The following is a 72,089-nucleotide window of genomic DNA, read 5'->3' on the forward strand; positions in this document are numbered from 1 at the left end:
AAACAGACTCAGAGAGGAAACAAAAAAAGAAAAGAAGGCAGATAAAGAGAGAAGTGATCCAGAGGGATGTGCATTCCTTTGGCTTGCCTGGCTCTAGAGCACAGGAGACGTGTTGCTGGCTGTTCGCTTTACAATCCCCGAGCCACTTGGGCTGGCACGCCCTAGCGCGTACCCGTCCGAGTACGTCTGTGTGCGTGTGTGTGTGTATGCGTGCGTGTGCATGCATGTGCTTATGTTTGTATTTGTCAGACATTGCAATTTCACTTACATTACTACTTTAATCACCTATACTGTACATGTGTGTTCCCAACCATAACCAGAGGAACACACACTTCCAGCTTACTGCTTTCAATTAAAACTAAAGAGTTTCCAGAACCATTGGGTCCTCTTGCCAAAATGTGCCGCACGTTTACACACAAGCAAATTTACACAAGATGGTAATTTATCTTGTGTGACACAGCACAACTTAATTGCAATCACATGATGTATGGGGCCAAAATGGTTTGGTGGAGAAGGGCAATTCAGGTTTATTGCCATATTTTTTACATTTTGGTCACATTAACAAAAAAAAAGAAAAAAAATGGAATAGGAAATCTAAAGTAAGTCACTGTATATAAAGCGTTGCCTTCAGACATAAGTTTAATTTTTCTGTGCCCACGGTCATAACACAAAACACTCACATTTCAAATTTCCATTGAAAAGAATGGAAAATGACATGAATCCTTTTCAGCCCCCTACCGCCGATTTTTTTTTTAGGTGTATTTGAATGTATTTTAATAATATTGCACTCCATGGTGTAATGTTGTACTTAAAATATGGTCTACTTATGCGTTGTTGCTGAACCCGTTGTGTTTGAACCATTGCTAAATCTCTGCGACATTAATTCTAAATTTCATTAGCATTAAGCTAGCAGTGCCTTTCATCGAGCAGTTAGCTGTTTCAAATACACAAAGAGAAATTCTGTTTTAGAGTAAACTTCAACCGTACGCTGCATTTAACGGATAAAACCTTTTTTTGGCTGAATTGTTCATTAGTTGCCAAATTTCTGCTGACTGTAAAATGTGTTAGGTTGAGTCATTGCTCAAGTTTGTGCTCTCAACAGTCTGTCACTTGAACAACGGCTCTATCGCTAAAAACATATTAGTATTTTTATTAGACAACATACTGTGACCTGTGATGATATAGATTTATTACTCAACATTTTCAACTATTTTGGGAGTCATTGTTTCATCCTTATTGCTTTGGAATAGTGTATGTAATAGCACTCCATAATATTGTACTTCATAAATACACGATACAAAATTATATTAATAATCTAATTTAACACTTAAGGAAATAGCAGCGAAGAAATTTCCATCATTGTTTTCATGGTGTTTTTTTTTTTGTTTTGTTTTTTGTTTTTTTCTTACTTGTACCTGATTTTTTTTTTTGTCTGTGCGTCATGATTCATTTATTGCCACTCCTGGTGTGCGTGACTTGGCTTCAGAAGGAGGAAGTATAATACAGTCACCAGACGCAAATAAAAAAGACTTTCACAACTATTGTATCTGAGTCTGAAAACTGGACTAAGATCATAATTTTTCACAGAGAATAAATAATTTTTGATGCCTTTGAGTATTGGTATATTGATTGTCTGTGTGTGTTGATGCAATGTTTGTGTTCAAATATCTGAAATTGGAACACCAACACAGAGATGCCATTCGTTAAGCCTTCTGTGGCGTGTTGGATTGTTTGTTAGCGTTAAATTAAGCTATGTAGTTGTTTCATATACACAAGTTGAAATTGTCTTTGTTTTATTTTAATTTGAGTTAACTTCAAGGAGAGTGACATTGAACATTGTGAAGAATCCTTTGAAGAACTGTTCACTATGTGACATACTGCTGCACGTTGTGAAGTGAGTTGAGTTCACTGCCACAGTGCTTGTATCTCAAATTTTTGCTTGTAGGTCAAAGCAAAAGAAGCCGGCAACGGGGCTTAGTACAAAACTTCGAAGGCAGGTCAATTATTTCTCATGGCACCACTTTACTTGGTTTGATGACTTCATTGTCATTGAGAGTGGTGGCTAAATCAATAATCAATTATTATTACATTGAAATTAGAATTATCTCAAATAAACATGATTTACTATATTCAACTTTCTTCCACTGAATCCTTCATCTTAATTACCTCCGAGTGACATTTCTGTGTTCCAGGCCTGCGACGTCACAAGGGTCATTGATGGAGCGTTCACTGTGAAGGCAAGCATTCAGTTTGTGTGCAAGCTATCTATAGCCAGTGTAGCCCTGGGGATTTGTGTCTTAAACTCCATATTCATGACACATCACTTTGAGGATTAGAAGGGCATCATCAGATAGAGGGGCTTACAGCAGCACACACACACCCCCACACACACACACACAATTAAGAGACGCTCAGTAACATTGCTGTCCGGTTAAGCATAGAATATCACTCGAGGAAGTTGTAGACTTATTTTGCAGGAAGCGCATTTTTTTTCCATTGTTTTTTTTTTTTTTTTTAAATTTCTTTTCCAGAGCAGGCAGCGTGATAGCTTTGTAACACTAACCCGAACGGTTGGGTGTTAATTTGGGCAGTGATTATTTGCCTACTTAGCTCCAACAGCCTCCAGTATTCGTCTTAAACTGCCAGCTCAAACACTTTGCGTTGGAACCGTGAGTGTCAATTAAGACACAAACGTATCCAAATTGTGTGAGGCGGAGTTTTATTAAGGCCACAGGAATCTGATTTGTGGTGGTGGTGCGGGTTGGAAAGGGAGGTGGGGGTGTTAGTCCCGACGCTATGTCTCTGAGCTGTGATTGTATAGTTTGTGGCTATGTGTGCATCCATGCATGCATGTGTGTGTGTGTGTGTTCTTATCTCCCTGGGTCCACAGCGGCAGGAGCATCAGAGGAAGCGCAGTCTTTCCTTCCTGTGCCTTTCACACTGTCACAACACACTCTGGCCATGAAACTCTCTGGCTTCATCCAACTTACACAGCGACCGAGTGAGCTCGTGAGTGGAGAATGTACAGTATGTTTGCGATACGCAGAAGAGTGTATGGACCGTTTACTTGACATGACCGGACAAATTAGGCAGGTGCTAGGTGAAGCATCTCAGGTGAAAGAGTTATTCAAGTATTTTGTGGCCTTGTAGTTGTTGAAAGAACAGTAGACGTTCAGTTCAGGCTGTGACCTCCATCGGGAAGCTGGGGAAGGACACCTCTCTACCCGATGTGTTGCACCTGCAGCTAGCCAGTGGCAGGCACACGGCCACTCCTTCCTGTTTCAGTCTGTGTCATCCTCAATAACAGCACGGGTCCCCATTTGATGACGGCCAAATGGCCAAACGGCCCACAGTGACAGGATTACACGTTATGACAGCTACTGAGCTGTAATGCCTTAATTCAGGAGAGCCAATGTGGTAAAGATAACTAGAGTGGTGCACTGAGATACAACATAAATTCATTTCATGACCATGATTGTATCTCAAACCACCTTTTCCAATTGAAATTACTGCAAATACACTTATAAAAATATATTTTTTAACAGTGTAAATATTACTTTGATTTTGTAATTATATATGCTCCACTTTTTCAGTTGTCCACATTTACTTTAAAAGAATAAGAAAAGTTCAATGTGCTACTTTGATTTTATATTATTTACAGCATTTATTGAAGTAACTGTCAATGAATTTTTAATTGGTTAAATAGTGTGACTATTAGGTTATAAGTTTTTGGAGATTTCAACAAAAATCCTGTCCTTGAGGTTTCTATTTTAATGTCCATGTTCATTGCCCTTTTTTTATTTCTTTATTATTTTTTTTAATTCTCATATCTGCTTCTTTACATAGCACTGGCTATATATGTATTGAAAATGGCTTGATCTCTTGGACAATACAGTTTTAATGATTGTACAAACATACCATTGGGAGTCTGCTGAAAATTGATGACTTTGGAGCTATGAAGATGCTGCCTGAAGAGACATTCAAGAAGTATTAAAAACAAAGAAAACATTTGAACATTATGCACCTTACCACGGATGTACATGACCTTACAGGATGTCAGCAGAGAACAAGCTAAAGAGGACCAGACCAAGCAAATCCTGAAGATCTGTGTCTTTCATGCAAGTGAGGGACATGAGGACAAATCCCATGCCATGTTTTCATTGTTGTTGAAGAAACTGAAGTTCTTAACAGTTGTAGAAATGTTGCACTCTCCTGCTCATAGAAATTATCAATGCACTAAACCTACTAAAACTGAGGTACACATTTGAGGTGTTTCAGTTGGACTGAAACTTTCAGTCAAATTCTATTCCGTGCATAAAAAAAAAAAAATCACGTGTGAGTGAACAGGTTTATGCCACTATCATTGTTTGGTTAAAACACAGGTGCAACATTTTCATTTGGTTTAATGATTAGACTGAAAGGCGGCTAAAAAGTTTGACTTGGTACCTCCAAGAAGGCATTCCTATGTTTTCTGTATTTTGCTATTGATGGCATGTATTCTCTTGTATGCATTTATTGCGCTGAATTAACACTTCTTTGCCACATTTAGTTTTTGGCACTGTTTGTTGGGCCCAAAGAAATCTCTTTTTCAAATACTGCCATTTAAGAGGGCTTTGAAAATTATGCACACAAACTAAAATTAAAAATGATTACCCAAGACTCCTTGTTTTGTTTGTACATTTATGTTGCTATAATAAAAATTGAATTGATGTTATTGCAAAAGATAAGTAGTTGATTTTTATTTAGTTGTTTTTCTTGAAAATTTGTGCCTATAATTTAACACAGTTGCATCCTAGTTAGAAGCACATGTGTCAAATCCATGTCCAGATAGTAAATGGGGTGCATTATTACAAATTGAGCTGTTATATTTAATAAACATTTGCCATTCGGAAGAGCCTTCTCAGTAATTTTTTGTTGGGAGTGCAGCGCATGCAGTGTCAGCAGTTCGCCGAAAGCATGCCTGTCATGCATGTCGACCATAATGTGGGAACATGAGGAGTGCAACTGATGAGCAGTTGTTGTAGGAGTGATTCATCTTTACAGTATTAAAGACATGATGTGACACAGCATGGGATTACGTCAATAAGTGCACCTAAAGAAAAACAACCAATCAGGGACAGAAGATGTGACCGACGAGATGACCGTTTTATCTTGAAATGTGCCCCGCCTACTGCCCGAAGATAGCTGGGATAGGCTCCAGCACCCCCGCGACCCTACTGAGGAGAAGCGGTCTTGAAAATGGATGGATATATATATATATATATATATATATATATATATATATATATATATATATATATATTAGTGCTGTCAAGTGATGATTTTTTTAAAACTAATTAATCACAAAAAATTCCATGATTAATTGCGATTAATCACATTTTTCAACTACTATTTTTTGCGAAGCTTGGAACAGATATTTACTTGAATAATATCTTGGAATTGATGCAAAATCACCAAATGAAGTATATATAATTCAAAGACTGTTCTAATAGCTTTTTTTGATTCTTGAAATATAAATGGAGGCATCTTTACAGGCATTTTTCTTCAAAACAATTCTCAAAACTGCTCACAAGCGCCACACTCCAGCAGTGTTAGTTTGCAAGGCCCAGTGATAACTTGAACACAGTGTTTTGGTCTGAGACTTGCTGAAGAGGTGCAGCTAATACGGCATAATATTTGCTAAGTATGCAAATTATTTTTGAAGTAAATCAAATTGAGTTAAATGAGTTAAAATATTTGACTGAGTTAAAATTTTTTGATTAATCACCTGCGTTAACGCACCCCTAATATATATATACATATATATATATATATATATATATATATATATATATATATATACCTGGCATTTGAGCATGGGTTTGTTTAAAAAAAAACAAAAAAAACATGTAGTTCAGACTACTCAAATGTCCAAATACAGGGCATCACATTGGACACGTAAAAAAATACAGACACTCTCCAGAGCTATTAAATGGAACCCGTGCCAAACCAACACTTTATTTCAATTTCATATCGAAGGCCCAATTTTGACCTTTCAAAACTAAAAGTTAAGTTGTCACGTTCCCAATCCGTCTGTTATGGTGCTTGTCAACACAGCCAGTTGACAAATCAAACCCGTCTCCAAGCAAGTTGTGATCACATTTCAATGCCACAATGTCATTTTATTATTATTGTATCTAATTTTCTTGCATTTTTTAAGAAGTCTCCAAAACAATTCACCTCAACAATCCAGTTGTCAAAAAGATATTGGGCCTTATTGTCATTCTTTTCTAGGCTGAAGTCTAGGGCAAAGTGCAGTCTAACTGTGTCTCTGGATGGAGTTTTCTTTCATTTGATATTTTGCGAGAGTTTTTGCCAATAAGAATTATTGTAACGGGGAGTTTGAGCCTTTGTCCACTTATGTGAAGTAAAGTGTTCTCCCAGCCAATCTTCGCGGCATCCCTCATTTGCATCAAAATCAGTAGGCATTAAGCAGCGCATGCCCAAGTACGCTGTGTTTAGAGTTCCGAAACAGAAATTGCATATTCTCCGGGTACTCCTGTTTCCTCCTACATTCCAAAAACAGGCATGGTAGGTTGATTGATCACTTTAATTAGTCCCTCGGTATGAGTGTGAGCACGGATTGTTGTTTGTCTTTGTGTTCCCTGCGATTGGCAGGCAACAAGTTCAGGGTGTACCCCGCCTATTGCACAAAGACAGCTGGGATAGGCTCTGGCACCCCCCACGACCCTCGAGAGGATAAGCGGCTTAGAGTGGGTGAATGGATGGATATCTCAACTCAACAAAACCATTTTATCAAATGTGACTGTCAGATACACATTTACAAGCACTCTCACCACTCTGAAGTTCACCACCATGAAGATATGCCAGCATGCCATAGCAGCCTAGCTACCCGAAATACCTAATTGTCAGCCATGTTGGCAGGGGCAACATTCTCATCGAATTTAGTCGCAACTAGCTCATTTCTCAACCGATTTTAATGAGGTTTACCTTTTTGTCAATACTAAAATGTGCTATGAATACAGAAAATGTTTTAGTTTTTAATTTCTTTTAAATTCTTTTTTTCCCCCCGTTTTCTTGCTGTCCACACACATAGAAAGCGCGAATGCCTATGCACCTCCTAGCGTTGCATCTCCTACGGTTATCATCTTAAAACGACTACTCTGTGTTGACCTACACAAGCCAGCTAAACTAAGACACTCGCAAACTATCACATCTATTAGAGGGCTAATACTATTGATTATGCAGTGATACAATTGTGTGTCTGTCCTCGTGTGCATGTGTCTTTTTGCAAGTACTTGTGCAGGTAGTGGTACATATTGATTCATAATTTTGTGTGAAAAAATCTCATTTGGAGCAGTATTGTTGCTAGGATTCCTTAAGAATGTGATGATTTTGAGGGTTTGATGCCCACTGTTGACATATTTAAGAATAAAATATATTGCATTAGGACAGATGTCTACTCTGCACATGTTTTAGACATGGTCTGTGCAGACGTACTGTTGAGCTTAACTTTCTGACATGGAATTGTTATTCCAACAGGCGCATCTCAAAGACACTCCTTCTGCTGCACCGGCCTGCCCAGCTTGGGGGAAATTGGTTTGCCATATCGGACAAACACAAACGGGCAGTTATGTAAAGATCGGGATTCAACGGCATTTGTGCCATGGCACAAATGGAAAATAGTGCCTTTGAGTTATGTGGAATTTAACAAATGATGACAGGGGACACAAACACATCTGTCATTTGAAAAGCAGGTTTGAAACTGTCTACACGGTCTGGAAAAATGAGGCAGCCGATAAAGCTCACGGGAAGGAGTGAGCGTTTATTGTCATAGACATTATTGCCAAATTGTATTATTGTTTTGTCGCCATTTGATTTTGGACATAAAATGTTCATTCATGTCGTAGATTGATGGCTTCGTTCGTTAATGGAAGCCATTTTCTCCAAAAGACTTGGTGATGGCCAAAAAGGTAGTTACACAACACTCATACTGGGAGGAACGCTGTTGCTTCAAGCGAAAGGAAGGGCGTGTGAGTGTAAAATAACACCAAAAACTACACTAAAGGAAGAAGGCAGCTGGAAGAAAAAGTGCTGGAAGAAAGCGGGAGATGGAGAGGGGGTACCCGGGCGGGTGTTCCAAAAACCTGTCAAGGTATTTCCTTTTGCAAACACAAAATTTGCGGCACTTTGGAGAGAGGCGTGCCAACACTCACACTTGCAGAGACTCCAACACACAACAGCTGCAACTTTGATTTAACGCATACTTTGATTGGGTAGGTCTCAGGTTGACTCCCTCATCCCGGTGCAGTCGTGACTGCGGCCGCCGTGCACAGCTGTGCGCGCGAACACACAAGCACGGCCAAACTTAATGAGCCATTCAATACGCCACGAGCTTCAACGTCCCCCGACCCCCGCCGCAAGTACTGTATGCACACAATTCCACTTTCCCCTCGCTTGACATACGTCTCATCACTCCTGATTCTGCCATGCATGTGCTTGCATGCTCTCACATAAATATGCACGCACACCTACGCACACACAGCCTCATATTATGTCCCGTCGTTCTGCCTCTACGCCAGCTGTAGTCCACCCAGTGTGTTTACATAGCCTGCTGAACCGAGATGAAGAAAGAGTATTGGAGGCATGGACCAGGGCCGTCTGTCTGAGGGGGCTTTCTTGGGACTCACAGGAAATGGACTGCAAAAGAAAAAAATTGCGAAAAGTGACGGTACAGAGAGTGAAGACATTTTTCCCAAGGGTCCACATAACCTGGGACAAAAGGTGGGAATCTCCTCACAGCTCCAACACAAGTCAGTTCACAAGAAACGAATATCAGAACCACAGTATTTAAAACATTCAGTCTGTGCGTATGCGTAATGTTGTGAAACATTTTGCCGCATTGTGGGAATCTAAGGTGAGTTTGTGGTCAACGTGATGCCCGTCGGCATGTTTGAACTGTCTGGCCTTTGTGCTCAAAATGAGCAAGCATTAATCATTAAATATTGATTTAAAACTGCTAATTACTCCCAAGCATCCTCAGGTGAAGAGCGAAGGAAGCAGCTTCTTCGATGTTTTTGTGAATTCTTGTTGTCATCTATTCATCAATTCAATTTTGGTCTTCCACGATTTCCTCAAGAGCGGTGAATAAGTTATTTAAAGGCTTTGAGTGATTTATTCACAAGAGAATATTGACTAAATAAATAGGGTTTGTTTTGCTGCAAGTACATTTTGACTATTCATTTATCAACTTAAAAATGCTGCCGTGTCAAATGCAAAAACATCTGCAGAAAGTTTGTTGTTCAAACCTATAACAATGGCACATGGGTCGTTTTGGTTTGGCTCCTACCCTGACAGACAGTTTTCCTTGTTACATGAGCAGACACATTTAATACATGCATATCCATAAAAAAAATGAAAAATCATTACGAGACACACAAGAAAACATGGAACTAAATACTAAACCAAAATCAACAGATCATAACAAATATACCTGGTATTCTGACACATTTGAGTCTCTCTGGAAGCCTTCTACCTCTTTTATTGATAAATTAAGACATAATTAGATTTGTGGTTATCTAAACTGTCGAGAATTAATGAGACGCATGTTTGTTAGCAGGTTTTATTTTTTTTTTTTTTACTACAGTATTATAAGCATTGTATACAATTAGTTTTTGCACTTAATATAATAAAAACACAAGCAAAAGGTTTCAGAAGCTATACACTGCCCCAAATCTCACTTTGCTCCAGGGCTCCTCAATCCTGTTCCTCGACGGCCGGTGTCCTCTTTTCCAGCTTTCCTTGCGGCAACACACCAGATTCAAATGATCAGCGAATAAGCAAAGTCTGTAAAAGCTAGATCCGAACGATCCTGATCTTACGCCGAGGTCAGCAGTGAAAAAGCCACATAGTCTAAGTCACAGGTGTCAAACTCCGGTCGTGGAGGGCCGCTTTCCTGCATGTTTTCCATCTCTCCTGGCTGCAACACACCTGATTCAAATGAACAGGTTACATATCAGGCTTTTTCAGAGCGTGATGATGAGCTGATCATTTGAATCAGATGCATTGCAGCCAGGAGAGATTGAAAGCATGCAGGAAAGCGTCCAGGACAGGAGTTTGACACTTATGGTCAGTGGCTAACGATGAAGCCCAACTGCAAATGCTTGCATGTCTTTTTACACTCCATGGTCGTCCCAATCACTCTGATTTACAACCAGGTTCTCTCTTTTTTTTTTTTTTTTTTTTTTTGCCACTCGTACAGCGAAAGGACCATGTGCTCCTGTGTCATTTATCTTAAGCGCAGACACCCTTAATTACTTTATGTTGTGCCCTTTTCCTTTGGATCCTCCCACATAAATATTGAGCTCATTTGTCCGGAAAATGGAGCGCAAACAATAGAGGTGCGTGTTTCGGTGTGACTATGTTGCTTCATATTTAAAGCAGGTGTGAGTCCAAACAGTGAGCATGTGTGGGAATGTGACTTGAGGTCTGCATTTAACTAACAGAGGGGGACTTCTAGCCAAAGAATCTGGCCACAAAAACCAAACCATCTAAACCTCAGTGTCTGGGTGGCAGCTCTGAACCTCGCCGCCTAATCAGCCAAAGCATTATACAACTTTGTGGTAGAATCCATTGAAGAAAGTTCAAGACAGGACAGATCTTTTGTGCCTACAATTTCTCACACATCCTCCCATTTTTTGCTTTCATTATCTTCTGGGCTACTTTGGGTGGCCGACTGCATTGACCTGGCCTCAACCCTCACAGTGACTCTTGCTGTTGTCTAGCCACAATAGACAACAGGTGCGGTTTCTGTGAATTTGATGGAAGAATAATACGCAATATACCGCCAGTAAATTTATAATTGCTTGTTTTTGCTGCACTTACCTGCATTTACACGCTGCCAACTGTTTGTTTTGTCCTCTGTGGCAACACTCATGCTAACCATAATGAAGCCGAACTTTACAACTTACAACTGCTTAGCATTAGCGGGAAATGCAACAGCCATAGTGACGCTCTTATGATTATGATACTTCAGTAGAATTAAGCCGATTCAATTAAAGTGAATGTCTGGCTCTCATTCAAAGTCAGGGGTTCTTGACCACCAGGGGCCAAATAAGGACACATGCAAGAGAAAATCGATGGAAGGAAGAAATATGTTTTCAATATCCAAACAGGTCATTCGTGTTAACCCGAGTTGTTATTTTAAATGTCCTCATCTTCTTCTTCTTCTTATCATCTTCAGTTTACATAAATCTTCAAAATATCTATTGTTTAAAAAAAAAAAAATCTGCTCATTTATGGGGGATGCCATATTTCAAGGTTTTCAATCGCAGGAGAGTCTATTCGGCAGGTCCGTCTTATTAAGCAGCTTTATTTATAAAGAAATTTCAAAAAGAGTTAATAAATATAATGTAACGAGCTTCTTGCTTGCTTCAAGCTGTAATTGTAATTGGTGAAAACATTGATAATTTATCATGTTCTCATCGATTAAAATGGTATAAAACGGCATCAATTGCTTGCGATGTGTATCGTGTTTTTTATATGTTGGTCCATCAAGATATGTCGACATATTTTGTGGCACAAAAAGATGGGTACAGCTGTACCGTGCTGAAGAAATATCATTGATTAATCAACTTCAACTGGACTTTCATCACATTATGGCTGACGAAAAAAAAAATCTGTAGCCGTCCATCCTCTACCTGGTACCACAGCTACATGATCAATAATTATTTCTTCATTTGTACCCAGTGACTGACTACAGTGCAAAGCACTCAAGAAAATAACTTTTACAAGAGAGCGTGTGCTCAAGTGGACTCATTTGCATAAGTAGACCATTGGTTCCTAATGAAGACGTTTTGTTCTGACGCTAACAAGGTGTCTTGCTGGGGCTCTCTTTCATTCGTGCCTTCCTGTCGTCCGCCAACTCTGACGTCCGGGCAATCAGTGCCGCGTTTGGGCGCTCTCTTTGTGTGATTTACGAGCTCCCAGATTCATTTAAAAGCCATTGTTCTCCTCTGACGGATACCACGGGCCCCTCCGCATTCTCACTTGTGGACCGCACACACTGGCTTGCACAGGCACCGCTTACTCTGTCTCACACACACACACGCACACACACACGCACACACCCACCCACACACACGCGCGCAGGCACCCATACACACAAACACACTATCCATCTATCACGGAGTGATGCAGGAGGAGATTATTATCCCAGTTACAAGATTAACTCGGAGATGCCCAAGGATGTCCAATTCAGAGGTGGGTTTGAAACAAACAAATGAGCGAAACAGGAAGAGGAGCGTGAACCTTTGGCTTTTCAGAAACGACTTCAATGTGAATGATGACACAAGGGTTCGACGAGAACTGATTCAGTGCTTCGTTCAATAAAAAACATGTGATGCTTGAGTCATACGGCTGACAACACCTTCTGAATGGCGCTCACAGAGCTCTGTCTTCTGTCAATTAAAGAAAGACTCACAAGTTTATGGAACATTATTAGAAATGTAAGGTTATAATTCAGTCACAGAATGCAGTCGCCCACTCATCGAAAAAAAAACCCAACACACATCATGTCACCATATGTGAACGCGCACCAACTTTTCAAATGTGCTGTTATGAGACCGAAAGAGAGATGAAACCATCGTCAGTCAAGAAAAAGAAAAGCCAAAGGTGCAAGGCTCATTCCTCACATCGCCTCTTTTCGCATTTTGCTGAACGCCAGCAGGGTGTCTGTAAACTCATCAAGGCACACCTGTACTTGATTAAGTGTGTTTAGACTGAAAATGGATGGTGGCGGAGGAGGCAAAAAAGGAGGAGGTGGTAATTTAGAGAGCAGAGGCTTTATGAGAGCAATCATCTCCAATAAGGGCTGCTCGGGAATCTCGAGCCCACCACGCTGCACTCTCAAACAAACACAGTTGCGCTTTCTCTTCACACTCTACACATCAATTTATAATACGTGTTAATTCTTGGGTTTAGATCGGGAGCTAAACAGTTTTTAATCCCAAAGCTCATCAATGGGCGATTTACTTTAATTTTGGGAGATGAGGAAAAGATGGCCGCCCACAAAGTGGGCTGTATTGAGTTACAGCCTCTGCTCCGCCTTTGAATGGGAGATTAACTTCTCTCTCTGAGTTCATATTTTCATTTGGGACTGCCTGTGGTCAGACAGAGGCTGGCGGGGAAAGAAAACACGGGACAAGAGGGAGGGGGAGGCTTGGTGAATGTATAATGTTGGGAAAGTAAATCATATGCACGCAATATAAAAAGCAGCAGCAAAGTTATCGAGTAGTTGCAAGTTCACGGTGATGAGCAGATGGGGGACTCTTCTGTAGTGAACCACATTGCCACATCACTGGAGTAGTGAGTGAGGCCTTTTCTGGAGCAAAGGTCACATTTAGTTGAACTGTTAGAAACCAAACAATATTTTTCGACTACTGACGGATTAAAACCTTCAGAGGACATTAGGAGGTTGCTCTGGGGATGTTTAACGAGATGATTTGAAAATTAAACAACCGTTCAAATGACAATGATGACAATAATGAAATGACTGATGATGGTAATTATTTTTTCCATTTAATGATTTGGTGAGGTGCTTAACATGATACTTGAATGACTAAAACATGACAAGACATGCAAATCTTCATCGATGAGAGGAGACAAAATGCATTTTTACCACATTTGAATCTAACTTACAACAAGTCCTCTCAACAAAATTTAAATTTTACTTGACAATCGGCTTGAGATAAATTTCATAGACAGCTTTGAGTTTTCTACGTAACTCTTGGCACACGTGGACTTCTAGCTTCAGTCAGGCTAAAGTTAGCATTGGTGTGCTAATGTCAATTCATTAGTTTCTGTCAGTTTCTGTAGAATATTTTTGGATGGACAGCAAGTGTAGTAAGTTGTGATATTGACCCATGTTTATATGACTGAACATAGAGGGAAATTTAGCGTTTAAAACGATTTGCTGTACCCCATGTGTCGAAATGAACAGCGCACTTGCCTTCTAACATTAGCACACAACCAGTAGAGTACAGATACATCAGAGTTTGGGCTAGTGCTCAGAAAGAAAGATCAGAAAGCTTCAGTTCAGGGTGGGCACCAGTCATGTGGTTAGTCAGTTGTCAAAATGTATTATTTGTTTTGCTTGTTTGACAGTTAAAACCATTCATAGTAGTATTTTGTCAAAATGATGTGATGAAAACCAGACAACAACGTGTTACAGTTTGCCTCGACTCAAACTAGTCAAAAACACATATAGAAAAGTTTAAATTATGTTAAAATCTATAATCAAGTAAGCATGTTTGTCCAAAGAATAAAACTAAGACTTCAACTACTTGGAAAATGAGTGCCAAAAATATTACGTCTATTAATCAAACTCATGTGTTGGCTACTACGACTTTTGCAACACCTCAGTTGAAGGACGCATTAATGAATTGAAAATGTTACTGTAACAAAGTGATAAAGCAAGTGTTGTATGAGGTGGGACAAGTGAATATTTCATAGAGTGACAGACAAAAAAAAAATGAGAACAGAGTGCTTACAAAATGAAGAAACTTATTTGGCATTATCATGTGATGATATCATGTATGATTTGTATTATTTCATTGCATCACCAGATAAGAATTGATAAAATAATCAATCAGGAATTGAATGCATAAGCATTCTCCATATAGAATCTCAAAATTCTTATCAATTCCCATCCCTTGGAGTGGAACTAGTGAAGCTATTTTCCTCCTCAGCACCCTCACGTCCTTTAATCCATAAAAGGTGATCTCTACAATAAAGGACCTATCAAAATGGTCAATCAAAGGACATAGTAACAGATTCTTTAACATGTACTGCCCTTCTACGTCTGATTTAGTGTAAATATTTCATGGACGCAACACCAATTACAGTTGCAGTGTATTGAAATGATATCAGTAGAGGAAAACCCTTGTGACTCCAGGAGCAGTAACAGCGTGTCAGCGTATCCAGAAAACTGCCGGCAAAGATCCCGTAAGCGCAGTCCTGCTGGTTTTAGAGTAAGTGGGATGCTGACAGCTTTTTGGAGCGCTCGTTCTCTGCTCGAACAGGCCAAGTGTTATTATCAAACCTGAGACAGCACATTGGCATTGAGTTTCCCTTTCGTGTGTGTTGTGTGTGCGCTTGTATGCATGGTAGGATGAGAAGGGCAGAGAGAGACTCACCGGGTAGATTAGCTGCAGGAAAGCAGCTGTGTTTGCGCGCATTGGCCAGAGGCTGCTACTTGTCAGTCACAAGTGTACCGTACACGCTTCTCATACTCAACACTCCTCATCTTCTTCTCACGTGAAATCCAGACAAATCACCTGGAGGAACACATCCATCCTTGCATTCTGTAAAATATTTTTAAACCATTATGCTATAGTTTCACTCTGCCCGACTCAACCATTGTTTTTTCCACTTTGATATACTAATCACAATTTTTCACTCAGAAGAAACAACGTCAACGGAGGAGAGCGAGGCTCTCCTGGGGTATATGTTAGAAAAAAAATGTTTTAAATCTCAGCATGCCTATCTGAAAACACAATTTAGTAGGAATCTGAACAAAACGGTTCCTGCTGGAATGAGAACAACTTTTTTTTAAGGCAAAATGTTTCCTATATTATAACATTCATGAAAATAATAAGCAATGTTCCCAACTCCTTTGATGGCAATGTAGCATTTTCATACTTTTGGTACGCAATCCCACTAAATTCTGAGAACGTGCTCATCTAGAATACTTTATATTCACTCTCCACATGTACTCAAACTTGGTTTGGATGACAGGGTGGAGGAAGTCGCTAAGCTCGGAATTCTTTTGTGGTTTTGGGGCTGTGGATAATGGGAGAGTGAGCGTTATATTGAATGCACACTGGATTCTAAACTTATCTGTGCATGATGGGCTGAAATAATGGAATAAAATAATCATCCAACTCTATTGAACAACTCACCTGAATCACATTTTGGGGAACATCTCTTTCCCAACATCTCTCCACCACTGGCTCTGCAGCAGGGGTCACTGACCACTTTGAAACTGACAGCAGCTTTGCTGCCAGTTTGACGTACCCTAAAGCTAACCCTTCTCAAATCACACAATTCCTCAAATTTCCGTTTCGAATGTTATTATTAATAACTGCTCTCATTATATTCATCTTTGTGACACCGAGCCAGATTATAATCTCTCACTCTAATTGTCAAAACTGATTCAACCAGGTAGGAAACAAAATAATTCCTATAACCAGTGCATATATAGCCAGTGATGAAGAAATGTTTAAACTCTCAAAATGTAACTGTGAATATATCATGAAGGTGTTTTTATAACAACGAAAGACAAGGTAAGGCTTCACCATGTTTGCGTAGAATTCTGGTCTCCACTAATTGACTCAAGTCTTCAGTTCTCAGAGCATCAACAAAGCACTTAGCACAGGAAGACAAATTCATCACTTATTAAAATTAGATTTTGACAAGAGTATTTTTCCTAATTAGCATAAAATAAATAAAAAACACATTTTGCTTGGAATTAATAAAAACATTTTTAACAGAACAATAAACATATAACCCATGTTACATATACTTTACTCTCTGTGTGTGTGCGCACGCTTGTGTGTGTGTTTCAGTGTTACTCAAATCCATAGTTCCCTGCTTATGACTCTTTCAGCCTCTCCGCAAGACCAGCGGTTAAATAATGCCAAGCCAGCTCTGCAGCAAATAGTCAGAGGGAAATGCGACTTTGTGGTTGTTGCTCAGCAAAGCTCTCCACAAATGTTGGTCACAGTGTCATGGCCCACAAGTTGCGTGATGGTCGCAGTCTGACAGAGGGACAGACGGCAGCGGAGAGAGGGGGAGATAGTTGGGGCAAGTCATCATTAACTGTTTCTTGTCCGGGTTGCTTGTGAAAATGAAACGCAGACTAATGTGAATCATGGGTTCATCTCTTTCCTTTCCTTATGAACGATGTTTTCCCCATTCATCTCGTTATGTGATACAATGCAATTCATCTTGTAGGATGATGATAATGAGACATTTTTCACATTTTAGAGCAACAAATTTGTTGGAGTTCAACTTTGAACTTTATTTACGCCATGCTGTGTTGTACTTTGAGTATATGTTATCAACCGTGAATGCTCCAATTTTTACCATTTGTTATATACATATTTAACCTTTATTTATCCAGCCAGTATATTGTGATATGATTACACATTTACATAATGCATTACATATTAGCACATGATGAATAAATCATTCACAACAAGATAAAAACAAGTGCGGCGATCATGTCAGTTTCCCTCTCTAACTTTTTAAACAATTATATTTGAATGACTGAGAAGAGATTTTTTTTTCTTTGTGATGATTAACCAAAAGTTGTGCAGTTAAACATTATCACATTAAAACTATTGCAATTAATAGAACAGATTACGTCAACATTGTCACATAAACATTATCACCTTATTGCATCAGGATGCATAGTCAGTTGCAGCTTTGTCCATTTTTGCCTGGAGCTTTTCATCTTAACAAGTTTGCTCAAGTATGATTGTTATACACCATCCCGCAAGTATAATTAAGCATTACGCACACCAATTTTAATCAGACACTTTTATTCACCACATATGACAATGGTTCTGTCTGACTTGTACAGAATCACAAATCACAAATATTTCAACACGCTTTTCCTTTTTGCCTATGATTGAATGATGGCCTTCAGACAGAGCGTGAAAGAGAAAGTGAGGGACGGGGACAAGAGGGAGAAGTAGGCCATGACTGAATGGTGGCAGTGTCGTGTGTTTGATGTCCATTTGTGGCCATGTCACAGCCGCCTGATTGGGTGGTTCCAAACAAACTGACGGGAGTGCCGCTCCAAACTCTGTGCACGCAACATCACAAGAACAAAAAATGGGGAAGCAATTCTTTTCTTATGCATTCATTGGGATTTATTTATTTTTTAGTCTGACTGAGTTATTTAACTCATTCACTACCAGCCGAGTAAAAAAAATAAAATGAAAAAAAATGGATCTTTAACGTCTTTAGCCGTCAGTGGCAGTTAATGAGTTAAGTGTTAATAATGTTCCCTTGCCAACCTTTGATACCTTTTACCAAAGTTTCTATATTTATTTCCTATGCTTTTAGCTTGAGGGAAGTGACAACACACACTCACACTCACGCGCACACGCACGACTTGCACGTGTATTACTTGTAGAGTGTGTTACACAGAAAAACAAACTGACTGAAAGGCTCCTCTTGAGATTTCTTGTTCAAATGTGTAAAGAAAAATACACGCGCACACACGACGCAGGCCTCTCCAGGCATGATGTTTACAAACGTTGCTCCCCAGTGGCACGGCGTGCTGGGCTAATAAACAGCCGTCCATGGGGATATTCCACAAATACATATACTGATCCATATTAAAATGCATGTGTGGGAGTAAGCAAAGGGTGAAAAAGAAGGGTCAGTAATGAGCATCAGAGCTCAGGTGAAGTTCTTGAGCGAGCCATTTTAATTTGCCACGGGAGAAGTTTATGCAACTCAATTGGCGTTAGGAACCCTTATCATTGTGGGAGTATTAATTGTTATGTTTTTATAGTTGCATGATTGCAGGCAGGACACAGTGTTCTGGGTGAGCTGGACACTATCCCATCTGCCTGACAGTTGCCAAAGTCTGGGTTCAACTCACTTCACAATGAGCAGCACTTTGGAAAATAGTGAAAAATCTTCCAAAAAAATAAAAGAAGGTTCATGTTGTTTATTTCCATTCCCAGTGGAAGTTTACTGTCAAAGTCAACCATTTCACTTTCTGTTTTTAAAATACTCGCATAGCTTAGCCTGTCAGTGCACTAGCTTGGTGCTGACGCTATACGGCATCTTTGTTGCAGTGCTTGGACCCTTTAGGCAAAGGAAAGAACACAAACGATGCTGCAACACAATTACACAGACAATTATCAGTACTCGCAGTCATATATTCTTCATCTGGACAAAAAAAGATTCATATTAGTGCCGTACCGATGGCCTAAGAGAGGATTTGTCTCATTGAGTAGCAGTCTATTTTTTTGTCCTTGTAGTTGTTGTTGTTTTGGGGGAAAGACTGAAAATAATTAACAACGTAAATGATTTCAATAAGAAAAGATGATTGATTTGAGATGCTCGTGTTTTTTGTTACGATGTTGGTGATGGATTCAACTTGTATCTCATGGCGCCACTGTCTATCATTTGTGGCACCAAGCCTGGAACTTTTCTGACACACCTCATATATGCCCTGTGATTGGCTGGCGAGCAGTTCAAGGTGTGCACTTCTTCTCTCACACAAAGTCACCAGGAAAAGTCTCCAGTTTACCCTTGAACCTAATCAGGAGAATAGGTATAGAAAACAGTTTGAAGACTATTATTAACTAAGCGCATAACTAAATGTATAATAATTGTATTTGCATTAAAAACATGATGCAGCTTCTTTTTCCATGAGCATCATATCTACTTATATAAACGGAGGCTGAAAAAGCATTTCTGTCTAGATTTGTCAACCTGATCAACAAATTTTATTTAAAAGAAAAAAAAAAGGAAAAGGAAAAAAAAGGAAACTTTTCTTTTCTTCCAGATGGGCTAGAAGAAAAGTACTACAGGTACCTGTTGGAGCAGTCGGCCGACTTTTAAATGATACTACTGGCAGAGAATGCTTATGCAGCACAGCACAACACAGCACATTTTCTATGCTCGTGGTGTTGGTCAAAATGGGATTTATGGATGGGTGTGGAACAACAAGGTGAGGCCCACAACAACCGTTGTTGTTGTTTTATTGGCAGTGTTAATACTCTACCTCCTGTTAAGAAAGCTCCAGAAACGCATGGAGGTGCACACACATGCGTGCGCTTACAAGACCCACAAGAAAGCGCACACACATACTCTGACACAGATCCCAATTAAATGAACATGTCCACATGTGCACTTTTGGAGATGTGTTAAACTGTGAGACATGTTTCACTTTGACTCGCATTTTTAATCAGAATACGAGGCTTCAAGCTGTTTCGGGCCACTCCCAGTTGAAGTGGTGTCAATCTAAACATAAACCAGAGAATTACACATCGCTTTGCCTTAGGGAAGTCAGCAAACAATGCAAAACGCCAATGATATGTCCACAGTTAGCATTGACAGTTGCAGTTTAGACGAAATATTAAAGCTACACATATATTGTCCGCTTCAATTTATTATTTACGTGTCGACTCAAGAAACATGTGATATTTGCAAAGAACTTTGCATAGCGTGAGTGACACAGTAGCTTCCCAGAAAAGTCGTTGATTGCAATCTTGATCTTTCTCCTCCAGCGCATAAACCCTCCAAAGCCCTCTTCATCAGTGTCTGAAAGGAACAGCCTCACAGATACTTTGTCACACACTTTCTCAGGCTCTCTGGTTGTTGCTGTCAGCATCACTTACGTCACCAGGCAAATTTGCCCAAGAGAATGTGATGTGTTGTTCCTTTGTATGTGGCAAGTTGTGGTAAGGACTGCTCACCACTCGTCACCTACGAGTGCGCTCGGAATTATTCTCTGACGGTGTCCTGCTTCATAACAACTGTGCCGCAGCGCACTCTAGTTGCTCCAACTTAGCACACACTTGAAACAGATCAAGCACAAGCTGCTGATTGGTTTATAACAGGCGTATGCAAACTACGGCCCTAGGGCCACATGCGCCCCGTTAAATGTTTTAATCTGGCCAGGCGAACTTGAAAAAAATTTAATGAATAAACCTCGTTTTATTTTCCAAATGCTGTGGTTTTTCAAAAACATATATATTGTTGTAATGCTTTTGTTCACTTTCATTTAAAATTAAATGTATTTTCTTTCTCCGATGAGGTGAGGTGACCAAAACACTCCATCCATCTGCTCCAGGTCCAGCCCGTCTGTCAAATTTTGGAACCCATTGTGGCCCGCCAATCAAAAAGTTTGCCCACCCCTGGTTTATAACTTGGGCTGCGTTAGGAAATTAATGTGAGGGAAGCACCCTCCGCCTTTCTAAACACACACTCACAGGATCATGTTTGGGCATCAGAGGGCATTTCCAAATGCCCTCTAATTCTCCCAGTGACCTGGAATGGCACTTTTAAATCACATTGACGTTTTGGTATCCTAATTGGTAAGCCGTTTTGCCGCATAAATATATTGGCAGAAGCATGAAGCATGTTAGTAAATATCCATCAATTAACAGTGTTACATTTAAAGCCGCAAAGTTTAGGCTTGTAGTTCGAAAATAACGTTAGTCAGAAAGCCGTTTATTTGGGAAACTCAAAATTAGCTTTCCAATCCAATCCATTCCTACCGCACGTTGTTTTCTTCATCGGAAACAAGTACCTTTTCAAAATCTGGCCCTCCCACCACCGCCCCCAAAGGACAGATTGTTATATTATACACTTGTTGACTCAAAACAAACCATTCATAGTGTTTCCATTGTAATTGGAATCAAGTGCTAAACCTGAACAAATTGAGCCTGCTGCCACTTTAAGCACACTGACACAAATACAAGCAAGGAGGCAAAGAGAACGACAGGCAGGCTCCAGAGCATAATTGAACATGTAGCTGCACCACCACAGGGAGTTGGCAGGCGCCCGAGGAGAAGACTTAGCTCTCAGGGAGAAGCCTGAAGGCCAAGCAGGCTGAGCTGTGCCAGGCCCACAGCGCACCTCGTTTTAGTTTTTTCATTTTAAACAGCCACTGCCATCAACCGTTTTCTTCTACGATATTTTTCAAGACATCATACTTTTACCTCATTTGAGTCATTTGTCATACCCAGTCTTGTTTTGATAAGATTTAAGCAGTGGCCATCAATGAAACCTTGCTTCTACTTTGTCTATAAAGACTCCACACAATTAAACCAGCATGTACGGATGCAATGGCATCTACGCAAAAATAAATATGCACAGAATGCACTTGCAAGCTTTTCCTGTCAAGCTGTGGTCAGTATCCAAGAAAAAGGAGGGTCAATCTAATTTTGGATTTAGTGTTCAACCCATAAGCGCAAATCAAACAGCATCACATCTACGGCAAAACACTCAAAGAATTTGAGCGCTCATGACTGGAACAACAAACGACTCAGATCTTTGTTTTGTCGGCTTCTATGTTCAGATGTGTAAGAGCTACATGTATATTTGTAAGGTTTTGTGCAAGCCGCATGTAACTGATGTGAGGTGCCAGCATGTGTTATGCTAACACCCGTCTGGTATTTACACATCCCTTTCCTTGTACAGTACGCTCTTTCACTAACTTGCTTTGAAGAGGCTCGCCTATACAAGACTCCGTGGCACAGACCCAACTTAACCCGGGCCTGACCACACCAGAGGCCTTGCGTTGAGAGGAAAAGCGGATGGTGACGTTCCTGCTTGTCTGTCGGATAAATATTAGGAGGCAGAGAGCGAAAGAAATGAAAGCAGAGAGCAAGACAAAAGAGTGACACATAGATTGATAGAATGAAGTCAATTTATGCTTCCGGTCGGGCATGATAAATGTCATTTTTTGGAACAATTCGAATGCAATTTCAGAGGCTGTGATGAAACGATGAAATTTTACTACAAATAAAACCCTCTCTTTTCTCCTTTATCTCTCTGCGTCGTCATGAGTTATAATGCAACTTATCGGCAACTAGCTTTATTATAAAAACATTCACACGACACCACAGCTAGCAGCAATTAAACGCAACTCAAAAAACTAATGCTAATGATAACAGTGTGATGGAATTGAGTGGTACAAGTTCCACCTATCACGTTTATAACCAAGTACTTACGCTACGGCTGCATATCACTGGAAGGATGATTATTGCTCAGCTGAAAAAGTGCTCAAAGCCCAGTCGAGGACAGGTGGCAGGAATTATGTGGAACTACAATTATTGTGGCAAAATATTATAAAAAAAAAAAAACAATTTATTATGATTCTTCGGCTGAAGACGGTGCATGGATAATATAATTCATACGTTAAAATAAATTTCAACCCAGTTCTGTCTTGTTAGACTAACTCACCTAGCTTGTTTAAAAATGACAAACAGTAAAAATTCAAATAAAAGAGGGTTGAGATTTAATTTACAAGGTGTGCTTGAGCACCCCCCAAGAATGGGCAAGCAACCCTATGTCCTTACTTGTCTCTGGTGTTTTATTTCAGTCTTGTGAGGCTATATAATGAAGCTCAGACTGTAATTGGGCCAGCTGCGTTATTTTAGGGCTTGAGCACAAAGTAATTACTGAGGCTGTACCCGACTCACAGCATGCCGTGCATCTACTGGGGACCAAACAACAAACATGCATTCAAAACGCATTCACGATCATACTCACAAATTTTAACCAGTTAAAGAGACGCTAAAGTGTAAATAGACTTGAGCCTTTGAGATCACACCATTTCAACAGAAAAAAAAAGTGGAGAGTTTCCATTCAATTGAATATTCCTTGTACTCAGTCGATGTTACGCTCTTAGAAATGCATATCGGTTAATGTCCGACATTTGATTATAAATTAACTGGAAGTAGCATGCAAACTGCAAGATGCCCTTGCTGGCAGGTTGGACAGTGACAGAGTGGACAGGTTTCCGTTTTCTGAGAACATGGTGGACCTTCACTTAGCAGGCTGGGTATTTGCAGTTTTAAAAACTGTTTGGATTTCTGAAACGTGTACAGATGGACATTTCACATGACAAGGTGGAAATCTTAAGCTTGATAAAATCTATCTGTACACATAATATGCAGAGAATTAGTAATCATTCTACACATCCATCCATTATCTGTCCCGCTTGTCCTCACAAGGGTTGCAGGTGTGCTGGAGTCTATCCCAGTTGTCTACGGGCAGTAGGCTAGGTACACCCTAAACTGGTTGCCAGCCAATCACAGGCCACACATAGACAAACAACTATCTGCGATCTCACTCATACCTAGGGGCAATTTAGAGTGTGCAATCAACGTGCCATGCAAGTTTTTGGAATGTGGGAGGAAACCGGAGTACCCGGAGGAAACACACACAGGCATGTGGAGAACATGCAAACTCCACACAGCCGGAATCAAACCCACAACCTCTGCACTGTGAGGCCATCGTGCTAACCAATCTTCCACCATGCCGCCCTCACTACAAAACACTGAACAATATAAACAGCACAATTTTTTTAAATTGATTTTCAGTCCTCACTTGAAGAATGAATCATCGTCACCAGACAATTCGTAATGCTGCAATTTCACCACTGTGATCAACACCAGCACATGGCGGTCAACAGAAGCAATTTGAGCAACACCGCATTGTTCTGCATTTAGTTACTTTTATGACAAGTCTGCACAAACAGTAATCCGGCTGTTATGGAGCCAGTTGACATTAGCGTGAGTACACGGATGTAACAGCGACAAATAGCAAGTTGGCTTTAAAATGCAAGTCAAGGCGCTTGTTGTGACGATAATGATTAAAATCATCGAGTGTTTGCGTCATGCATGGGCGCAACCCACCCTCTCCTACGCTAAGAGAGAGCATTGGGAGGAGAATGTCGTGAACAGATCTGCATTCAGCATTTGCCAAGCCGCCACAGCGCTGGGTTTGCAAGACGATCTTGAACATTTGTCTTGCACTCAGATGGGAAGTTGCCCAGCACTACAGCAATCGGGAGGGTTGTGAAACACTGCTCCTTTTTGACTTCTGCATCGGCTGCATCCTGTTGACGGGTCAACTCGAACAACGTGACTGTGACTTGAGCTGAGTTAACCCCTAAAAAGAGGGGAGAAAAAAAGGGAAAGGCTGGAAGTGCAACTCTTCACATCGGTTGGGTTCAGCATGTTTGAATTGTTGCAGAGTTGAAAGGCTACTGTACACGTGCACCTACTCGGATCGTGACTAAGCTAAAATCCAAGAGGCTGCTGTGCTGGGGATCAGCACAATGCAGTGCTTGTGTTCGCTGACCTCCTCATAAAGAACTGGAGAGAAACTTTTGAAAAGGTGTTTGGGCAAAGAACTTAATTTAGTAACAGAACCAGTGAAGACAAACAATAGTTTGATGATGCACCATTGCGATGACACAAATGCATATGACACACCATTACACAATACCGTAATGAACAAATGGAATAATTTTGCAGCTCCAATAACGATCATTGGTTGAAATGTTTTATTTCCAGTTATTCAGTGGGGTAAAATTCCCTGTGCGCCTTTGTAAGATCAAACACATTATCTTTGCTTCAAACAATTGCAAAGTGTTTCTGCCTTTCATGCTTCTTTTTTTTAATGAAATTCTAATTTGAGTTTATTCATCTTTTTATTTAATGGCAGTTTTATTAATTTATGTAAAGTCCCTGGGAAAGTTTTTAACAACGCTGAGCTGTTTTTTAAATTGTGGCATCGAGGGAAAGCGCTTTTTACGGGCGTCGGCATAGCTCGCTAGCTAACCACGTGCTGTAGTGGTCGATATGGACCTAGTAATCAAAACTTAGTAACTCGCAATTGTATCGGATGACAACTGATGTGAACAAAGACACTCACACTTTAACGAGCGACTTAAGCTGCACAACAGAATGCCGTAAGTTAAATGATCACGTGGAACAACAATAAATTTTCATGATGCATGAAGTGCAGCAACTCTCCTTTCCAGAAGTCTGCTGCGTGTCAACTAAAGTGCCAATCCGAGCGAGCATATGATTTGATTCATCACGTCTACAAAGGATTTGAAAGTTTACTTTTTGAAATGTGTGTTGAAGGAGGTGCTATTTATCTCTCATTTTGATAATAAAATTATATACATTCCAAATTATGATCCAACAATTGCAAGTTTGTTTTTTTTTAAGTTGTAAATGATGTGACTTTAGACAGTCTGTAACTTCAGATGATAAGATTAAAGGGGAAAGACATTCCTAGTCATGCGGATATGAAAAGATGGAACTGCTTATGAAAACAGATGTGACTAGAGACACAAAGTCTGACCTGAACTGCATACATTGTCAACTTGTATGTCATTTTTCTTCATTTCAGGAAGCGCATTCCAAACATCTCAAAGATTTACAATCAATACTTTCCAAATTATGGTCTCCAACATTGACTTGAATGGTGACTCTGTAAAAGACACCAATTCAATGTTTTTTATCGGAACTGAGAGAAGGAGCACTCAGTCATCTGCCTCTCTTCATCTTCCTTTTCATGCCTCCAACTGACCTCTTCCTCATTCCGAACCTGACTCACTTGGAGACCGTCGGTTAACGATTCTTACGCCATCGAAACCTGATGCTGGTGGCCCTCACATCATAGCTTCAGTGGAAAATTTAGAGATTTCACTCAGCACTTTTGTTGCAACCGGCTCTCACCAGTCGGCCACAAAGAAGAGTCACATTGTCCGAACCAGAACAGGAAAAGACGCGCGTAAACTAATGGAAACGATGACAAAGCTTATGATGAGCAAAGGAGAGGCGAGCTTGGGGAAAGGCCAAAGACAATTAAAAATACACAGCAAGGGAGCCCGCCGCAATCTGGCTACAGCAAGTTGGAGAGATCCTGAGATATTTCTGCTTTGATTTTCGCACCAATCCACCCACTCCACACAATGTATGCACTGTGCAGTAAATCATTGCAAAGAACTTTGCTGATGCAAATGCTCAGAAATAAATTTGAATTTGGACAATGTTATTATTTGCTCATTTTAGCTAAATGTGGCATAAACACACTGGACAGCCGGCGCTTGACAGTGCAGAAGGACAATGTCCCAAAGTTTTCTTGGGAAATCAGCTAATGAGTTTTTGAAGGCAAACAAATTGAACATTTTGCTATGACCAAGTCATGTGACCTCAATCCAATTCAGCACACATTTCAATTGCTGTTGGAAAAATTGGAGGGAAAATATCCCAAGTACAAGCAGGAACTGAGGGCAGCTGCAGTAGACGCCAGGCAGAGCAGCACCAGGAATGAATTCAAGCGTCTGGGGATGTTTTTGATATATTCCAGACTTCACGTCGCATATCTATGTTTCAATGAGTCAATAAAAGTCAATCGGAATGTTATAATTGTTATTTTCATGGGCTGCAAAGTGGCTAGCAACTTTGAAGTTCAGGTGTATTTGTTTTCAAAACAAAGTGCTTATTGTTTCTAAGCAAATTGCTCAAGTGATATTACAGAAGCTTTTTTTTTAACGAAACACCATTTCTAAGTCCGAAAAGCGAGCACACTATAAGGAAATGCGTGAGTATGGCAAGCAGACAAGCTCACTTGCATTCTGGGTTCTTTGCATTCCTTCTATCGCAAGGAAGGGCAGATGAGGAAGGCCTTCTTTCAGTTCCTTCAAATAAACCGTGTCTTAACAATGCGTGCGTGTTTGCGGGCGCGTGTGAGGATAAGGCAGTCTGCAAGGGTCTATTAGGGTGGGGTGAGTAAATGGTAAGGATTGCGGTTTTCAAAGGAATTTCAGATCGTGCCTGTCCACAAGTGAAGTTTTTATGTGCATATGTGAATGTCTCTAAAAGGCAACGCGTGAGACGGACAATGTGATGTTTTGTGATTCATGGTTCCTCCTTCTAAAGCCAATGCATTTGATGTTGCAAGCTCTCGTCCGTCACGGCCGTGTGAGAATGACAGAGGATGGAAGTAAGTCCAGATTCAAACAGGCAGACCTGGTTGACTCTGCCCTGTGACCTCATGACTCCATGCAAGCGTCAAGCCAAGAAATGTAGACAAGTTGTTTGAGAGGGCCCTGATCCTCTAAATGGGCCATAATGACTTGGAGGCTCCAGGCACAAATGCCTCAGTGGCTCCACATTGATTCGCCTCCTCTTCTCCTGACTTGCAAACACACGAAACACGACAATACGAGACGCTGGAGCAGTAAAATGAATAACTACAAAGAGACTCCCCCAACAACATAAAAAAATCTTGTAAGCAGGGCTGGAGGTGAATCACTGGTTAAGCCTAAAATACATTTAGAAAAGAAAAAAAAAATTATGCTAAAATGAATATGAAGTGTTGGACGGCCTTAGATTTCTCTGTGCTTCTAGAATTTTATATCATACAGTGAAAATATGTTCAGTGGTGACGTTTTATTCATTCTGTGACTGTGTTCGTAACGCAAAACACTCATCCTGTTTCTCATATCATTTTTCCCTTCAGAAATGAATGGAAAAGCCATTAATTCGTTCCAGAATCAAATTGCTCCAAAGATTTTTGTTTTTGTGACAGTGAAATTAAATATTGCACTCTGTAATATTGTACTTTTTATATAAAAAAATATATATAGCTAAATAAAATGTCAATATTCAAACAATTTGTGTTACATAAATTAGGGCTGCAATCTAATTCATTATGCTGTTACTTCTGTTGTGCCCACCTTGGCCAGTTCAGTCACGTAAGAATAATATGTCTTCTACTACTACGACCTCGACTAGTTTAAGTTCCTCAGCTGATGCTATAACAGTATTTTATTAGTATTGGACAAAGAATATAAGACTGTGAGTATCGCCCTATTGTCTACATGTGTTGCTCCATTCTTTTGAGTTCAAATTTCTGTTCCTTCTAAATCCGCTACTATTAATGATAACATTACTATATTTATTAACATTAGACTAATCCGACTTTTCTAAGGCAATGTTCCAGTATGTGGTTGTGTTCAATAGACAAAGTGTCATTCCTTTTCTTAGTTTGACAGTAAATTTCAACTGGTAGAGGTAATAAACAGCTTGGCGCCTCTTTTTTGATGAATTGCTTGCTATTTGCCAAGGTGCAGCTTTTTGTCAAGCAAGTTAAGTTGAGATCACGTACCACCAAACATTGGTCATATCTGGGGACGGTGCTCTCAAGTCAATTACAGCTTGTATCTCAAACAACATGCAAGTCAGGTCACACCTATCTCAAGTCACCACTGTACTCTTAATTAGTTTTGGGGTTATTTAAATTTTTTTAGATCATACTGTGTACTGTAACGGTTAGGAAAGGATGCCAAAAGAGATCATTTGTGAGGCAAAACGCAATGCATCCAGTGCAGCATTATGACCTCATCTTTTTGGCTGAATCTTCATGCTATTTTCCACATGATTTCCGTAAGAATCCAATCCGATGGACTAATGTTTTAGACCATTACAGACAACTGCGTGATCAAACACAAAGCTTAGTAACTATTGCAAAAGGTCCATGCACAGTCCAAAATGATAAAACTTAAATAATTACACAGATGTAGTTGTGGAAAAGAGTGTGTTGGTGCGAGATGGGAGCTTACAACGTTGGAGGAAGGAGAGATGCAAATCGCAACACTTCATTGGCCTGCACTGCACTGTGCTGTGTCGTAAAGCGGCCACGGGCCGGTTCACGTGAACGAGCTTGTCCAATCTTGGGGTAATAGGAGACAACAACACCTCAAGTGTGTTACCTATGTCCAATCTACTGAGTAATTTTCTTTTGGTTGCCCTCATTGCAGAAAATACTGCCTCACAAAGTTGCAAATGGAAACAAGGGACTTATTTTTCGGAAATTATTTGCGAGCCACATAGAGTCATGGGAAAAATGATTGGACCACCCCTTCATTTCTTCAGATTCTTGTTCATTTCCAATGCCAGGTGGGAAGGTACATTTGTTTATAGAAACTTGATGATGATGACAGAATACCTCAAGAGGTGATAACCAACCATTTTATTCATGTTTTTTTTTATCATAATAGCTATGGCATTACTGTCATAAACAGGCATTCCATGTTTTCTTTTCTGATAGTCACGGTAATGTAAATTATCCATCCATCCCTCCATTATCTGTACTGCTTCTCCTCACAATGGTCGCAGGGGGTGCTGGAGTCTATCCCGGCTATCTCCGGGCAGTAGGCGGGGTACACCCTTGAACTGGTTGCCAGCCAATTGCAGTGCACAAAGAGACAAACAACCATCTACACTCACACTCATACCTAGGGGCAATTTAGAGTGTCCAATTGACCTGCCTTGCATGTTTTTGGAATGTGGGAGGAAACCGGAGTACCCGGAGGAAACCCACGCAGACACGGGGAGAAAATGTAAACTCCACATAGGACGGAATCGATCCCACGACCTCTGCACTGTGAGGCCATCCTGCAAACCAGTCGACCACCATGCCGCCTAGTGTAAATTATATAATATAAAAACATTTTTCATTCTTTGTGCAAACAATATAAACATTCCTTTTTTTCTCCTCCTATTAAGGCACTCAAAGCGTGTCACACTGACCTACGGATGACGCAGCAGGAGCAACTAGAGGTTCAGTGCTGTTGAGCAGATTATTTGAATGAGTTGTGTTGGAGGAGGGAAACATCGAAAGCATGCAGGATAGTGGCCCTCAAGGACCAAAGTTTGAAACTTGTGCACTAGTCTGTTAGTTGCATTCAAATGGTTTGGCAAATTATGTGAAATGTAGTTAGCGGCATTTTTAGATTTGGGGGGGATCATTGAAGCGCCGCCTCAGCGCTATCTCGCTTGCATCGAGGCTTTGTGTCAGGTTCTATTAAACGGTTTTTAGGAAACAATACTTTGCAACCACGCCTTCAAAGGTTCACGGGAGACGTTAGGCAGTAAGCTCAAATTTATTTCCAACAGAGTACAGCTACTGTATGGCGTAGTGACACGCTGAAACATGAGCAGCGTGCTCAATCGTTCTCACTCTCCGGGTCTCTATCTCTCTTTCGTTCCCTCTCTTGTGAAGTGTATTGTATTTACAAACTACAAAACAGAAGCATTCAGAGTAACAGAAAGTGAAAGGTTTGTCCCAACCACTCCATCCGATTCCTTCTAATATTTAATGATTTTAACAACAGAGAAAAGAATTTAGTGCTTTTTGTTTTCTCCAGCATGGTGCTTTTACAAATGTTAGTCATCTGATTTCGTCAACATTAAAAAATGCTTGATGATTGAGAAGAGTGAAATTTTTTTTTTTCTGTATTCTGTGTTTCTCTTTATATTTACAGATACGTTTATAGTATTCATTGTGCAAGTATGCAGAGTGTCTACATTTTAATAGGCACTAAAGATTTACAGCTAAAAGGCCACAGTTTAGCCTTCAATTTAAGTTGAACAATCATTTATAAACATGTCAGGAATGCTGTTACAGGCATCCAAGTTAAATCAAAGTTGAATGTACTAAATTGGCTTTATTTGTAGTTTATTGCTCAATACCTTAAAAAATGAATTTTGTACGATAATGATGGTTATATAGGACCAGATGCTTGCGGGTGCGATTTGCAGTGATTTACATGATCCAATTAGTTGTCTAATTGCAACTGGCATCAATGACTAGTTGACTTGCAACAAATTGTTATTAAATACCTGACACTGACTAGATAATTGTGCAACATCAAGATATAGCATTCACATGACATACATAAAACTTACCAGGCAATACTGAAATTAAAACCTATGTTTGCGGATATGCATATGTGTGTATGTGCGTGCCTGTTGTGAGCATTTGTGTGCAAGAGGGCATAATCGGCCCCATTCCAATTTAACCTGTCCAGGTAAAACTGAGTAAATCCACCAGTGAGGACGGGCCATCGCTCCATGAGAGTGTGTTAGTTCATCTTAGCTGGCCCTGTGCCAAGTTTGTGTGAAGCTGAGCATAAGCAAACATTGACATAACAAGGTGAGAGTCACACAGGTACATGAAATGTTATCGAGGTGGGAGCAGAAGAAAAGGGAGTGAAAGGACGATGGGACAAGATGTAAGTGAGAGAGAGACATGTCTTCCATCCAAAATATTTGATGCAATAAATTGTATGTACTCAGTGGCCATTTTCGTTCCGGGCGAAAGCCTAGCGCAAAACACAGACTAACTGTGTGCATGGAGTTTGCTTTCTTTTGGTATTTGGCTTGACTTTGCAGCGGTAAGAAAAAGGGTATCCCATGCATGGACATTGCGGGAACAGAAATTAGAGACGCTGGAGTCCATGCATGAACTGCAATATCTCCCCTTTAGGATGATGTGTGTGACGTGGGCAATTTGAGACCACCCCGATTGTGCCCAAGCGCAGACTACCTTTTTGTCACCAAATTATCAGGTACGTCATGTGCGAGGCTGCTTGGTGCGCTGGCACACCTAGACCGATACGGGCACGAAAATGAAAATGAAGTGATGGCCATTTTTATGGCGAGTGCAGGGGCGCCAACTACCAAAATAGGGGCCCATATCTAAGAGACCTTACGTGACTGTGTGAGTCTTTGTGCACCAGTATATAACAATGGGAATCCAGTCTTACAGTCTCCACGTTAATCCGTGTGAGGCTGAAGTGGATGTAGAGTGGAGGACTTTCTCGTGTTGAGTTCCTCAATGAAAGGGAATAAGAGCACAGGAAACAGAGATGATGCAGACAGGAAATGCACACAGACAGGCAGACAAGGGGGCACGCAAAGTGTGTTTAGAGGAGCCAGACCCCTGTTTGGCAATAACAAAGTCACGGGTCAGTGACACAGCCAATGAGAGGTCAAACGGGAAGTCTGTGACAAAGAGGCATAGCGCTGATGCTCATTAACACACATCTTGGGCCATTGAGTAAATCATTTTTTCTGAGCAGAAATTGGAGTTGGATCGGTAATGTCATGAAGGTCACTTATGTTAAGTGATGCTTTAACTGGAATATTTCTATTATTGTGAATTGTGTTTAAGTATTGTGAAAAACAATCAGGGGTTGGACATGAGATATCATTTTGGAAAATTCACTACTTAAAAGGGAGTCTGGCGAAAATAAGAGAGCCCTAATCATCAGAATGAAAAGAATCAAAATCCAAAAAGGCTTTCCAGAAGGAGTGCAAGCTGTTTTAGAGTATGTAGATTTTTTTGATTCACTAAGAACATCCTCGGACATTTCGTAAAGAGAGAGAGAATATGAGTGATGTGATATGTACGCATGCCGAGGAAGCAGGAGAGTGGGAGTTGGTGTGTTTGTGGGCGTAGAACTGCATGTGGGGGTAGGCGGATGTCCCCGCTTTGGCTGCCATTTAGCGGGACAGCGTGAGGAGGACTGTCCGGTTACCAAAACATGACATCAGCCAGTTGGCAGAGGAGGTGTCAGAGCAGGTGCTGTATGGGAACGAGGGCTGAACGGAGACATACGGGGAGAGGGAGCGATCGGGGAAGGACAGGCTGAGGGTGGTGGGGTGGCCGTGGAAGTGTGGGACGGCAGAGCGGTGGGAGGTGCAAGAGGATGGGGCATAAGCCAAGATGAGAGTTCTATTAATAGCGCTTCATCACGGACCACTCTACCAAGTTCGGATCACGACTGGCATTATCCCTCTATTTCCCTTCATCAGCTCATGTCCAGAGGAAGAGAGGTGCCCATTTGAAGAACGGAAATGCAGTCTATTTTTAGACAGCCATTTTTCAGGTTTCACCTCTTTCTGCGAAAATTGAAAATGTAATAAAACTATCTAATGTTATATCCACTTGCAGTTTAATTTATCATATTTTTCTGCAACAGAAGGCAATTATCGACATTATAAACTTTTATAATGTACTGGACTCTTGTTCTTTTTGTTTCATAAATGAAAAAAACTCCTGACCTTAACCTGATCTGAGGTAGACCAACCAGAAGAGATTCTTTACTGTCCATTGCTAGAGGGGGATGTCATACAAACACATTGGCAAAAAAACAAAAAAAAAACAAACATCGTTCACCAGCTATCTGGTGGACATCAGCACTATTCAAACACACCAGTGCTGCTTCTCAAACAAAAAGTTGACAATTCAGCTTGCCCGGTCAAGTACAGTTTGAGTTACATCACACCTGAGGTCTACATTGTCCCTTAAAAACTAACCGTACGAGGACTCAATTCTGTTCTGTTCAACTCTGATCTATTTAAGTGTCTCTAAATGTCTTTTTCTAGCAGACAGGTGTAACCCCCGATTACTTAAAGATAGTGTTAGTTTGATATTTAATAAATTGGACCAGACTCTAGATTCTCGAAGGCTACAATAGTGATAATTGATAGGTGTGTGAATGAAATAGCTGGAGGCAGAAATGAGCAACAACAATAACTGTATTAACATGGAAAACAAAACAATTATTTACAAATTCACAGCCGGCATCATATACATAAAATAAATCACAAATCCCAAAAATTAGAAATAATAATCCCAAAGTCCTACTGAGCTCAGTAATATTTTGTTTAAGTCAGTCAATGTTCTTTCCGGTAGTCTTGGGGAAAAAAGTCTTGTCGTGGTGGTAATTAGGTGTGTTACCACGTGATGTTCACAAAGAAGTTGGTGAAGACTGTGGTTCCTTTATCGCAGATGTGGTTCTGGGCTCAGGCTCGCCATCTCCATCAAAGGAGAATCCATTCAGTTTCGGATCTTGGTTTAATGCCAAGACAAAAAACCCAGCCTGCATAACAATAATGAAATTATTGTATGCAGCTAATAAGTCTATTATCAGTTTCCAGTATCATCAGTCGCTATAGCTCTATAGTTTTCAATTATCATAAATACTGCATCTAAATATCACATTTATAACAGTTATTAATTTACATGCATGTTTTCCAAATTGTCATTGTAACACATGAAATGAACTCATGAGCTAACAATAAACACATTTCTCAATATGTCCAATTTCTCAATAACCATGTTTTATGGTTTACATATCAATCACTTCAATAAAGAAATAATTGTATAACAAACATAACTGAGTCAATTCAACATTTCACTTTTAACACATATTACATCAAAATGAGCAGTTATACATTTGTTTGTCAACATAAACCTTGCTTTAGAAAGACCTTAAAACAAGTAAAATCAACTCTTTCACTGTAAACAAGCAGTACATTTCTACTCGCGATTAGCATTAGCTTAATGTTAGCTTAGCGTTAGCCTCACATAAACGTTTTTACGACAGTCCATAGCAAGTGCATGGCGACTCACCAAGACGACGTTCAAGTACGAACACGGTCGATTTGTCACAGACCCTCAGTTCTCACTGGTATCCACACTTAAGATAAAACATTTCCCAATTAACATTTTATTATTGGTCACATTTATATCAACTTCACTAAGTATTTCACTCACCGAACGGCACATTAGCATTAGATATCGTCACGCAACCTTTCAGTTGGGCATCCAAGCGGAAAAGAACGATATACACAGCTAATCTCGAGATAGCGTCTCGAGAAGGCGGGACAACTTGACTTTGACGAATCAGAAAGTCATAATCAGATGAATGACACACCAAACAGGAAATCAAGTAGACGAGAGATATACACTTCCTCTTAACACAATAAATGTTTTTTCAAAATAAAATGGTGTTTTCTCTACTGGGTTACACCCTCCCCTGTAAAATACCATGCATGTCCCGATGCATGTTTCGCAAATATTGTTCATTTGGATTATTTAGGGAGTCGGTGAAAGCAGAAGTTAAACCGTGAAATAAAGACTTTACAACTGTCACTAGGGGATTCCCTAAATTAGGATAGTCTAATCTCATTGGCGGTCTTCTATCTCTCTCTGATCGCCTCAATGGTTGAGTGGTCACAGGATCATCATAGTCCAGTTTCTTGGATAAGTCAATAGTTTGTTCCTCAACTGAATCCTCAGGAGTACTTGCAGGTGATTTGGATTCCTCAGGTATGTCAGGAGTCAGAGGGGAATTTCCACTTTCAACTTCACTGTTGATAGCATCTGGAACATTTTCCAAAGGTTCATCCCCATCTCCATTTCCGTTATCCAGGTTCTCAGTTCCAATGTTTTCAGGAAAGTTTCTGTCCAATGTTGGTGTTGTATCCAAGGATTTTGTTGCATCTGGGGTTGTCGTATAGTCACGCACAGTGGTAAATCTGGCAATCTCCTGGCATTGGGAATCATCAATCCATGGAATCATAACATCGTTGTCAGGTTGATCAGATTCATCAGCATCAGGAATTTCTGTTGCAGTCGTTAGGCGGGTTTTTGGACGACTAACGGGTGTCGGTTCAGGTCGGTCTGCTGTGGCAACAGGAAGAAAACTGCACGGAAGCAAAAGGTCTCTGTGTAGGGTTCGTAAAGGACCTTGCTTCGACTCTGGTTTGACTGTGTAAACCGGTAAGTTCCCTGCTCGTTTCACAACAACATGAATGTCAGTTTCCCATTTATCTGCAAGCTTATGCTTGCCACGCAGTCGCACGTTTCTCACCAAAACCCTGTCCCCGATTTCAAGTTCAGAGACAGAGATTTTACGATCAAATCTGGCCTTGTTTTTATCTGCTACTTTTTGTGCATTTCTTGAAGCTATCTTGTAACTTTCTTCCAGCCGAGTCTTGAGACTTTGAATGTATTGTGAATGGGATATCTTCTGATCTTTGTTCAAGGGTAGTCCAAATGCAAGATCGACTGGCAATCTGGGTTTCCTACCAAACATCAATTCATATGGACTATATCCTGTCACATCATTGCGCGTGCAATTGTATGCGTGCACCAAGGGCATAACATACTCTTTCCAATGGGACTTTTGTTTGTCTTCAAGAGTTCCCAGCATACTGAGTAACGTTCGATTAAATCTTTCAACGGGATTACCCCGTGGATGGTATGGAGTAGTCCGTATCTTCTTTATGCCAGAAATTTCACACAATTCTTTGATAAGTTTTGCCTCAAAATCAGGACCCTGATCACTATGAAGACGTTCAGGTATGCCGTAGTGAACGATAAACTGGTCCCACAAGCACTTGGCGACGGTTTTGGACTTTTGATTTGGTGTGGGCACTGCAAGGGCAAATTTAGTAAAATGATCTGTCATCACAAGAATGTTACTTGTGTTACTGCTGTCCGGCTCTAGACTGAGGAAATCCATGCAAACCAACTCTAACGGTCGCATGGTGGCGATGTTGACCAAAGGAGCTGCTCTCTCAGGAGGACTCTTTCTACGGATACAGCGATCACATGTTTTTATTTTGTGCTCAACATCTGTTGCCATCCGAGGCCAATAGAATCGGCTTCTGATCAGATCAAGGGTTCTGTCAATACCCAAGTGGCCCATATCATTGTGTAAACTCTGAAGTGCAGATGATCTGAGTTCTTCAGGAAGAACAAGTTGATAAGTCACTTGGTCTCCATCTCGTCGTTTTCTGTATAACACGTCATCATGCAATTCCAATTTATTTAGTTCTCTGAGTAAGAGAGGAAGATCCGGTAATTCCCTCCGGGAGGTTGGAGGGGGTGTTTGACCAAATTCGATCTGCGCAATCACTTGACTGATCGTTGAGTCAGCTCTTTGTCGGTCTTTAATTTCAGAGGTGGACAAAGCAGGAAGTGTTGGCAGACCATGTAATTCTTCAGAACTGTAGGCGTCAGGGATTGCACTTGCTGAGATGGTAAATGTCTCCACAAGTGTGACATCACCGTAGTTATTGGGGTTCTTGGCTTTAATGAGATGGTTCTGACAAATTGCTTGCATAACTTCTGTATCAACAAGCTCTGACATGTCGTTGTCGGCTAAATGACGTTCGACAAACTGGCTCACTCGTTCTTGCTCTTTCCTTGACTGTGCATCATTGACAAGATCTCCATGAGGACGTCGGGAAAGTCCATCAGCATCACAATTCTGTTTGCCTGCTCTATACTGCAGTTTAAAGTTGTAGTTTGACAAAGCAGCAAGCCATCTGTATCCCGTTGCATCTAATTTAGCAGAGGTTAATATATATGTGAGTGGATTACTATCCGTCACCACAGTAAAGTTACCACCATACAAATAATCGTGAAACTTTTCTGTCACTGACCACTTGAGCGCTAAAAACTCTAACTTATGAGCTGGATAGCGTGCTTCACTTCTGGACAACCCTCGACTGGCAAATGCTATGGCCCGAAGCCGACCTTCCTGCTCTTGATAGAGTGCTGCTCCTAAGCCTGTCGTACTGGCGTCGGTATGAAGCAAATAAGGTAGCTTTGGGTCTGCAAAACCTAAGATCGGGGTTGTTGTTAGCTTTTCAATGATGGAATCAAAAGCTCTTTGACAGTCAGGTGTCCATCGGCTGGCAAATGGCAGTTTGGGATCATAATAGGTATGATTTGATTCTTTTTCTTTGGACTTTTTGCTGAATGGTGGGTATCCTCGTGTCAGGTCATTAAGTGGGCGCACTATAGATGAGTATCCCTTTATGAAACGTCTATAGTAGCCAGAAAATCCTAAAAAGGACCTCAACTCTTTGAGGTTTGTGGGTCTTGGCCAGGTTTTTAAGGCCTGAATCTTCTCGGGATCTGTTTCAACACCATTCTCTGAGATTACATGACCAAGGTAACGCACTGTTGTTTGGCAAAATTTGCATTTTTCGGATGATAATTTCAGTCCATACTCTTTCAGACGTTGAAGTACTCGCATGAGACGTCGTTCATGTTCCTCAAGAGTACTTGAAAAGATGATTAAATCATCCAAAAATACAAGTACTTCCTTCAAGTTCATGTCACCAACACAACGTTCCATTAATCGTTGAAAGGTGCTTGGTGCGTTGGTTACACCTTGGGGCATCCGGTTAAATTCCCAGAACCCAAGTGGAGTGACAAATGCGGTTTTCTCTTTGTCTGCTTCTTCAACTTCAATCTGGTAATAACCAGATTTGAGATCAAGGACTGTAAACCATTTGGATCCCGAAAGCGCTGAGAAGGTCTCCTCCAGGTTTGGAAGGGCATATGAGTCCTTAACTGTTTGCAAGTTAAGTTTGCGGAAGTCTATACATAGACGGACGTCATTGTTCCGCTTCCTCACCACGACAATCGGAGAGGAGTAGGGTGACTGTGACTCTCTTATCACACCGGCAGAAAGCAGTTCTTGAAGGTGTTTACGGACTGCTTCCAGATCTTGGGGGTGAATGGGGCGTGCACGATGCTTAAAGGGAGTTGGATCAAGAAGTTTGATGGAGTGTTTCACTTTACTAGTACACCCAAAATCAAGGTCATGGTGAGCAAATACCTCTGGAATATCAGAGAGTTGTTTGGTTATTCTCTCCTTCCAATTCTGGGGTATTGGGGAATCTCCAAAGTTGAAAGTCAGAGACGCCTCTTTGTTCATGGGTGGCTCTGTCGAATTTGTGACATTATGCTGCGAGACAACACAACGGAACGCTCCAAGCTCTCCGATCACGCAGGTAGATGGAATGGTCACATCTTGGTCTGTCTCGTTGGTGATCACAACAGGAACTTTGTATGGAGCTCGGGAAGAAAGAGTTATCAGACAACTCTTCACACAAAGGCCACCTGGTAGGGAAGATTGAGTTGGATGTTCAATTATAGCGCATGAATCAACTGATGTGCAGTGAACATTAGCAGATCCCTCCAGGACGACACAGCGACCAGCTGGGACAACAGCAGTTGTTTTTCCTGCCAGGGTGACAAACCCAATTTTGCCATCTTTGTGTTGTATGTGTCTGATTTCAAGAGTCTTCAGAAGTGCTCTGAACCCATAAGGAACAGGTAGGTGCTCAATAGTCTTGACGTCTAAATAAATCTCATAAAGAACATCAAGAACATTCATTCCAACTAACAATGGTGTCTGACTATTTGGGTGTATATCCGGAACAACTAGAGCTAACGTTGGTATATCAATCACTGTCCCTAAAATATCTTTTGGAAAGGTAACAGTCATTTCTATGTAACCTAAATAAGGTACAGGCTGTCCTGCAGCGCCCTCTACCTCTAAAAGGTCATAGAGTGGATAAAGGGTTTGTTCTGGAAGGTTCTGTTTGAAAAACGACTCTGTGACTGTGGTCACTTGTGATCCAGAATCAAGAAGACAGTTAACATTAACACCTGAAATGCTAACAGTAGCGGTACATTTTGAACCAACTAGGCCTTTTGGCAAGCTGCATTTTTGCTGCTTAGCCAAAGACTGTTTAAGGTTAGCGTTGTGCTTTTCTTTCGTGGGACGTGATTGTCTGGCAACAGTCTCCATTTGCCCCTCAACAGAGACTGTACTTAGTTTAAATGTGCAGTAGCAGCTGACGGGTTTTCAGCTTCCCACTTCCTTTGTTTTTCTTTAAAAATTTTCCGCTTCTCTGCCACTAAAGCGGCATTTGGTTCATTTTCACAGGTTGGCTTTATGTGGCCATCTTCACCACATTGGAAACAATACCACGGTTTAGGTGCTTTCGTTTGAGTATTGTTGGTTTGTCCAATGGGTTCTTTTGTATTCACTTTCAGTTTTAGTTTCTCTTGTTTCGGTTCGGGTACATTCTTTGCATTTCGAGATTTTCTTTTCTGTGTTTTGGCAGTTAGCTTCATCAGCTGACTCTGGATTTCTGCAACTTGGCTTGAAAGTTCTTTTGTAATTGAATTCAGAGTAGCAATGTTGCTATCATTTTCAGTGATGGGTTCGGCTATTTGCACATGAGAAGTCACCTTTTGCTTTGCACTTCCCAGATGCTGTCTCATTCGCATAGTTTTGGTAGCATGTTGATCTTCTTCGGTGCGCAACAAGAACAATAGGTCAGCAAACGTTGGGGGATTTGTTCTCTTTTGTTTTAACTGGAGGTCTATTAAAAGGGAATTATCCCAACAACCTCGACAAAACTGTGTGAGTAGCAGTCTTTCAAAATCATCGCTAGCGGCACCACCCCGTTTTACAGTGAGCGTCAAAGCTCCTTGTAGGCGTTGCAAATATGAGGATGGCTTCTCTCCAGTATCTTGATATGTGTCAAGAAACTTAGCGAATAGTTCTCCTCCATCTTGTACTGTTCCAAATGCTGAATCCAACAACTGGAGGTATTCAGCAGGTGAGCTGTTGAGGTTCAGGTGCTTTATGACATCAGCAGCAGGGGGTAGAAGACTCTCAATGATTTTCCGGGTCTGTTGCTGTTGCGACACTGATGGATCAGTCATGACTAGTTCTACACTAGAGCGCCAAGTATCATAATCTGGCTCATAATTAGGACAAGGATCCTTTCCTGAAAAAGCTCTAAGCTTCTGTGAGAATTGTGGCCCTGAAAAGTCATCTCTTTTTACTATGTGTTCAACTACAACACGTTGAACTTCTGGGGGATTTAAATCTTGTTCTGAAATTGTCGGCTTGCAAGGGGATCGGTTAGTAACGGTCTGGCGTGCACCTCCAATGTTACTCTCAACTACCGAGGGCTGTGGTTCTACTGACAGAGTTACAGGCGGATTGTCAGGTAAATAATTTTGTTCGTATGGTTCTGGAAGATCTCTAATTGAATCGTTTATCTGTGACATCATGTCTTTCAGGACTTCTGCATAGTCTCTACCACTCATCTTGGCAAGGTTTTGAATATCACTAAGATACGCTTTTGTTGTGTTTTTCCCAACATTTTGTGTATAAACACTCGCAAGAGACTGTATCTTCGAGCTAACCTCGCTGTCCGATACATGTATCAATGGCAAAGGATCAATAGAGTCGACAGCGGCTCCTGAGTTGTATTCCACAATTACGCTACCGCAATACTTGGAATTAACATCATCTACTTTTATGGCTCTTGCAATTGACCCATATTGTTTAAGGAATTCCACCACCTCATCACATTGCTCATCTCCAGCTATTCCAATGACAATCACTGAGTTTGGAATTTTAACAGATTGCTGTTCAATAATATCCATTTGGAAATATATTCGAGCTTATGTATTACGAGAAAATACTCCTGGCTGGCTCGCCAAAACTTACTGTAACCCCCGATTACTTAAAGATAGTGTTAGTTTGATATTTAATAAATTGGACCAGACTCTAGATTCTCGAAGGCTACAATAGTGATAATTGATAGGTGTGTGAATGAAATAGCTGGAGGCAGAAATGAGCAACAACAATAACTGTATTAACATGGAAAACAAAACAATTATTTACAAATTCACAGCCGGCATCATATACATAAAATAAATCACAAATCCCAAAAATTAGAAATAATAATCCCAAAGTCCTACTGAGCTCAGTAATATTTTGTTTAAGTCAGTCAATGTTCTTTCCGGTAGTCTTGGGGAAAAAAGTCTTGTCGTGGTGGTAATTAGGTGTGTTACCACGTGATGTTCACAAAGAAGTTGGTGAAGACTGTGGTTCCTTTATCGCAGATGTGGTTCTGGGCTCAGGCTCGCCATCTCCATCAAAGGAGAATCCATTCAGTTTCGGATCTTGGTTTAATGCCAAGACAAAAAAAACAGCCTGCATAACAATAATGAAATTATTGTATGCAGCTAATAAGTCTATTATCAGTTTCCAGTATCATCAGTCGCTATAGCTCTATAGTTTTCAATTATCATAAATACTGCATCTAAATATCACATTTATAACAGTTATTAATTTACATGCATGTTTTCCAAATTGTCATTGTAACACATGAAATGAACTCATGAGCTAACAATAAACACATTTCTCAATATGTCCAATTTCTCAATAACCATGTTTTATGGTTTACATATCAATCACTTCAATAAAGAAATAATTGTATAACAAACATAACTGAGTCAATTCAACATTTCACTTTTAACACATATTACATCAAAATGAGCAGTTATACATTTGTTTGTCAACATAAACCTTGCTTTAGAAAGACCTTAAAACAAGTAAAATCAACTCTTTCACTGTAAACAAGCAGTACATTTCTACTCGCGATTAGCATTAGCTTAATGTTAGCTTAGCGTTAGCCTCACATAAACGTTTTTACGACAGTCCATAGCAAGTGCATGGCGACTCACCAAGACGACGTTCAAGTACGAACACGGTCGATTTGTCACAGACCCTCAGTTCTCACTGGTATCCACACTTAAGATAAAACATTTCCCAATTAACATTTTATTATTGGTCACATTTATATCAACTTCACTAAGTATTTCACTCACCGAACGGCACATTAGCATTAGATATCGTCACGCAACCTTTCAGTTGGGCATCCAAGCGGAAAAGAACGATATACACAGCTAATCTCGAGATAGCGTCTCGAGAAGGCGGGACAACTTGACTTTGACGAATCAGAAAGTCATAATCAGATGAATGACACACCAAACAGGAAATCAAGTAGACGAGAGATATACACTTCCTCTTAACACAATAAATGTTTTTTCAAAATAAAATGGTGTTTTCTCTACTGGGTTACACAGGTATTTTCACTTTTTGATTTTAAGTTTGACTTATATAAAAGCGTGTGCAATACAGATTTTATCGCACATTCTAATTTATTGTTTTTATTTTTCAGAATAAAATTCCACTTGTTGCTGAACCTAACCTTTAAAATCTAAAAGTTCTATTATTGATATTATTTCATTAGTTTTAATATCAATACCTGACGTGCTAGAGAATGAACAATGTCAAATTCAGAATCACTCCAAAAATAAATAATCGAGAAAAGTTTGATCTCAGAGCATGATAGATGAACAAAGACTTATTTTTCATTTGAAAATGCAATTTGGCGTCAAATTAAGTTTGGATATTAATTTCCTGCAGAGCCCTAGCTGGTGATCTTTCACCCCACACTGGGTATAAAAGCACCCTGATTGGGAATCTCTTCATTGAGAGCATGATCAGATCTATCAGGTCTTAATGACTGCCCGTGTGTGTATAGAGTGGATTTTCACTCCCGAAACATCCCACTCCCACAGAAAAAAAAAAATCCCACCTTGTCCCGTTAAAAATGACTCCTTCTCCTGCACCGCTGAAGGTTAGCTACATTAAAAATAGCTGTTCATCTGTCCGACTTTTTTTTTTCCTACTGGATAATCCCGCTCCATTTTTCACTTTCTGTCCTCCCATCCCGTGGCAATCCCGCGGTATCCCCCCCCCCAAAAAAAATGTCACCCTCTAGTCTGCAATTGAAAAATATGCCGATCAAGCACACAATTGTGACACTCATACATTGCCATCTGCTTTCATAAACCATCTCTGTGTGTGCAAGCATCTTTAACTCAACTTGATTCAGGTCCTGCACGGCTGCAGCGGAATGGCATTGTGTCGACTTGTAATGTCTCAGGGCCACGTGTTCCAATATAAAGCTGGCTTTGTCTTCCACTTATCTGGCTGCGGCTCAGCCTGCGGAATTCTATTTCAACAGCCACTGCACAACTATCGGAACCGAAAGACACAATCTTGCTCTCTGTGTGAAGGCTTTTTGTCAACCACTCCACATAGACAAAATAATCATCTGAACTGGGCCAGATAAGTATATCTTAACACGTCCACACAGAGGCGTCGGCACAGCTTGAATTTCCAAAGTTTTTTTATTACTAAATGTGTACAAATATGTCATTCTAGAGCCGGAGTGGGCAAACTTTTGATTTGTGGGCCACAATGGGTTCTAAAATTTGACAGAGGGGCCGGACCAGCAGCACGTGGATGGAGTGTTTTGGTAACTTCATGGGAGAAAAAAAATACATATAGTATATCGAGAAAATATATGCTTTAATTTTAAATGAAAGTGAACAAACGCATTACAACAAAATATCTGACTATCTATCTTAGATTGTGCCTCCTAGTGGGGACACATCAGGATTACACGGAAAATAAAACGAACAAGGATTACTCATTTAATATTTTCAAGTTCGGCGGGCCTGATTAAAATGTTTAACGGGCCGCATGTGGCCCCCGGGCCGTAGTTTGCCTGTCTGTTCTAGAGCATGTGGATAAACAAATTGAGCCTAGTAAGAAAATGTCCTTGGATTTTTTATTTTTTTTTTCACGGTGAATCCCAGAGTCCACCCACACAGGCTAGCCCTGTGGAGACCTTCTGTTCTGCAACCCACGACACACTTGAATGAACACACAAACACACAAACAGTCACAAAGTGGAAAAATACAGAAAGACAATCCCAATGCAGACTCTCGCTTTCTTTAAGTTTGATACATATTCCAATTTGGTTGACTACATAATGCGCAGATGGTAAATTCAGTTAAGTACTGCCAATTTGAAATCACATGAAATATCAAGAATGATTCCAAAAAAATGAAAACTAGATTAAAGTAGTTTGTCACAAACTGTAAGTGCTAACATCTGCAGCTTTTATGCCTTTTCGAACTTGGACTTGATGTTTCATTCGATATACACTTAGTAAAATTAGGTGGGTGAGGGGCTGAGTTTCATTTGATTCAATTGTGTACACTGACACCAGCGAAAACAGTTGGGCCCGCTTGTTTTATGGAGCCAGCAGACAGAGGAGTGCATATGGACGCCTCACATTATGGCACATCGCACTATAATGTGGTGTGGTAATGGCCGTGAAACCACATGTCGCTGCGGATGGAGGAGAGACTCCAGAGAAGAGAAGCGGCCCGGAGCCAGCCGAGTGCGACAGTTCACCTTCAGCGGCTCTTTATCTTTGTTTCGTCCTGTCTCTTGGCGACATCTCACGTTGAACTCTTTCTCAGATTCACGTTCAGGCTGTTTGACTTTTTTTTCTTCTGTTGCTTTTTTTTTTTGCCAGTGTTCTCTACTTGGAAAGTTGCTACCTCTAAAGAATGTCCTGTACAGGCCAAGCCAATACTGTGGTTATTCTTTGAAAGAGTCTATTTTGTGCCACTTCATATAATCAAATGATGTTTAAGCCATTGTGGAGGCAGAACTTCTGTTTTTGTTCTTGATGTCATTATGTAACAAATTTTACGTGCTTTAATCTTTGTCGTTATTACCTTGCATGAATCAGCCTGTGAACAGCTTGGCTCATGCTCACTCACCATATTGGTTTGATGCTACCACTTTCAAGGTATAATGGGGAGCATGTTCATATTAGGATGTTGAAAAAGACAACAAAGCATTTGTTGTTTATTTGCTTAAGGTGCAATCATTATTCCAAATCTATGTTAATATATTTTGAGTCTCTTTCCTACTATGGCCTAAAATCTGAAATCATCAATCTTTTGAAAAAGGGACTTCAATCATGGCTGTTTCAGCATGGGAGACATTTACACATACGGAATACAATAAAACCAAGATGAGTCTTTTCCATTATTAATCAAATATTATGAGAATTAATCACATAATAAGTATACAGTACAGTTGTCTGTCCTAGTGGAGTGTCTCCCCATTGGCAACTATGTATGCAAAAATGGATATCATTCTGTGGTGGGGCTTGATATTAATGCATCCACTTTTTGGGGGCCTTCAGCACTGGTAAAAAAAAAAAAAAAAAAAAGGAAAGGATACATTTTTTCTGGCAAAGGTTACTTATCCCATTAAAGCTGAGTGGTCATTATATTTTGTGGAAACATGTTTTTGGAAGCAAATTCACACTTGCATCGTACCTCCCTGTATCTCAAACCACGGTTTCATTAAGAGTCTAGACAAGATGTTCAGTGGTTCTCCTGACCAGCCGTCCTTCAAGAGGCACAAATATACAGTTAATTCAGTGAGACATGCAAGGACACATACGCACAGATGCGTGCAATGAAGGAAGGGATATAGATACACACAATTGCATGCACATGTGCTCTCACACACTACTTATCTAAAGATCATCTGCAAAGCGAGGTATGTTATTAAAGAATCCCTCCTAGACATGATGTCACCAAACACAAAAAGGATGTCTTTAAAACGGGACATATAGTGCGCTGGTTATTATCTAGAGCAGAGATGGGCAACTGCCCGACCACACTTAGAGTAGCCCCGCAATGGATTTCCCCCGCAAACATCCACAGAGTCACTTTTTTCGTTCACACACACACATATATAAATATATATATATATATAAATATATATATATTAGTGCTGACATTTTTTTTTTGCTCATCCCTGATCTAGAGTGTGTTTTCTTCTGTAGATCGATTTGTTGAGCGTCAGGTGACGCCAGGGGATAGTGAGCCTCTTTTAGAGCAAAGGTCACACTGATGTAAAATACATACACTCAACAAGTAGCTACCACAAAAGCCTCCTCATGTTGGTGCTGGATAATTATGGGTTTGGTGTGTGTGATTGTGTGTGTGTGTTTTCATATGTATTTGGGATTGAGGAGCGAGGAAAGGAAAAAACTTGTAATTTTTACAAGGAATTCCAACTTGATAAACAGAACCAGGTGGCTTTTTCTCTCACACAAAACACACGTGAATGGGTTCAAGGTCATGTGAATAAAATAAATAAATACTACGCTGTTCATGTATTGTACTGAATCCCATACCGAATATCCACTGCACAACTGGTTAGAATCATGCGTGTGATGATTGACAAATCTTTGTTTGTGAATTAGTTCATGCGATGCTAAGTTAGAACTGCTTAAACTGGCATTTCGATTTAGCGCTTGTATCGTATTTTCTGGGCTACAAGCTGCTGCTTTTTTCCCCACACTTTGAACCTGCAACTTTTCATGTGACACATTTTTTTTTTTATTGATGAGCTTGAAACCACTAATACTTTACCCATAGCCTTATCACATCTGACCAATAAAATCGGAGATGTGGAACAAAGAAACTGTCCAAGTTCACTCTCACACAAAATTTTCATCTGTCATTTGTGGATGAAATGCGCACGCGTAAGGACTGTCTGAAAACCAAAATGCAGAAGTTTGTATACATGGTGGTGCGTGGATGTTGAAGGAGAAATAGAGAATGAAAATAAGTATCTTCAGTAGAATTTAATGAGAATAGGGAACGAGTGCCATAAATACAACCAACTCTGTTTGTTTTGCGACCGACTCCCATCATCACTGGCAACGGATAAGAGGACAGCAAGTCGGGCCATGGAGAGAAATCACCTCAAGGGCTGATATAGGTCTGTGCATCCCCTGTGTGCATAAAAAATGTTTCCTAATTCTGAGTGACTGAGAAAGGCTCTGCGACGCCACTGTATAAATCGCAGCATTTGGAATTTATTTGGGGGAATGTGTCTACTGGTGTTTAAGTTAAATATGTTTTTTTAAAAATCCGTCTGTGTGCCTTTTTGCTTTGCGAACGTCGCATGCTATATAACATGGAGACTTCCGGCTATTAATACGAAGCGGCACATGTGTGTACAAATTATTTTATTTATTTTTTTATTATTAATATATATATATTTATATATATATCCAGCCATCCATCATCTGTACCGCTTCACCTCACTAGGGTCGCGGGGGGTGCTGGAGCCTATCCCAGCTATCTTCGGGCAGTAGGCGGGGGACACCCTGAAGTGGTTGCCAGCCAATCGCAAGACACAAAGACAAACAACCATCCGCACTCACACTCATACCTAGGGGCAATTTCGAGTGTTCAATCGGCCTGCCATGCATATTTTTGGAATGTGGGAGGAAACCGGAGTACCCACACAAGCACGGGGAGAACAAACTCCACACAGGATGGCCGGAGCCAGGATCGAACCCACGCCCGATGCTGTCTCTCACTGTGAGGCCATCGTGCTAACCAGTCGGCCACCGTGCCCTACTCTATATATATTTAGCTGTTGCAGCTTCTAATCCGGTACTAAAGTATATGAAATCATTTGTAAGCGATGAGTAAGAGACCTATTTTCTGGCCATTGTCCTGCTGACCTTATCCTCCCTCGATTGCATTTATTGGAGTCATAAAACACAGCAAAGTTAGTGAACGGCACACAAAAATTAACAGCAACTATCTGCTGCTTGAGATAGAAGTCACATGAGTGTAACTTCACCCGTAACTGATCCCGAATTACCGGCACAGACGTTAGGTTTCTGCCCTGCGCACCTCAACTGACAGACTGCTCGACAGCTGACATCTTTACTAAGCCACCCTGACCCTTGATGCCCGAGGCATCCCTTTGTTTTTGTAATGTTTAAAAAGACATGAGGAGCAAATCCGCTCACTGGGAAAACTCGGAGGGAGAACACAGATTAAAGTGCACTCGCATCAGAAGGGAAGCCCCAAAGGCTCCACAGTGCCGAACAACTGTGCATGTGTGTACAGTATGAGTGTTTTGTTTGTGGAAACACAGGCGTTCTCACTTTCCTTTTGTCGGCAGACACTGCAAGTCCACACGTGCGCGCCCACCTCACCGAGGTCTACTTTACCTCTCCATCGGCCTTTCATGCCGAATGGAGACAAATGCTGTGCAGGCTCATACTGAAGGCAATGAAAAGAACCATTTCTCTCTACCTACAGATCAATGGGCTCCCATTCAATTAGAAAATCTGAAACCATTAGCACCCAGCTAATGACCCCATTCTGGGGAGCTGCGAAGCGCTGGCCTCGGGGTAGGAGGGTGACGGGTGGGGGAGCCAGAAAAAGCATCCTGGAAGGGAGGGGGATTTCTTTAACAGCATTCATTAATGGTGCATTACACTTCTGGAGAGTCTTATTAGCCACGTAATACACTTTCGAGCTAGCAGGGTGTTGAATGCTTTGTCCCTTTGGTCCTTTATCTGAAAATGCAATTTTCTACTTCCTTGTGGCCCTGATAACTAGAATGAAACTCAGTGGAGCACAGACCTCGATTGAGACTAAACTTTGGGTTTGGTTTCCCATTGATCTGCACCTTCAGTTACAAATATTGCATAAAGTGGAATTTTGCATTATTCACTTTGAAATGACGGAAACGTGTCACAAATTATGAGAAGATTGAAGCCACTTTTCCACCAACATTAGTTAGCCATGTAATGGTTTGGAAATATCCAGCCTGGCATGTGTTTCCTCTGTGAAGGCCAAATGGTGATCGCCACATAAATTTTTGAAAATTGTTCAGCATCCTTGGAGCATGACAGCTAACAAAAGTAAAAAAAATGGCACTGCGTTGTTTCCAATAATGACCTTTTAATGTGAACTCTGAAATTTGTGACTGAATACAGACCTACAGTTGGTCTCGAATGAGTCGCGCTACAACCGTGGGTATGTAACCTGAATTTCTGCGTAAATCGAAATTAACGCTTTAATACGCCCTATATCACCTCAAAGTGACCAGAAGAAGAGACTACGTCACTCGCAATGTCGTGTTTACAGAAGTAATTGTGGTCCAACGTGGTGGGGCCTCGGACGTATCTTTTTATTATCTATAATTTTGCATTGCAAAAATCCCATATGTATCCCATCTTGGACCACGTATGAAAGCGACCAAGGTCGGATTTAAAGAAATCGGACTTGATCTGTTCAGACCGACATAAAAAATCTGGGTAGAATTTGCCTGCGGTGTGAACGTAAAATGCCGGGCGAGACTTGGGCGACGTAAAGTCGAAACGCAGACGCAGTAGTCTGTGCAGGACGTTGACGTGCACAAAGCACATTCACAAGGAAATGCAGTATCTCCACGAGCCATAGGAGCAATAAAGGTGGATTTTTTTTTTTTTTCAAGTCCGACTTGGTAGCCAGCGTTGATAGGTGCTTCGCATCAGTGCGGCCACTTTGAAGCACCTAGTTATTGTGGTGTGGAAAAGCACGATGACGACGCGTTATGTGTTGCAGCCACCAAAGGCTTAAGTGGATATAGTTTAGCAGCTCAAACATATACTTATATGGAGGCAAAAGAAATATGCTAGACAAATTAAAATATTTTTTTCCAGCACAAATAGTGATATTTGATTGACAGGTAACAGTTGAGCAGGGTATACTTTCAGCGTATTCAGCAACACAACCAAAGAGTCTGAGAGTGGGAGGAAAAGCTTTTCATGATTTTTCATAATTTTGAAGCCATATTTTGCACTTGTTTTTTTACAACACTCCTCACTGTGGTGAGTCACATTTAAAAGCCATAGCCTACTTTTATTTTCTCTTGACAGGGACCGTATTATTGAATTAATATTGATGTAGGACTTTTTGTGGCTCAGTCATTGGAGAGTAGTGTGTCTCAACTCCACCCAGTATCAAAATGCATACGGTGCCACGACCCAAAAAAACGGTAAAAAAAAAACAGAGCATTGCTCCCATCTCAAAGCACAGTCTAAGTGTGCGCTTGGGTAGTGTTTTCTTTCTCTTGGTATTTTGCTCGACTTTGCATTTAAATCTGGCAATCCTGGGGCATTTGTGGGATCCAACAAGTCTTTTCCGGCCAATTGTGCAACATCCCTCATTTGCATTAAAGTCAGGGTGGTCGGACTGTAATACACCCAAGCATGCTGTACTTGACAAGGCAGAAACAGAAATAGGCTCACAAGAGTTTGGGCATGATATTGGCAGGTAAATGGCAAGCTCTGCCCTTGATGGATGATGTCGTCAGCCGTGCATGGGACGTGGGCAATCGGAGACCGCCTGGCACCCTCGATCGTGCATTTGTGTATGGTCCCCTTCCATCCAATAATTTGTTCAACGAAGCCGCAGAGCGTCAAATTTATCTGCTTGCACCTCGACCATGAGCTGCTCAATAGACATCCGATGACGACTTTTGTCAACGTTGGGAGATACGCCAAGGGCTGCGGAAGTAACACCCAGTGGGGCAAAGCGTGTCTACCAAATTTACAAATATGCTGAACTAGACCATTGCGCCGGCACAAAAATAACGATGCGTCCGTTTTTACGCTGAGTGCACAGGCGCCAGTCTACCAAAATAGGGCCCTCAGTCTTTAATCAAATGGACATACATGTACATCAAAAGTGGGAGCTTGCCTGAGTATCCCGAGAGAAACCCACATATTGGAAATGAAGAAAGGACATGAACATTTGAGTTAACACAGTATGTAATTCTTGTTAAAAAAATATTTTGTGCATCTCACAATTGCAGTAAAAAATGCAACTTTGCTAATGACCCTCCTCACAATGTTTGCTGGGTTAGGGAGTTTTCCTGTAATCTTGCTCACTAAAAAAACATTTTACATCAAAAAGAGTTTAATGATCTAATGGTTATTGTAAATGCTGTGGTTGTCAGTGTTGAAAGCCACATCACAATCCAAAAGAAGGAAAGCATGCGCAGGAAAAAAGAAAATCTGGCATGCAACCTCGCAGGCGAATAGAAAGGGGCGGATACCGCAGCGTTTACAGGTAGGAACCATGTGGCTACAAGCATCATGGTCAGAGTCCATATCCTGTGTCTTAAAGCAAGCTGCAGCCTCAGGGCGAAAAAGCAGCTTTAATGGGGAAGCAGTCTGCCACTGGTAAACACATGCTGGGGCACACTGAAAACACTGCTGGCAAGGAATTAAGTCATTTGTGATAAGCATGAAAGCTGGAAAACCTCACAATCATTTGGGCCCATGCAATGAGGAAAGTGTCCCCCGTGAGACATTTGTTCAGCTTGACGTTTAGTTTACTTCAACAGCCTGTTAGCTTAGACATCTAAATCAAACCCTGCTTTTGTTTATAGCGTGGAAACATAACATCAGTTTTACAAGGAACTCATTGCGCGCAACCTAATAGAAGAGTTAAAAAAGAAAAATACTTTTGACACTGAGGTCCCTTGTGACTCATGCTGCAGATGTGGCGCTGAATCGAATGTAAAGCTATCAATGAAATCTTGATATTACATTTCACAGCAACATTCATACGCAGCGAATGAGCCTTGAAAACAGTTGCATGAGCTAATAAGTTGGCCGGGTTTGGAGGTAGTGAGGTTAATGACAAAAGCAGTGGCTGTGTCATTATTCGGAAAGAAAGAAAAACATTTGTCAGTTTGTCGGTCACTCTATAGTGAAGATCAAGAATTTGGCGTGATCATTTCTGCAGATTTGTAGCAAGGGTAGTCATTTGTAGTTGAGTGTTTGGCGGATGAGAGCCAGGTCATGGCGATAGAGCAAAGGACACACGTGCTGAGTTCTGTTTGCTTCACTCCAGCTGTTTTTTTTTTTTTTTTAAGACTACTAGAATACTTTCTAAAAACAGTCGAGACATAATTAAATTCAATTGTTTTTTTCTCATTTTCTCCTTCGATGTACACAAGCGCAGGTCTTTCCTCGCCTTCTTGGTAGCCTTTTGCACTATCAGTCTTTCTTCGCAGAAGACAAAGAATATAGGCCTGCGAGTATTGTTATATATGTGGCAAGAGTCAGCTTTTTATTCATTGGTCGATAGAGACTCGTAGCTTTTGTGTGCCGTTGCGAATTATAAAAAGAATATAATGAAATACACAATGAAACATTATAAAAAGATATTGTGGTTTGTGGAGAATGGATTCAAAGCCAGTTTTGTTTCTTGTTTTTGGATGTCTATTCATCCATCCATTTTCTTACACTTATCCCCTTCAGGGTCATGAGGAAGCTGGAGCGTTCCCCAGCTGACTTTGGACAGGACACCCTGGACAGATTGTCAGGCAATCAATCGCAGGCCACAGACAGCCAGTCACTCTCAAAGACACAAGTAAGCCATTTCAGTTCACCAAACATGCATATTTTTGGACTGTGGGAGGAAACTCACACAAGGGATTACGTGTAAACCACACACAAACAGCCAAATACAAGTCAAGCCTTGAAAATTGACTTTGCAATGTTAATTGCTGAAGACTTATTCTATTTTTTTTTTCATTATTTTGTTGCATTTTGTTTCACGGCGGCATGCCTCCGACCACCTGTGATAGCTTTCTACTCCTCTCCTATGCTTAATTCCCTGCTGGGTTACGCTGTGTTGATGTCACTCGATTTACAAAGCTAAAAAAAACACACATGCAACTTTGGTTTACTGTTCTGAGCCATAACTTCAGCCGCATTTGAGTGACAGAAACATGGCTAAAGACAACAAAAGCTTCTTCAAGCACTGGCAAAGGATTGCTTCTGGGAAGAGAGACAGGATGAGAGGTGGAAGGGAGAGCTCAATGGGAGGAGAGGTAAGGTGAGCAATGCTGGGACGGCACGGCATGGGGGTGGAGGGCATACAGGGCTCTTTCCCGAAGAAGTGCTAACTTGGACAGTGGGAGGAATTTTCTGTGGTTTATCCAACGAGAGCAGCTCCATCTGTATAAACTGGAGACTGCCAAATTGTAGGATTCATGCGCGCGCACCCACACACACACAAAACAAATGTTGCCAGAATGTCGACTCCCTCAGTCAAAGAGGAGCTGAGAAACTTAACTCCCTCATTACCTCCTCAGATAAGGAGAGCTCATAATATGCTGATAAAAAAAAAAAAAAAAAAAGTTACAAGAAAACACATCAGCCCACAGACGCGGAAAGAAGTCACATGTCTGTGTTTTGAATTGGAAACAAAATCTGGGACTTGAGAAGGTGAGTTCCTGGAGTTTCGTTGCCTGCAGAATATACTTGAAGCTATTGTTCCACGCTGGTTGTGCTGAGCCTCTCTAATGACAGTGATGGGGAGACAGAGGTTATGTAAGTGTGAGTTGCAGTCACAATCCACTCTATTTAGACGTGACTCAGCTGGCCCACTGCCTCCTGCCATGAGTGTGTGAGTGCGTGCGTGTGTGCGTGAGATGAAGAAGACACAAGCGCACAATTGAAGAAAAACACAAAATGCTGCCTGATTTTTATTTTCAGGCTGAGGAGGCCAAGTAGGACTTTTTAAAGCTTCGTGTCTCATATATAAAATGACGCACTCACTGATTACATTCGCATGGTTGCTCAGGTTAATCTGCTCGAAATTGAGAGGATATTCAAGTGTGCGTGCGGGTGTGTGTGTGTAAGTGTGTGTGAGTGTTAATATGACACACACACTGGCCCCTTAGTTTCCCAGCAGTCCTTATGGCAGAGGACTGACATCTTTCCACAGGATGTGAGACCTGTGTGATCATCCATCACAGTTTGGACTTGTGAGGAAAACTCTACAGCGCCTCCTTTTGCTCTTCAGTCAGTATAGCTCACAAATGCACATTTTGTACACACACACACACGCACCCCAACGCGTACACACGCATACATACTTATTCCTAGCTTCAATAGCTTGTGTCTCTTTAAAATTTTGCTCTCCTTTCACCATGGGGGCAGGGTTGTACTCTGTAAGTCATTGGGCTGTCCCTGGCACAGACTCACTCACACACACACATACAGGCACGCACACCCAAACACACGGTGGGGCGCGCACGCACACACGCTTAAAGCGCTCCATGTTTATGAGTGGATCTGGCTTTATTCCCAGAGCCTTGGGGCTGCACGGCCCCAGCGCCGAGTCACTTAACCCTTCAGGAGCTTGCACACATCCAAATGAACGGCAGACATGAGCATCAAACTCGGCCTTTGTGGTCAAACTTCCAAAACTTTCTTTTCAGTTCACGTCAGCAAGTCCCCGCCAGCAAACATTAGTTTCATGAAAGCTTTGCAGACAAAGTTTAAAAGTGAGCTTTTCCTTTAACGCTCAGTGCAGCTCTCGTAGTTTAACTGTTTCAGAGCACTGAGAGAGCTCATCAAGAAGAGCGAAAGAATCTTTCATGATGCTTTTGATCTTTTAACCTTTGGTAGACACTCCTGAACCTTTCATATCTAATGACAGTAGTTATAAGTGAATTAGAATTTTGACATTTAATTCATAACTGACTTTGTATATGCTTTTAAAAGTTGTTTTTGCTCTATCTATCTCTCTCTTTATATATATATATATATATATATATATATATATATACATATATATATATACATATATATATATATATATATATATATATATATATATATATACACATATATTAGCAGGGGTGTTTAATAGTCGTGTAGTGGTGTGCATGCTTGAAATCAGACTGTTGAGTCTGACGTAGTCTGACAAAGGAAAGCACACCAGGAGGCAGCTGGTAATGACCACAAAGCACTTTGGACCACCTTGCAGACAACATAGACGTTTAAGGAATGTAAGGCCACTGAGAGCTGATGTAAAGTGTGTTAAGTGTGATGGGCACAGTGACGGATGCTTTGACCTTATCGGCATCATCTGCAGAATTTGACTGTGAAAGATGATGGACCTGCTCTCTGTTCCCGGCAAAATAGATCCCCAAGGCACTATAGCTGCCTCAATAACCATGTCAGCTTGGAGGCAGGGCTATTGCCCTCCCACCTCAACCAGAGCATAACCCTCTCGAACCATCCCGAGAGGGCCCAGGCTAATAATAGTATATGGATGTGATTCTATGGAAATGATAGTCCGGCACAAAATTAAACGGCAGTCAAATGTATGTTAAACACTACATGCATGTGCTATATACGTAGTAACACGGAGGAAGTGGAAGTAAAATTTTGGGGTATTTCGACTATAAACGTTGGAAACACTTGAACCAATCGGTGATCGGTCAAAACAAAATACATACATCGAGTATATACTCACACCAGACGACATGTGCGCACTCACTGTAAGTACAGTTGCTGGAGGGTGTTCTATAATTCTAGTGTGTGTTAATGACTCTCCCAGGCACACCGGAGAAGACGTTAAAAACTCGAGCTGTGATTTACTGTGCAGCGATGCAAGCTGGGGCATGACCCAAAGAGTCTCGCCATGGCACAGACACGCGTGTCGTTCTACTTTGGATAATGCATGGACCTTTGCACACACATTCCTAAACTCCAAGCCAGAATTGAACAAATACACTACTCAGAATATATTGTTTTTAAATGAAATATTGTTACATATATTTGCTCAAGGGCGTCACGGTGGCCTCACAGTGCAGAGCAGAGGTCGTGGGATCGATTCAGGTTCCATCCTTCTTGTGTGGAGTTTACATGTTCTCCCCATGCCTGCATGGGTTTTCTCCGGGTACTGCGGTTGCCTCCCACATTCGAAAGACAGGCATGATAGGTTGATTGGGCACTCTAAATTGTCCCTAGGTATGTGTGTGCGACCCTTGTGAGGCTTAGAAAATGGATGGATGAATATTTGCTTAATTTATTGATAGACATTAATTTCCGTGTGATTGGTTGGTCCAAGTCCATGGCTAAAGTGTTGAAAGAGAAAGTCTGGCCAGTGACATGAATGAGTGCTGTATTGTTGTAAGTTCGGAATGTCAATAAAAAAAGAGTATGTTATGTTGATTGAATTTTTTTTACAAACTTTGTCAAAAGATCAGCTGCCATTTTTAAGATCAAGGCCGTCATAAGTGGCCATCGGCTATATTGGCAGTTGAATCCACCTTTTCAAGATATCGAGTTTTAATACAATTAAGATTAATTATTTATCCATTTAAAGTAAGGATGCTAGATTTTTTTTTATTGATATTGGATCAATATACTACTTGCTGGTTACTGATAAATGTGAAGGGCTTCCTGTTTGACACACACAAATTATATATTATTAGTAATTAATAAAATCTATGTGAAATCACTTAAATGACTGAGAAGCGCGTAAGAGAAGGAATGAGAATGAGAGCACAAGCACAAAAAAAAAAAGGATCATAAATTAAACGAATGCAGCAGTGAGAAAGAGAGAGGAAAAGATAGAGGATATAAGAATTGATAAAAAGAAGAAAAACGAGTAGGTGGTGGAACGGATGCAGTTCCGACAAATGAAAGCGAAAGCGAGTTATGCTCCCTATCCTTTTAAAAGTTAGTTGAATCTCCGGAGGTTTAATTGAATTTGAAATAAGGCAAGAGGCAGAAAGTTAGTGAAAGCTTCCGGAAGGCTTGGTGCCAGAGATGAAGAACCGGTGAATGACAGGAGGGAAGGTTCCATAAAAGTGTCGTACAGATGAATCTTCCGTCAAGCGGAAAAGGTTCGACCACATTCTCAGGTAAATTGATCTCATGGGAGTACTATTGGAATAAAACTGAAAAAAAGGGAAGGCAAGCAATGGAAATGCAGAGGAATGACCAGAAAAAATGAACGCAAAAGGAACATGGGATGAGGTTAGAGGGTGGACAGGGACACGGCTTCCAAAAACTGAAGAGAGTTCGGTTGGGCCTGGCCTGACGTGGAAGGTTCACTCCAGAGCAAACAGAAGCGAACAAAGAGGCCGCTGTCCGGGTCAGGGTGGGTCGGCGAAGGGGACAGCAACACCGAGATGTGAAATGTGACAGACCTATTTTCGGCTTGCGCTACAGGAGCCCTTCCCTATTCAAAACGTAGTGTCAGGGTCAAAGGTCAAGGGCAGGGATTGGGGATCTAAAAGACATTTTGAGATTGATTTCACTGTGCGAGGTTAAGGAATTAAGTAATGTGTTATGTTGTTTCCAGGTCCTACTCCAGGAAGCAATGAAAGGAAAAAGAGCTCAATGAGAGAGCTCTGTGGATTTGAAAATGATCTTCCCTTCTGTAAATTTTTAGAGTCACGAAAATGCAGCCCTTAATTTGACAAAGACCAAAACATCGGAAGCAGTGCATGCGTTACATTCTGCCTTTGTACAACACACTGCACAATTTGGAGAGTTATTTTTTTAATTTCTTTCTTCCTCTCATCTTTCACTCATAAAGGAGTAAGAGAGAACTCAAAGTGATGCTATTATTTTCCAGTAGTTAATTTTGCACTTGTGAAAGCTGTGATGTTGTCATGGATGTCTTCACGATTGTTCACGACATCATCATTCAGTCTTTGTTGTTGACAATACTATTGTTTAGATTGGATTTAGTTTGGTTTCGTTTTTTGTCCAAATGCAGTCCTCAATAGCCCCTAGGAGGTCATTTCAGATGTCTCCCTCCTCCTACACACCTGATTCAAATGACCAGGACCGTTATCAGGCTTCTTCTGAGATTGCTGATGAGCTGATCGTTTGAATCAGGTGTACCTGACTTGTTTCCTGCGCTCCATGTATATTCATGTCTTGTCTGCTCATTGAGTTGTTCTCGTCCACCTGTTCTCTGTGTCAACCAATCAGCTCGCTCCAGACATTCATTGTTTGCTTTGGTTTAATTCCCTTCTTTTATTTATTTCCATGTCCCTTTCCGCATTATTTTGTTGAAAGGGGTGAGTGCTTTGATTCATTGAATCGACTTTTTTACTTTGCTAATTTCGCATTTTGATTCTACCACATGGCGTCTTTGTTTTGCTTCTGCCTCAACACCATCACCTCACACATTTTATTTCTCCAAAAATGTTACTTATGCTTTTAATAAGATAAATTGCAAGCGTTTTTTGAAGAGAAATTGTGTGCATTTTTTTTATTCAAGCCAATACATGTATTGTTGTTTACAAAATGGTCATGAGAAGAAGCTTTTGACTAACCAGTTCTCTGATCTTGAAAATCCCACCCCTCTCCAGGCCCCCACCAGCTCTCTGGTCTGGCCTTACCAGCATCGAGGCAAAGGGGCTGATTATGCAGGCAGTTGTCAGCCCTCTCAGGTGACGCCCCCCAGGGCGACAGTTCAACCGCGTCAGACTGAGGCTATACCGCCAAGCCTGACAGTCGTATGAACAACACAGAGAAAAGAATGCTAATGGATGAAATTTGATGAGCGCTGAGATGAGAGGCGAGCGCGGAGAGAAGAAGAGGTGGGCGCTGGCAGGCAATCCCGATCATCTGTCATTCAGGCGCGGCCTCGTGATTGCGTCTATTTGTTGTGCATGTCGGAGACGGAAACGCTGGCCGCCCAGGATGATACCCCCAGTCTCTGGCATGTTTTCCCTCCTCGCCGCCTTGAAGTTTGAGAGATGAAGGTGCGGGCTGGCACAATGCGATGGATGGATGTGCGAGGCTATATACAGTGAGGCGCATGGTTCCTTTATTCTCCCAGTGAGCATGCCTCGCGCATCTTTTATCACGTTGCCGTAACTCCACCTCCATCTTTGCCTCGCTGTCTGCCTGGGAGCCATACCTTGCTGCAGAAAAAGGCAACGTACTGTATAAAAAGTGAGCGCCGTTTCCTTTTCCGAATAATGCTGAGTTCAATATTATTTTGTTTTGAACTTCAGCTCAGCGCTTGCCTCCTCTCTGCTGCGGGGCAACTCCTTCATGATGAGAGACGAAAAGCTTTAGCGCCATCACTTACGGGCAGTCAAACAGCCTCGTGTGTGGTGGGAAGCGGGAATTTGTGATTGAACGGTAACAAGCCAAAGTCTGCTGCTTGCCTTCTTTCCCTTGGTTGCCGCGGTTCGTCTTTAAACATCTCATTGCATCCGCACTACTACAGACGGAACGTGAAAGCCTACATGTGCACGTGTTCCCGCCATGACTGAATAATGTATTCTGACAGCAGAGACAGATGGATATATGATCACCAGCTAAAGAGGATTGCTGTGACACGGAACCAGGAAGTGCTTGTCATTTCACGTTACAACTGTCGGCCTTGAATCCGATGTAGATCTCTTTCAGCCTTGTCTCCATTGTCAGACATCATCAGTGAGTGCGAAAGTTTTACGTTTCAAATGAGAAGAAAATTAGCTGAACTGGTGAACTGCCATGTTCCCTAAACTTCAGCTCAAATACCTTCAAACCCAAACAGCTTGACACGTCAGCCTCCGCCTCACTCCGTCCGCGGCAGATGTCTTTAATTAATATAGACATGATAATGAGATTCCCCGCGATTAATACGCACAGCATTTATGGATTTAAGTGCAACAGATTCCACATAATGTGATTAGCAGCAGTTGGAGTGGGGGCATCTGGCATGGGCGTTCAAATGGAAGATGGCGAGGGCGAAATACGTGTCATGCGGGAAAGGTTTATTTGGTATGTGTATGTGAGCGCAATGGAACGCTGAGATATTCTGTAGCACCTTGTTTATTTGATGATGGGTGGTTGGCTTTTCACTTCAAATACACAGTATTGCCCAAGTGCATTAAAAAAACGGGAACAACTATTAATATCACCATGAGTGTTCTTTCACTTTCTGACCTTTATGATCATGTGACTCTCCTGATTCACACAAAAAGTAACATGAAAAGATGAAGCAAGATTTACAAGTACAGAGTAAAGTGTGAAACATATGATGATGGTTCCTCCGTAACAAAGTCTATTTCAATACATTTTTATGTGACTAAAATGACATTAATTCATAGTGCAGTGCATAATATGTTCTGTTCTCGTTTATTGCCTCTATAATTGTATTGTATAATGACACTAAGCTGGATAAATTGAAGACATATGGTGCACACTCTGAGGTCCTCCATCCAAACCTTCTGTCTCTTGTTTACGCACACAGCTACAGTGCTGATATTTGTATTTGTGGGTATTTTGCCTGCCCAAAAACAAAACATGACTACAAAGTAACCTAAAATAAATACTGACTAAGGAATATCACGTTAAAATATCGCAAATTAGGATTGTAGAAAGAAAGTAGTCAGACTTTCTTGCAAGGACGAGGACAGCGAATTTGACGACGAGGGTATCAGTAACAATGTGGGACTGAGGGAGAGAGACAGACCATATGTACCACTTTCCTTATGGCAAGCATCTATTTCTGATTCCAACGTCTTCATTCTATTTCTCATCATTGCAAAGGTGTCCTTCACTAGTGGCATCACCCCCCCCCCCCAAAAAAAAAAGACACACTTGTGGAGACTTTGTCTTATTTCTCATCCAAAGGATCACCTTACGGATCATTAAAATGAAATCTTGCAAGTAGGGATGTCAAAATTTGCTCGGGATTCATTTTTTAACGCAATTAAATATTTTAACTCAGTTAACTTGAAAATAATTTGCTGAATTTACCAAGCCAAATTCAAATACTTTACCATATTAGCTGTACACCTTGAGCACATCATCTCAGAACAAAACACCATGCTCATGTTACCAACACTGCTGGAGTGTGGTGTGGTGGGCACAACAAAATGTATAACTTTTGAGGGAAAGGCCTCTGAAGATGACACCGTTTAGATCGTATTCAAGGATCAAAGAAAGCTTTTCTTTGATTTGAAATAGACTTAATATTTGGTGATTTTGCATTAATTACAAGATATTATTTAATTAAATACCTGTTATGAGCTTCAGAAAAAATAATAGTTGAAAAATGTGATTAATCGCAATTAATTACGGATTTTTTTTATTTTTTTTTAGATTAATTAGTCGATCGCTTAACAGCGCTGCTAGCAAGTTTTGGTGATATCTCGTGATTTCACACGCAATGACAGATGAAGCTTCAACTCAAACTTTTACTCATATTTTAAGGACGATTTTAGTTGAATTCCAACTGGTCCAGCGTTAAATTTTGGATCTTCCACTGAAAAGTAAACTAGAGAGGAGTGATCCCCAACCTTTTTTTTTCTCACTGAGTGATTGCACGCGGAGCAAGCAATGTTTTGACAAACCAGCATAGAAAGAGACAGTGACATCCATGTGCCGTGTCATATGTGTGTTACATGTTAGAAAATCCCGCTCCACAGAGATAGCGTCATGGAAATGTAAGCAGGGTCTTCAGTGATTTCTGGCAGTTATGAAAGCTTCATTGCCTCATTTTCGAAGCATGTCGCCACATATTACGCCGAGTGGGCTTGGAGCCCAAGAATACTCTTTAACGATAAACTCATCTTTTAGGAGTTTTATGTGGTTGACCAAATTATTCATACAAATGCATCAAAGTAATGGTTGTAAGTAGCATAGAGTAAAGTAGAGCAAACTAGAGTGCAGTGCAAAATTACTACAGCTCGCTCATCATTCAAAATGAGTTTTCAGTCCGGCTGTCCAGCAGACATGGTAACTGACAAAAAAAGGCAAAAAGTTGGCGCTGAAAGTGAATCAAGGGAGCAAAAGCAAACAGAGGAAGGAAAGCGTGGGATGGGGAGGGAGAAAGTGGAGGAGGGAAGTTGACAGGAGGGGAAAGGTAATGGGAGAAGGGACGAGGAGGTGAAGCGGTAAGAAGAGTTCGGACGCGTTCCAATAAAAACATAACGTCAGATGCAACATGTTTGTGGAAAGTGCGGAGCGCTTTCTATAATCCACTTCCACTTGTTGACCAAGAGAGCCCGGACCTTCTGGTTCATGCCCTGTCGAACCTTTTTACAATGGCAGAAAAGGGGGAGCATTTGTCACCGTAACATGACTAACTGCAGCAAGATCAGCAAGAAGGAGATTTCTGTTGAACACAACAAGAACACTGACCTTGTGACATGCACCGACGCACAAACATGGACAAACACACACATGTACATTACATTGATGTACATGGAGGGTCACATAAACTTCAGCTGCTGGGACAGAAGTGCAAGACAACCATCCCTCCTTCCTGTTTTTCTGAAAATGAAAGTATGTCAAAGGCAATAAGGCTGGCACTACCCAGACACTCGCAAAGTCAAAGCAGCGCTGATGTGCATCCACACAACACATAAATCAAGGGCCTAACACAAGATGCCATTGTCCTTTACTCAACCAAATACCAAAAAACGAGAAAAATCTCAATAATGTTTTGGACATTCTTAAGTCCCGCAATACACATAGAGAATTTTCAAATCTTTAACAGTATGGGCAAGGCAAGGCAATGCCGCTTTATTTTTATAGCATATTTCATATACAAGGCAACTCAATGTGCTTCACACGGGCAAAGGCAAAACACCAACAAGCATTTACAAACACAATTAATGAAGCAAATCAAAAGCAAAAGGAGCCCTACAAAAATTACTAAACATACACTAACAATAAAACACAGTAACAGAAAACATTAAAGTAAAGAAATGACAATTAAACTACTGAAAAAAAATAAAATAAAATATTTAGAAGAGCATAATCAACGCTGTGAGAAAAATGCAAAAGTTTTTAACATGGATTTAAAAGCATTTACACTCTGGGCTGACTTCATTTCACGTGAGCGTATTCCATTTTTGTACAGCGCAACAGCTGAATGTAGCTTCACCAGGTTTACTTTGAACTCTGGACTCGGCTAATTGAATCCCAGATCTTCTGTGATTTATGGACCAGTGGCAGAAGTTAAAAATCTATTCAAAAGTTGACTGGAAAGGCAGTGTTTTGTTTAGAACTGGTCGAATATATTCTGATCTTTGTGTTCCAGTCAGAACCCAGGCTGCAGCGTTCTGAATGAGCTGCAGATGTTTGATGCTCTTTTGAGAGAATCCAGTCAGAAGACCATTTCAATAATCAAGTCTGCTGCAGATAAAAGCTATAAAATGGTTTCAAAGGTTTCTCTTGGTCTGCTTGAAACATGCAACCAATCAGTCTGGATATGTGTTACAGCTGCTAAAATATTACATGAGTTATCGATTCGATATGATTGCTGAAACTCTGAGTCTCTCATACAGCAACAGTTTTGTACTTGGTCTGTGGTTTCTAAAGACAGTGCATCCAGGTGTTTTCCTTTCCTTTCCTTTACAACCAAAACAATGATCTCTATTTTGTTTTGGTTTAGCCAAAATAAATATTGGCTCATCCACTTGTTAATTTTCTCAAGACAGTGAAACAATGCCAATTCAACAGCTGTCATGTGGGGACATTTTTAAATAAAGCTATGTGTCGTCTCCTTAACAACGGTAGCCAACGTTGGCGCTCTGAAACATTTGACCCCAAGATAACATCTGCATATTCTTGAGGGGCTCCACGTGTCATGGCCATTTGATCAGATTCAAAACTTCCAACGGTCACAAAATAGCTTCTTTACTTCAAGTAGAACCTTAATCCAACTGATTCAGATTGTTTATCTATGACAGACCCTTAACATGAAGACAAAAAAAAACACATTTAACAACTTTTGTTGTACTGTGAGTGGTGTGCTCTGATTAGTTTAATAAACAACCCCACACACACATTGTGTTCCACCACCGATCTCGAAACAATTTCTTGGTGCAGAAATCTCTCATCACATATGATCTCACAAACGAAGAAGAACAACCAATTCCTAAATTATTGTGCTGATGTTACCCAAGTGTTTCTGAAAGGGACCAGATGTCATAAGAAAACAGTTGTTATGGAAGATACTTATTGCAGTCTAGGGAACGCACCTTCGTGCAAAATAACAACAGAGCAAATGTGTCTTTTTATTGATTTGCATGCAATCGACCTGTCATTCTAATTTGGTAAATTTTGCTTCGAAATTCATCTTCTGATAAATCTCAACTCTCCCGACAAACTAACAAGGATATGTTGCAATGTTACACAGCATTGTACTTTGACCACGCAGATTCGCTGCTCTTATAAACCAACAGAATTATGCAAGCACGCAAATGGTTATGAAACAATTTGCGTTTTTTACAAATTTGACCTAACTATTTACACAGTGCCTGTTCCTACGTCCTTTATGTCCTGTTGCACCGGCCCACTCTGGTCTTGCAAGAAATGTTCACTTAAATGTTATTTCACATGTACATCACCAGCCACCATTCAATTGCAAGACCCCCATGGGCCTCACTAAGTTTTGGCCCGCACACGCCCTTAGCTCATTGACCCCAATGCGAATCCCTCGGCCCCCATAGGCAGTGAGGGATTGTACAGCACGAATGGTGTGAGTGGGAAGAGAAAGAGGGGGTCATCAGCAATAGAGAGGAGCACTTCTTCGGGAAAAGCATTAAAGAGGCAGGTATTGATTTGGGATTTTAAATGTTTTTCACAGTGATATATCCAATTAGCCTCTGAACCCTCTATGGGTTTAAAGTGTGCTCCCTTGAGGCTGAAAATAGCGCCGCTATAACACTTTTTTTTTCCAGCAGAAAAAAAAAAAATACCTGTTCAAGTCGAGGTTCAGAAAGACATTGGGAAGGCGTGTCAAAGAAAATGATAATTTGATGCATGTGAAGAGTGCATTTTTTTCATTGGGACTTATTTAGGAAAGAAGGACAGCTCCTGGATATTGGTGCATGCTAATACTCTCTGCACATCTACTGTACGTTGACGCCACCCCCGGCCCCTAACCCCCCCCCCCCCCCCCCCCCCTCCAACCCTGCTCCTATTTCTCTGCTTTACCCCACTCAATCGATGGTAAGTTATTCAGCAGATAATAGAGTTTGGATCAATCCAGCAGCACATATCAAAGCGCCAGTAACTTCTGTATATCATCTGAGTTGCGCGTGTGTGTGTGCGTGTGTGTGTGACAGGAAAGTGAACTCGTGCATGCTAGTGTCAATAGCTTAAACATATGTTTCTGTAGATCTAGCCAGACATTTGACTGTTTACTGACAATTCGAATCCGCCATAGTTTAACACAAGTGTTGGGTGCACTGCTATGTAAAAAACTTTTGGTAAAGACCTCGTGCTAGAGTGTATGGCCTTGGCCTTATCACCTTGTCTTTGTGCAGACACACACTAACAGCAGGCTGCTTCCACCTATTGTAAATCTTTAATTTGATTTCATTTGTTATTAGATAACTGAACTGAGCCAATTCTGCTGAAAAATGACTCAGACATACAGAAATAGGTCACCTACTAATGGACAGGCCAAGTGCTGCTTATAATAAGAAAAAGGAAGAGTGGAAGAAAAGGTGCAAGCACACGAAGGGACAATAATGGAAGGATCTCACCGGCACAAGAGCGACGGATGATTTGGTGATTTTAAATGACAAAAGCAAGGACAAAAAAACGTTGTTTCATGCCAAAGCGGGAATAGATTTGAATGCTTTGACAACTCGATACGTCCAGGGACAAGCTGTATTGGGTAATGCAAACCACAGTGAAAAAAAGTATTTTGCATCCAGGCAAAGCAAGGCATAGTTACTTTAGTAAGGTCAAAAGGGATCAACTTATAAATGTCACGGCCCACCAGACACATATGGGCAAAGATATTGGTATCCTTTCGATAAAGAAAGAAAGAAAAATGGTCCCTATAATGACATAACACTGCAAAAAGGTGAAATGGTCCCATTTTTGGGGAGGGGTAAAAAATTTGGAAAAAAAGGGCTCGACTAAGCAATGCCGGATGTGGATTTTAGTCCGGTCCACTAATTAGCCTTCTTTCTTGTGACGTAGTCGCAAGGCGGCCAAAAGTTCATCTCAACCTACTCGGTGAATTGGGCATACGACAAAAATTGCCTCCGAACGCGTCAAAAGCGCAAAAGTGCGTACTTACTTGCATTGGGCACGTTCATGGCACAGAAAAAGGAAGAAGAATGAGATGAAGAAGAAGAAGGGGAAGAAGAAGGAGACATTAACCCACTTCGGTATGACGAAACACTTTCCACCATAATAAGCCCATAATATTTGAATAGTTAATTAGCCAACTAATGATCTATCTTTAAATAAACCTTTGCTGTGAGCATCTGTCCCCCGACGGTGTCATGCACGCCGTTTTTTTTGCTTTTTTCTTATGGTGGGTCGGGGCCGACAATTTTTATAAATAAAGCCGTCGGGTCGAGGCCGGAAGGGTCTCAATTGTATCTCAATTGGACAAAGGAATTCTTGCAGAATTGTATGGCTTGGCAGTAAGTTGGTCAACTGCAATTTGGTTGCTTTCAAGTTATTTCTGTGACCAGTGGAGTTGTCTTGCTTTAATGGACTTGAATAAATGTGAAAGCCATCTTAACTATTTTACAGCATTAAAAGTATGCTTTTTGGCATAATGTGCAAGCATTAAACACATTTGCTTCACAGTTCAGACGTTTTGGGTTCTTTCCTGGCGTTGCCATCCTGTCAAGTCAAGTTTATTTTTTATAACCCTTAATCATAAAAGAGTCTAAAAGGGCTTCACAAGCAGATGACAAATATTAGTAGCATACCCTGATCTAAACTCCCTGGCCGGGCAAGAGCAATCTCAAAAACCCCATATGGGGAAAAAAAGAAGAAACCTTGACAAAGGACGACAGATGGGGGGAATCCTGTGTGGCCATTAAATGTTCTCCTCACGCTTGCCTGGGTTTTCTCCATATCTGACAGGTTTATTGAGAATTGAGAAAAGATAGATTTTCAATTGAGGTACTGAAATTGGCCAGTAACACAGATTATGGTTTATTTTCATTGACTAAGAGGTGGATCCACTATTAGGTGTTCATCCAAATCAGGATTGTTGGCAATAATTTGATTAAGTCATACTCACACTACTGTGCTGCATTGTGTTCCCACCCACAGGTGTGGCACAAAAGACATGGACAAACCCCTCATTTGAAATTATCAGTGAGTCACTGTGTTGCCCAGCAGAGCCTGAGGAGATGGGGATTTCCACAGAGGCAAAAGCAGGTGTCATGGACAGACAGTGCAGCTATTTTCTGCTGCACACATTGCAGTAAAACTTGCAATAAACTACAGCATAGGTAAAAAAAAAAGGCTCTAATATTATATGTGCAAGACACAAGGATGGGGAGAGGTGAGAAGTCAGAGGTCATTAAAGTGCCACAAACTAAATCACTTCAACAGCTGGGACACACCTGAAAATGTGATTAGCACACACACACACACACACACGCAGACACACTCTACAGAAGTCCCCATCGTCCCTGAGATCAGCCTTCGTGCTTACCCATATACACAGATGAGAGTGCCACGCATGGCCTGTTTTCACCGCAAATAAAGTTCACAGAAACTATACACAAATCAATAAACACAATCCGAGCTTAGCACCAAACACAATTTGGATCACTCTCTCCATGTCCATGCTTTTGTTACAGGAACACAAAGCTTCCTCTCATGTCGATCTGAGAACGCATCTTTTATTTGTGCGTGCTTTTAGGTCCATGTCAAGGATTGCTGATTAAAATGGGGAAAGCCCCTTAGCAGAAATACTCAGGTGTTGTTGAAATGACTCACCACAGTGAGTCGTTCAGACCACTCAGACAAACATTTCCAATGGTTATTTAATTATTATGTTGTGTTGTTATTGCTAATAGTCACAGGGCAGTGGCATCCAGAGCCCGTTGGAGCGGAAGGTGCTCAAAGTTGAAAAGAGGGCACACTTTTTTATTATTAGTGTGGAAACAACAAATAATGTGTCTAACATGTGGGCCCATAATGAATGATGCGTTCAGGAGCAGCACAGAAATGTGTGGACAACATTTAAAATGGGAATTTCATTGTTTTAATAGCAAGAAAAGTGTGTCTAAAAGGGGAATATTTGGTGACTGATGTGCTCACCCTTAATGACGCTTCTGACCCGTGGCACAGCCCGTGTTGCCCTCCCTTCCCCTTTGTCATTCCCACTCTCTCAAACACTTCAAACTTTATTGTTTCCTCAAGTAATGTTATCGTATCCTTTTATGGGTGAGAAAAGAGTTACATAACATTTTACCGTTACAGTTACACAGCTTAACTGGTGAGTTGCCCCATACTGTTTAAAATACAAGTATTCTTTCTTTGCACAACTGTTATTCCTCCACGCATGCAGTTATTTTTAATTCCTTCCGACCTTCCATCCACCTTTCGGAAAATAGCGACACCAAGACAAAGCATCGATTTAAGTGTCCACAGCAGGCAGAAAGATCTACAGTGCAGAAATGGCTCTTGGGGATGTTTGACAGGGACCGATATTCTTTATCCTGAACAATATCCTAAAATGGCTAAATATATGGGCTAATTAGCAGACTAATTAGACAATTATCGAAGCTGACAATCTATTAGCACGAGCAAATCAATGTGGGGGGCCGGCCACATAGCAGCAGCGATTGCGACTTACTTTTTATTTCACCTACCTGTTTGCACACATTAAACACCTTGTGAGTTACCTCTTAAATATGGCAGTATCATCTAACAACGGGCGGCTTGATGAGCAACTGGTTAGCACGATGGCCTCACAGTGCAGTGGTCGTGGGTTCGATTCCAGCTCCAATCTGCCTGTGCGGAATTTGCATGATCACCCCATGCTAGTCTTGGTTTCCTCCGGGTACTCCGGTTTCCTCCCACGTCCAAAGACATGCAAGGTTGGTTGATTAAACACTCTAAATTGCCCCTAGGTGTGAGTGTGAGCCCGTCTGTGTGCCCTGCGATTGTCTGGCAACCAGTTCCCCGCCTACTGCCCGAATACAACTGGGATAGGCATTAGCACACCTGCAATTAATGGATATTTAATTTTTTTATACTGAATCTTGCCTCGCTGATATTAATTGTCTTGAAGAAAGGCCAACAACTAAAAAGGAGACGTCAGATGCTATGATACATGAGAACAGGGGTGGGCAAACTTTGGTTGCCAGGCCACAGTGGGTTCAAACATTTGACAGAGGGGCCGGATCAGGAGCAGATGGATGCAGTGTGTTGGTAACCACACATCATTGGAGGAAAAAAATACGTTGAATGAAAGCATTACAACAATATATATGTATTTGAAAAAACCACATTATTTAGAAAATAAAACATGAACAAGGTTTATTTATTTTTTTTTTTTTCATGTTCGGCGGGCCGGATTAAAACGTTTAACAGGCCGTATGTCGCCCACGGGCCGTAGTTTTCCCACGCCTTCATTAGAAGGACAGCCTAGGTGATTGTGGTAGAATTGGGTGTGGTCGCATTATGCCAGATGAATCAATTCAAGACGATTAGCCCGTATGGAGAGAATGCAGGAAAATGTCGCCGGAAAGAATCAAAACATTTTCCCACTGGACTCACTGAGGTAGATTTTGGAACATGGAGCTCTTGTCAACTTCTTTCTGATTACTTTCTTGATTCTCGCCGCCTGCCTCCTTGGCCAAAACACACAAAGGAGGTGTCTTTCACCTACAATTACGTCTCTAACACAAACTCTTCATTAAGCTCACACACACAAATGCACAAAGCTCCTCTTACGTGCACACACCACTGGCATCCAGTCAAAGTGGTGCTAAATTCTATTAAAAATAGTGCAGTGCTCGTCGCAAATTTACATGCGAATTAGGGTGAGGAGAAGTAATTACTGCAGGCGAGCTCCACTAATTGAATGAGGGTGCAGCCTTTTCGCTCCGCTCTCATTGTATATTAGCGATGCTATGCAGTTCTCCTCAATGTCGTCGTGCCACTGGAAGACACTCTTCAAGAGGCCACCATGACATTTTTACATAGGTGGTAAAGGAAAACAACAAATCAACTCTATTGGAATAAAGAGCCGTATGGTAAGTGGAACGATGTGCGATTAGCTGAGAAAAAATGTCTCCTGTGTGATAGTAAAAGTAAAGAAAAATCCAAATGTGACTTTCATAATAAACAACACCAGTTCGATAAAAGACTAAGAGCAAATAAGAAAAGATATCAAAGTGGTCTAGATGTGAAAAATTATTTTTTATAGCATTCTTAATCTAAGTGCTGATGTTCAGAATGGGTTTAAGAAGATAAGAGCTTGCATCGATCGCATTTACTCTCTTGTTACCGTACCATATACTAGAAAACAAGACGAAAAGTCATCTTTTGTATGTTTTATAGACTTCAAGAATGCTTTTGACAGTGTCAATCGTGCGTTACTGAGCGATTTGCTGTTGATGGTAAATTTTATGACTCAATTCAAGCTATTTATTAAAAATCATGGTGGTGTTTGCAACACCATATAGTGTTAAACAGGGAGACATTGAAAAGGAAAAGCTTTTGTTGTTTTATTGTGCCCTATATCATGATTTGAGGAGGGAATTATTCAATAAACGTTCAGATGTGGCTGTATATTTGTTTGCAATGTCAGAGGAAGAAAGACTCAAGTATCTGTTTGAGTCTAAAACATTTTATCTGACTCAGTTTCTATTACATGCTTGGATGTTGCGCAAGGGTAATCTATTTGTCTGATATAATTGTGAATGGCTTCCTCTTGTTTATGTTTGTCTTATAAGGCCACCTTTAATTTGTGAATGACACTAAATCAGAAATAAACAAAAAAACAAACAGTTGAAGCACAAACTGGTTCATTCATTTACATTCCATTTAATTGGTATTACTTTATGACAATATAAAGTGCAATATAATAGAGTGTTAGTTGTCCTTATTAAAACACTAACACAATTGTTTTAGTTGTTTTGGGGGGGGGGTTGTTGTTGTTTTTTTATGGGCAGGGTCTGTAACGGATTAATGGCATTTCCATTCATTTCAATGATAAAGATGATTTGAGAAACAAGTTTGAATTACAAGCAATGGATGGATTAATCTCGAATCTTAAGGACGTCAATCAAAACGTGATCAGATTCAGTAATTGAGTGGATGGGATTTATCCAAAATATCCTGAGTTAAATTATCTGCCTTCTCCTGTGGGAGATGACCTAAAGTGAAGAATACAAAACAAGAACAGGGCAGCCACAAACAACCCGAGGCTATGTTTGCGTTAGGCCTCACAGATTGTGTTGTCCTTAAGGTGTGGCGCACACACCATAACTGTTATAAAGGACCCGAGCTTTTGCCACTGAAGAATTAGCATGGCAAGCTGCAGCAACAGACCCCGGCGTGACATCGCCTCGGGTTCCTAATGACAGATAATTTAATTTGGGTTTAATTAGAGACGGGGTCATGAAATGTGTCAGTCGGGATTTGTGAAGGACAGAAGGTGGCTCGTAAGAGCGTCACCTGCGACTATCTAGCCATTCTGAGGCAAGTATGTCCAACAACAAAACGCGCTTTTACTCAGCCAAAACAAAAAAATCTTGTATGTTTAAATAATGAGACACGTTTGCCAAATGAAAATATAAGAGAATTCAGGTGGGCTATACATAAGCGAAAGCAATTGCCCCATCCTTTGTTTGTGTCCATTGTTTTGAAGTTGTAGAGTGGAGTCACCAATAAACAATTCTTTCATTCATTTTTTGCTTTTATAAACCGGCACAAGTCAAAGTGAGTCAAATAAAGAC

At 40.9% G+C, this 72,089-nt stretch overlaps 2 long non-coding RNA genes across 2 annotated transcripts; both read right to left on the reverse strand.

Moving 5' to 3' along the window:
- Positions 1–33,932: 33,932 nt before the first annotated feature.
- On the reverse strand, positions 33,933–40,882 carry LOC148340646 (uncharacterized). The gene is made up of 2 exons (XR_015842565.1): positions 34,828–40,882; positions 33,933–34,294 (listed from the first exon to the last, which is right to left on the reverse strand). It is a non-coding gene; the product is annotated as an uncharacterized LOC148340646 (long non-coding RNA).
- Positions 40,883–41,663: 781 nt separating this feature from the next.
- Positions 41,664–42,882, reverse strand: LOC148340647 (uncharacterized). The gene is made up of 2 exons (XR_015842561.1): positions 42,703–42,882; positions 41,664–42,625 (listed from the first exon to the last, which is right to left on the reverse strand). It is a non-coding gene; the product is annotated as an uncharacterized LOC148340647 (long non-coding RNA).
- Between the last annotated feature and the right edge of the window lie 29,207 nt (positions 42,883–72,089).

This window comes from Idiotropiscis lumnitzeri, chromosome 3 (assembly GCF_059441095.1).
Source record: "Idiotropiscis lumnitzeri isolate Australia: NSW breed Sydney's pygmy pipehorse chromosome 3, RoL_Ilum_1.0, whole genome shotgun sequence".
Lineage (NCBI taxonomy): Eukaryota > Metazoa > Chordata > Actinopteri > Syngnathiformes > Syngnathidae > Idiotropiscis > Idiotropiscis lumnitzeri.